A 72,089-nucleotide genomic window follows, 5' to 3' on the forward strand; every position below is an offset into this window, starting at 1 on the left:
AATCATGCCCTTCTAGCCTGCCAATATATCAAAACACTTGTTCCCATAATAAGTGTCCAGGTTGTTCTTAAAAATATCTAAATTAGTGCTTGCTTTAAAGTAATTTGGTAGTCTGTTCCATGCATCATCTACTCTCTCAGAGAACCAATCAGCTAACACTTCTCATTTCTATAGAATCTTCTGCATAGGTTGTGTGATGATCCTCTACTATTTTTGATAAACTCAAACATTCCAAGAGGTAGTTGTCTCTAAATGCCCTATATACCTGAATACAGTCACTCCTTAAATATATATGTATATATATATATATATATATATATATATATATATATATGAGAAACTGTATACATTCAGATATTTTAGTCTTTCATAATAACTTAAATTTTCACATCCATGATGGCAATGCTAAATTGACACTGTACTCTTTTCAGTTTACTCATGCTAGTTTTCTTGTAAGGTTTCCATATTTTTGTTCCATGCTCAGGTTTGGGTCTAATGTAACTAACAATGGATTTCATAATTTCTAATTTCCTGGATTTTATATATTTTTATACAACCTATAGTTCTGTAACTATCATTAAACGATTGATATGATTAGAAAAAAATTCATAGCTGAATCTACCCAAATACTGTGGTCCTTAAATGAATCTACAGTTTCAATCACTTTGTGCTGTATTAAATATTCACATTCCAGTTTAAGTCTAGCAAATCTCATATGCTTAGTTTTTGATGTTTTTATCAGCATATTATTCTCATGGGCCCAAATGGTCAATTTATTCAAGTTCTTTTACAGACATGCCTTATCCGTAACACATTCAATCAGTTTACCCATGTTCAAGTCATTTGCGTACAGACTATATAACACCTCATGTGAAAATAATAGATATGGAAGATACAATCTAAATAAGTATGTGCCTAGGACAGAGCCTTGTGGGACACCCTGACTATAACTTCAATTTTCACTTGTCCAATTGCTGTATGATACTTGCCATAGCCTGTTTGTAAGCCATGTAGTTAACCATCTTATCAAGAGTTCATCAATACCTAATTGTTCTAATTTATTGATCCATGTTTTATGTATGACCCAATCACATACTGAAGATAAATCTATATAAATTACATCACAGTACAATTTTTCATTCATAACTATTATATTGTTATAGAATATCATGTTGCAGGTGATGATAGATCTATTTTCAACATATGCATGCTGACATATGATTTCAAGTCCCAACCTTTCCAATTTTGATAATAATTTATCCTATATAACCTTCTCCATTATTTTTCCACAACAAGAAAGTAAACTTATGGGTCTGTAAGGCTCCTATTAAATGATCGAAGATGTATTCTTTCGAAAGTGTCTTGATCAAACTTGAAAGCACAAAAAGGCAAAATAGCGAAACGGCATATAAGCAAATTCTTTCCCTGGGAAAGAAATCGCTTGGCCGCTTTTGTTACTTTGCCATTTTTGTCACTGTAGTGTAATTTCTAAGTTGGTATATTTAAGTAGGGGGGTGGGGGGGGCGAAGGCCCCCACTTTATGTAATGTTTTAAAATTTTTTTTGTTGTTTTGTGGAACAGCAATTTTTTTTCCCTTGGAAAAAATCGCTGTTCTAAGCATTTGAGATTGTAAGCTTTCGCTTACATGGGTTCGATAAATCATTGTTCACTTTTTTAAGCGTTCAATGACTTAACATAGACCCGGGGTCTGTATGACTCTGGGTTTATCCTACATCCCTTGCTCTTAAATGTTTAACAAGTGCATGTCTTTTCAAGCTTGAGAAATCTCCCCATATTTAAACAACCAAGTGAATAACAGATATAATGGTATCTCCTTTTTTTAATTTCTCCAAATCTTTTGGGTTTCTAATACCATGACAGGAATGGATCCCATTCCTAAGTCAAAGTAGGATTAAAGTTCATGAAATTAGCATTACTTCACTCTTTGATGTCAGCCAAAAGTACTCTTCACAGCACCCGCAATGTGCCCAGTAATGACTCCTTCTGCAATTCGTACGGAGTTACATGTATTGGTAGCATATCTAAACATGATTGTAGAATCTTTTTATAAGATCTGTTGCTCCTACTACTATTGGAACTATCTGGGTATCTTTCTTCCAAATTGCTGTCATTTGTGCTTGCAAATCCTGATATTTTATGACTTTGTGTCTTTCTGTACACAGGAAACTATAGTCACTAGGCGTGGCTATTTCAATGATCAATGCTACTTTTGTCTTCTTTTCTTGGACTACTATATCCAGTTTTCTAGCATCTGTCTTTGAACTGTTGGCAATGGATGATCCCATGTGATGCAGACCATCATTTTCTATTATGCTTTGTGGCTCATGTTTCCAGTGTTTTTCAGCCACTTCAATACCATAATGTTTGCACAATCCCCAGTGCAACAGTCTAGTCATATTATTATGCCTTTCAGTATACAGTCCTCCTGCCATTAGTATGTCACAACCAGCAACGAGGTGTGCAACTGTTTCCAATTCTGTTTTACATAACCTGCATTTGTCTGTTTCTCCCACATGTTCAATGGACTTTGTAAACCAACTTGTACATTGCCCATTATCTTGTGCCACCAATATTAACCTTTTATCTCTTGGTTTGAATTTGCCTCTCCTTAACCATTCCTGCATTTGTTCCTGATCAAAATGAGGTTCCTCCAGAGGTTTTCTATACTTGCAACTATATTTATGCATTTTCCACATTTCTTGCCTTCTCATCTGGTTCTTCACCTTATAATCTTTCTTTTGTTTTTTTGGCACATTCAGTTGCTGCCTGTTTTTTTTTCCACTTGTGGTTTGATTTCCATTCCTGCTTGATGCTGATATGCTTCTGTTAGCCTAAGCAGGGAAGTCATCTTAGATTTATTCTCCTCATGTTTCAAAACTTTCACTGCATTTGGGTCTTGTGATGTCAGCAGATATGTGTGGAGTCCCATGATTGCAAATCTTTACGTGTAATCAATTTCAAGGAGGCCCATCCCTCCTTCGGAATGGGGAATATAAAATCTTGGTATGCAATGATTTTTATGAATCATTTGGTGAGCATGAAGCATCCTTCTTGTTTTCCTATCTAATTTATCCAACGTGTTTTGGGGCCAGTCAGTCACTCCAAAACTGTAAGTTAGGACAGGAAGACCAAATTGGTTTATAGCTTGGATTTTGTTCCTAGATGTCAACGCTGTTTTCAGGATTAATTTAAGTTTTCTAAAATACTCCTTACTAAGTTTTATTCGCATTTGTTCATGTTTTATTGTTGATCCTTCATCAATTCCCAAATATTTATACACTCGCTCTTACTCAAGTTCTTTTATATCACAATCTTGTCCCAGGCTGATGTTTTCTTCATGCTGCAGTTTTCCTGCTTTAAAGGTTGCTTTTGCACATTTATCAAGGCCAAATGACATTCTTATATCATCTGAAAAAGTTTTGACAGCTCGCAGTTGTACTTTTAGTTCCTCATCTGATGAGCTATACAGTTTCAAATCATCGACAAGGAGAAGACGAGAAGTCTTTACACTTTGTTATTCTCTAGGAGCCAAATTACAAACATGTTAAGTTGACAACTTAATGGGTTAAGGGCAAGACAGAATAGCAGCAGTGACAGTCACCCTGGAATAGCCACCCTTGAATGTTTATCCCCGTAATAATAATTAGTCCTTTATTATGGCTTAATTGCAAAGTGGTCTGCCACTGTTTCATGGTCACTGTAATGTAGCTGATCAGTGTAGGGTACATCTTATACATTTCCAAGCACTCTTTTATCCATGAATGTGGGATACTATCAAATGCTTTTTTGTAGTCAATCCGTGCCATACTTAAACTCTTCCCCTTTTTACAGTTCTCCACTATGACTTTATTTAACAACAAATGATCCTTTGTTCCATATAACTTTCCTTTATTGCCCTTTTGTTTTATTGCAATGACTGAGTTTTCTTCTAAATGATTATAAACTCTGTCAGCATCAATTCCAGTGTATAGTTCATACATCGTCAGAAGACAAGTTATTGGTCTATAGTTTTTAGGTAGCTTGCATGTTCACTTAAGTAAGAGCATTGTTTTTCCTCTTGATAGCCAGGTTGGTGTCTGTTTGGGGTGTGCATATAAATAGTACTTACTCATGGCTAAATCCTCGTGCAAAGATGTTAATACTTTTAACCAGAAGTTAGGTACTACATCTGGGGCTGGGGTTTTCTAATTTGAGGCTTTTCTTAACTTTGTTTCAATCTCTCTGACTGTTACTTCATTCCATTTCATATCCTGTACCTTTAAACTTCTTATTCTTTCTTTTACTTCTTCTATCGATTTAGCATCATTGTTATGTTTCACAGGATCTTCATAGATACTTCTCCAAAATGTATCTAGTTCTTCTTTTTTGGTAGTATTTCAATCTCTTTTACCTTGTTTGCCAATTCTCTATAAAACTTTTTTGGGTCTTCAATAAATTGCTTATTTTGTACTTTTCCTTTATATTTATCTGCATATCTTCTAAGTTTTTCTGCCTGTGCTGAGATCATTAGCTTCTATAATGGTACTATAAGTGTATGCTGAAGTGTTCTCAGATAATTCTTAGTAATTCTGTCTCCTCCCTGTGCTTTGTTTGGGTCCAGTTTGCACAGTTCTTTTTCAATATAATCTAATTTGATTTCAGTATCTGAGATTACCTGGCTGTTAGTAAAAAAATAGACTCCACAGCTTCAAAAGCTGAATGTTTATTATACTGTGTAGTCCGTTTGACTCAGCACAGCCTACGACCACAGTAAATGGCTAAAACAGCCAGAATATACACCAAAACTTACAGTTGCAGTAAAATGTCCACAGAGTGCAACTGTGAGTTTTGTTGTGTATTCTGGCTGTTTTAGCCATTTACTGTGGTCGTAGGCTGTGCTGAGTCGAACGGACTGCACAGTATAATAAACATTCAGCTTTTGAAGCCGTGGAGTCTATTTTTTTACTGGTTGTTCATTTGGTGAATTTTTTGGGTGGCTGTTAGTAAGACAATTCATCACCCCTTTTTGTGGAACCTAATGGTTCTGCATAAGATTTTGTATCTATAATCTGGTGTATCTGAGAATAAATTTTAGAATCACTACACAGATTTTCAGTTTGTGTGCATTTACTCCTTCCACATCTTATGTATCCATAAAATGATTTCTATTTTGTTCCATATCTTTGCATAAATTTTCAACAATTTTTTTCTTGATGTTGTCTTACACTATGTTTAAATTGTCTGTACAGGTTGTTTATTTCCTTTTTCAAAGTTGTATTCTGACCTCTTTTCCATTTATATTGTTTGTTTCTCACCTTAATTAAATATCTTGCTCTCATGGAAATATATCATCCTGATGTTGTTTGCCTAGATTTAGATGTTACACATTCTTTTTTTATTTTTTTGCGTTCAAAAAATTTCTCTTTTAAGCTTGCCGCATTCCTTCTGCAGTTTCTCTACTGAATGCATCACTCCAGTTAATTTTACATAATGACTGTTTTGCTTCCATATAATATATTATTAACGTCTGTGCATTAGTTTAGATTTCTGTTTGGCAGCATTATCTAACAATAATTAACCCTTATAACCCCACGATCAGTGCACATCTATAGTAGTAAAACTTAACATGAAGTAACAGTAATTTCTTTAGGAACACAAGCAATGTCTGGTACGTTCTGTTCCCTGATAGGCATTTTTACAATTTGAAGCAATTGTTGTTCCTGAACATATGTTGTAAATAATTTCCTTACTAATATTGTTGAGTCAATATTATCTCACTCGGTTTCTGGTAAATTTAAGTCCTCAGCCACTATTATTCTTCTCCCCTGTGTTTCATGCAAGGAGGATATGAATTCCTCTAGGTCATCAGCACTTGACTTTGGTGAGCTATACATTCCAACATTGTTATATGTTCAGGGTTGTCTATATTGTCACAGTTATACAATATATAGTATTGGTTTTATCACTGAATGTGTAATAGTCACATGTGTCATAACAATATTTAATCCCTATAAGAGCGCATTCACCTAATTTTAAGTTAGAATGTCTGTTACAGTAAAAACAATTTTACTCTGACAGAACTGGTTTCCAGTCATTGTTCTTTAACCATGTTTCACAAGCAATAACATCAATCTTGTGGGAGAGTAGCAAAATTTCTAGTTAAATAAAATAATATATATTACTAATGCTCCTAGCATTAACAACCATCAGAGATGCATGGAATATTGCTATAAGTGAACTGTTAAATCTTTCTCCTGGTAAAAATCCTTTCTTGTATTTGCAAAATATTGCAAAATATCTGCTGTAAAAATTCTCTTCCCTGATCTTGACATGTGCACACCATCCTTTCTAAACATGTGTGCCCATAATTAAGCTTGGATGCTCTACACATTTCCATTTTTTAAACAGGACATTTTTTCATGTAGATATTTACCCCAAATATCTTTTCATTCACATTGACCCGACTCTCATTTCTGTATGAGATTTTTTGTGAAAAATACATCCTAAAACCTGTGCTATCTAAAAGGGCTATAAGTTACCTACTGACAGTCAAAGAGTCCTCGTGGATGAGATAATTTGTACTAACATGAATAAAAGCAGATCCATACTATATGTGTGCATGTTTGGGTTTGAACAATAATCTATTTTTGACTCACAGCCATGATCCTCTTTCCACTTACATAGCCCCCTTCCACAAAAAATCAAATTATATATCAGCATAGAAAACAAACTTTTGCAAATTCTGATAAGTACTGAAGAACAGATTGTACAGGATGATGCAATTTCACAAAAAAAAAAAGCCAGGGGAAGTTAAAACAGGAGATGAGAAAGGAAGGATTGGTGGATATATGGAGGGACAGTGGTGAGCGTGAGGTGGGGCGGGCATATTCACCTTTTTGGAAGAGGCAGGTAACTAGGTAGAATGACTTTTTAGTGGACAAGATAGGAATGGGATAAATGGAGAAGGTGGCAGTTTGAAAAATGTGCTGCTTGTCTGATCATACTCATGTGGAACTCTGGGCTGAAATGAGGATAAGGGGAGCTTCCAGATGCTACTGGAATCCATGAAAGTTTGTTTGTGTCTTTCGGCTTTTCCCGGTTAGGGGTCGCCACAGCGGAACTCCGGCCTGCTAATGATTGGCAGCAGATTTTTACGTACTGGCTTGCCGGGCCTAATGCACAACCTTCAACTAAGGAACGCCCATTCACGCATGTCGCTACACAGAAGATGCTCTAACTGAGAATCGAACGGGCAACGCCTAACTGTGAGGCAACAACACTACCGCAGCACCACCACCGCAGTAAAAGATACAGCTACAGGAGCTGAATGTTGTGTCCTTCGGCTTTTCTTGGTTAGGGGTCACCACAGCGGAACTCCAGTCCGCTAATGATAGGCAGTAGATTTTTACGTGCTGGCTTGTCGGGCCTAACGCACAACCTTCAACAAAGGAACGCCCATTCATGCATGCTGCCACACAGAAGACGCTCTCACTGAGAATCGAACGGGCAATGTCTAACTGTGAGGCAACAATGCTACCGCAGCAACACCACCGCAGTATCTACTGGAATCCATGAAAGTACAAACATTTATTTGTTTGTTTAATACTGTTAGCCCACTAGTCGTGATTAAATCAGGATGGCCCCAAAGTGGTATTCATAGATACTAAGTGAAATTCAGACGGTGCACTGATAGTTTACAGTATTATTTGTACAAGTGACCAAGGGAGATTAGTAGGCCAAGAAGTTATGAAAGTCTATGACACTGTTAGTTACAATGGTCTTGGAAGTTTTAAAAATATAATTTTGTAAGTAAATTAACACTTTTTATTCATTATTGCTTGTGTTTGTAATTAATGAAATAATATATAGTAGTAGGTAGATAGCTAAACACAGATGATATCATTGTTTTTGTAAAATATATAAAATGTATTATATATATGTCACAAATGTTGTAAGATAACTGGTATTGCTAGGATTACAATTAAATTTAGACGCATGTAGCTGTTTAGGGGAAGGCTATACGGTAAGTAACATTTATTGTAATACTAAGGAACTCAGCATTTCAGGGCAGAATGTGGAAACTGAGGTCAAATGCTGAAAAACATAAAAGTTGTAGCTGGTGTTTGGAAACCGTATCACATAATCCCTAAGAGGAAGTGCAGCATTTTTCTCCACAGTGTGCATTAGCAGGTTAAATCCCATAAAGTACAGTATAGTGTGTAATAAAAAAGATGAACATGGCTTTTGTTTAATATGCCCAATTGTATATTATGCTTCTTTGTACCTGAACAACATGTTAGACCTGCTTTGTACAGAGGAAAAAGATATTACTGGTAAGATGATGATTTAGGTGTGGCCATAATAGCCATGTGAGTGCATTCTATCATAGTAAGCCTCCCAGGAAAATGTGACGTTCCATAGGAGGCAAGCATGCATGCACGGAACATGAGCAGTCTCTGTGGTGACACTGGGAAATAGATATGCTCATCCACATGGACCAAGAGTCTATCAAGGAAAGTACAGTCATGTGAGTCAACTTACCATAACAGTAGATGTTTAAAAGATCACTGCTGCAGTAGCCTTAATTGTATGGATTATATCCTGCACAGGATACAAAACCTGTTCAGATTACAAAGCTTTCATGGCACCTTCCACACACCCAAACTGTCAGTCAGCTTGAGCTAAACTGGCTGAAAGTCAAGTTTGAGTGTCAGGTCCTTCAAAGCTTACAGGGAAAGGGAGGCTAAAACCCTGAGAGAACAATGCTAGAAATATAACAGTAAAAAGGTTCACACTCTGTCATAAACCACATACAAAAAAAAATATGGAGATAGAAGAAGAGAGTAACTACTGCAGCAGTGATCATTCAGACATCTACTGTTCTAGTAAGTTTGCTCACACAGCTGTAGTGTGTTCTTCATAAGGGCCACTGCTGCAGTAGCCTTAGCTATATTGCTAGATTACCATAGGTTAAAATGACTGAGAAGAGAAAGACTGAGGGTCCAGGAGCTCCTGAAGAAAAGTCCTAGCAAAGAGCCTCTCTTAGACCTGCACAAGGAATCCAGTTTATATTGCTTTGTAAAATGTGCACAAAGGACCAAGTTGCTACATCTAGAATGCTTCTAGCATACAACCCTTTCCAAAAAGCCACAGATGAAGCCAGGGGCCAGTTGTAAAAAAGTAACTTTTCTCACTTCAAAACACAGTAAAATCAGTTTAAACATTTACTCCATCCCCAAAAGTAAAATGACATACATTTTACCACGGAAAAATTAGTTTAAACACCTTTTTACCTCAAAAGTTAAAATGTAATAGTCTCTTTAAAGTGTGCAAAGCTCGCATGAAAGTCATTGAAAATACTTTCTCTTAGTAAAATGAATAATTTTTCAGGAAAAAAAGTAGGTTTTCTGTCATAAAAAGTAAAGCGGAAGTTTTCTTCCCTAAAGAGACCTTATCTACCCAGGAATGGAACAGCATTAGCCGACTGTTGAGCACTGAATATCCACAGAGCAGAGCTCTCTTTGGTGACAGGAGAGCTCTGAAAGTTTTGGTGCCCAAATCTAATTTTAGGTTTAGGTGCATGTAAGGTGCCCTGAATGCTTTGGAAGCTGGCTGGCTGTTGTATTCTGTGCAGGATACAACCCATATAGCTTAGGCTACTGTAGCAGCGATCCTTATGAAGAACATCTGCTACAGTATCCTTGAGGCTGAAATCTGTGAGGTGCCCTGTCCCCAGTCAATCTCTGAAATGTTCCTGTGGCAAGTATAGTGAGAGGCTGGTATCCACAGTAAGAGGAAAATCCATTTCCAGTTTGTGGGCCATTCAGGTTCACCAAAGCCCTTCTAATTCCATTGTCCATTCAAAACCTGTCAAGCAGCTACTGCTTGCCAAAGCTGTGATGGGTCCCTCTCTGCCTGTATTTCCTCCTCCCAACATGCATAGTGTTACTCTGTGCACCAAGATGCAGTATTGCAAAAGGTGGACATGATAGCTAATTACCGCAGTTTAATCGCATCTTTTTCACACATTTCTAATGTATATCTCATTATCTGCTCAACTGCCTATGAAGTTCTTCACAATTTTCGTACGGTTGCATATAAGCACAGCTTGTTTCTATGAATCACATTTCACTTGTGCTTTTGTGCAGCTAGTGCACATACTCTTGTGTACTTGCCTGATGACTACAAATACCTCTCACTGTTGTCATGGAAAGCATTAAAGCTGTGCGTGAGTTAGATGTAATAAATTCAATAATGTGGTAATGAGGTCTATCTGGAGAATTTGAGGTGGGAGATGTGGGTATATTCTATACTACAAAATGAATAAGATAAAGGGGAAGATATTTAATTGCTAAATACAAAAATAAGAAGTCATTTAGACTGAATAAGCAATAGGGGAGTGGCAGTTATAGTCTTTTTTTCTTGTTTGTTGGAAATACTGATTGGTATATTTTATTTTTGTATTACTTTGTTTCAATTATGGTACAGAAAAATAAGTAATTGTATAAGTGAAAATGTTTAACCCTGCCCTACTCTTTCCAATAAATGCCAACTCAGGCAGATAATACCTCAGTCTGGCAGCCCAGGAATGCATCTAAGTACTGGAAAATAAATCCAAGCAAGTCTTCTTTTTCTAAACACCTTTCCTGAATTATCACTTATGACACAGGCAAATTTACATTTATATAAAAGCAATCAAACTGTATTAACAAGTTCATGTTTACAAACATACTTCACATATATTGCTATATATCATATAACCTAAGCAGCATTACATAAATGAGTCAATGCCTGCCCTTTTTTAATAACAAACATCTTTATTAAACCATCCCTTACAACACAGGCAATCATAGGTTTATATAAAATAAAACAATCCACACTGACACAATCTATTTGCAAGCATTTCACATTACAAACCATACTGACACTCTCCCAGTTGCAAACATTATACATCACTTATAATCTACCCAATCATTTTCAAACATTACATAGCTCATTTAAGGCCTGCCTTCTTTTAAACCTCATTCCTCCCCTGTATGTATTGTTCTCACAATTCCCATTTTTTCCTATGTTGTTTGCGCCTACCTTTTTCTAAGGATCTCAGTTCCAGTTGTTTTCTCTCTGTTACTATATTCAGTACTTCTAATAGAGTTGGTTTAAATTTGATTTCCATTTTCTAGTAATTGCATTTTTGGCATAAACCATAATTAGACACAGCAAGGCCTTACTATGTCTAGGCAATCCTGATTCTATATCATAGTTCAGAAAAATCATCTCCCTCGTCACACCAATCCACCCACCCAGCATCTCCAACAGTGCATCTCTCAGGGAATCCTTAAAGTCTACCAACTCAACACACTCCCAGAAAATATGTTCCCAATTACCGCTTTATTCCCCATCATACCTCCAATATTTGCTGTCTAACTGAGGAAAAATGTTCTATTGTCTAGTGGGAGTATAAAAATATTTATGCAAACATTTCCAAGCAAAAATCCTAAATCTTCTAGATTTTGTTGCATATTTGCAAGACATACATATATCCTCCAATTGATCTTTATGAATTGCTTATCCAATCTCCCTTCCCAATACTTTCTAACCTCCTCTGATTGATTCATATAGCTATCATGCAATATTTATATGCTCTACTAATTATTCCTTTTTTTAATGGCAAGTTCTGTTCTAGATTCTATTAAAACTCTACCAGTGCTGGTCTTTCATTTAGAACCCCATATTTTTTCCTGTTTGCCTATACTCTGATATCAATCCTTGATAGGGAAGGCAATCTTTAACCTGTAGTCCAAATAAATTCTTAGCATCTTCCCATTCTATCATCTTTCCCTCTCTAGATATTTGCTCCCAATACCTTGGTTCCTTTGCCAGTTTTCTCCAATAAATTCCAGTCCCCTCTTGCCTATTGTCTATATCCCTAATTGCAGTCATCCCATCTACAGAATCTCATTTCTCCATTCCCATGTTGGCTTAGTTCTAAGAATAGTTCCTGCTACTTTTTAGATATAATGTTCTGTATGATTATTGTTATTTTCCTGAAAGGCCTGCATCCAAAATCCCAGTCTCTCCTTGTTTCTTGAGCCCCCCCCCCATTTCATCATCATCCCTTTCTGCTTTGAATTATATTTTTCAGCTTGTGCTATGTATAAGAGCCTTAAGTGTGCAGCTATGAAATACCCCTTCAAATTGGGTAATCACAATCCACCCTGTTCTACTGAAAGAATCAGCTTATCCCACTTGATTCTTGCCGTCTTCCCCTCCCAGATAAAGTTCTTCAGATCTTTATTAATTGCTATCCACCATGTCTCCTCTGGTCCATAAAAATATGCCTGACCAGTGTATAAGACTAATGGGATTAAAAACATTTTAACTGCTTCTATCGTACTATCCATATCCATGTAACGAAGTTTCCATTTTCTCAGTTTTTGTATTATCTGCTGTTTAGTCTCTTCCCACATATCCTTAGTTGTCACACCAGAATAATTTTTAATCCATACTCCTAAATACTTCATTTTATTGTGTCCCCATAAATATGAATATTGCTGACCCAATTCATATGTGAGTACATAATTTACCACTATTGCCTTTGTTCTAGCTTCATTAATTTTTTATCCTGAAAAGATATGAAACTGTCTCAAAATATTCCACAACACTGTAATGTCTCTTTCTGGTTTTGTCAGGTATACAATAATATCTGCAGCTAGAGCCAGCTTTTCTTGACTACCATACCAATTATAACCTTGAATTTCTGAGTCCCTTATTTTTTGTTTTTCCAGTGGTTCTAAATATAATGCAAATAACAAAGGGGAAAGAAGAAATCCCTGCCTGATTCCTCTGCTGAAGCAGAAATTATCAGAGAGGACACCACCCACTTTAATTTTCACCTCTGATCCCTCATATATCCTCCTAATCAACCTTATAATTTTTTTCAGGAAATGGAAAAGCTTCCATTGCACTGTTCATAAAGTCTCAGCTTACTCTGTCAAATGCTTTCTCTGCATCAAGACCCACCAACAACAATGGTATTTTATTACATTCTTCTTCCCTCTAGATCATCAATGTTCTGTTAATGTTGTCAAATGTTTGCTTCCCCTCCACAAAACTACATTGATCCATATCTATCAATTTTGGCAGTACCTTTGCCATTCCTTTACCCATTATAGACATGAACACTTTATAATCATCATTTAGTATTGAAATGGGCCTGTATGAAGCTGGACTGATGGGTCTTTACCCTCTTTAGTTATTACAGCTACCACAGCTTCCTTCCAGGATGTTGGTACTTTTCCTCCTCTTAAAATACTGTTAAACAAAACCTTCCAGATCTTTATCAGTTTTTCCCTCCTAGCTTCCAAACTTCTACAGGAATACCATCTAGTCTTTGGGACTTTCCCCTGGATTGGTTATACATCACAATTTTTATCTCATCTCCTCCTATCCTAATCATTAGTAATTGATCCTCATCTACCTATAACCTTGGCGTATTTAATTCTTCCATAAACATTTCCATTTGTATCATTTCTTGATTTCCATATTTCTCTGCTTTATTGAGGCTTTCATAAAATTTCCAAAATATTTCTAATCCCTCTACAGGATCTCTTGTTACCATCCTTGTTATAGGCTCCCTAAGCTTAGTGACTACTCTTTCTACTTTTGGTTGCCTGAGTCATTGTGCTAAAAGATTTTGTGTTCTAGTACTATTATCAAAAAACAGTTGCTTAATAGCAATCTTTCTAAACTGATTCATATTATGGAGGTAATCACTTATTTTCTGCTTAGCATTCTGCAGTTGATCCTCTTCTTGTTCTGTGAGATTCCCCTATTCTGCAATACTTTTAACATTTGTCAGTCCCTCTAAATAATTCATAGCCCCCTTTCTTTTATTACCACCATATGTTTAAACTCCACTTTAATTTTATCCTACTCCCTTGCTATATTTTCAGAAGTAATTTCTATCCTCTTGAATAGCTCCTGAATAATCTCCACTACCCATTCATTAAATTCCTCTCTTTTCTACAGATAGGTGGGAAAGTGCCAGTGTCTCATTTTTATTTCATTACCCTGTGTTTTTATTTTAGTTATTATTGGTACATAATCTGAAATAGTTATTGGGTGCATAGCAAGACCTTCAATTAAATGCACGTGTTCCTGTGAAATGTAAATTCTGTCTAGCCTAGCCCAGTTTTTATATCTCGGGGAATAATATGTAAATTCATTCATAACTCCTATTACTGAATTCACATCATCCATGCCAAATCTTTTCATAAGTTTCTTCAAAAATCTACCCTCTTTTTATACTTTCTCTTCTAGGCCTCCCAGACACATCTTCACTGCTGCAAATCAAATTCTAGTTACACCTATAAGTGATTTTCCTTGCTGAAAACTGATTATTTCTCCCAAAATTTTCTTAAGCTCCATTATAGCAGTTTTAGGTGGACTATAAATACATGCCAGTATAATCCTCCTCCCTTACCAGTAGCCCCATAGCACTACAAATCTAACATTATTATCTCCTTTATCTTCTTTTATCACTATTGGAGCTTCTCTTGCAATAAATATAAGTATTCCTCTTTTTGTTTGTTCTAGATATTCCACTGAATAACCATCCTGAAAACCTTTCTTTATCAAATTCACGTTTTCAGTTCTTTCCAAGTGTGTCTCCTATAACATAACTATTTGCACTCTACATTTTTTAATATAGTTCACTATTCCTTCTTTTTTGTATTTATCTGGAGACCATTGACATTTAAAGACATTACAGAAAGCATCATTGTATTAAAAAAATATTCCCACCTTTTATGTATAACATCTTTTTTATTACATTTCTAGTTCCAGCTTTTGTGTTATGTGTATACACTATTTGGCAGGTTGAACTTTTATGTAGTTGTTTCTTGTCATACCCATTTGAGCCTATGTTACGTCTTACAAAACTTTGTTTTATTGAAAGCCCTCAAAAAAAAAACAATACTCCTAAAACCTATTAATTTAATACTAATACACAAAATTATATACATCTTCAGTTACTGAAGTTTTACCCTCCTAAAAGAAACAAATGCCCCAAATGGACAGCCACACTCATAAACTTGAGTTAACCTAAAAGAAAGGTTATCCATGCTAAGACGCATGGTGCACCCTGTGCTTCTACTAAGTGCTAACTGGTTCTGACTTATCTTTATACCTCTCCCAGCTGGGAAACCCCTGAATGCTTTCAGAGAACTTTATCTCCTAGCCAGTCTCTTTTTTCCCCCCTGCAGCTAGTTACTCTCCACCAGACTGTAACATATTTCTCTTTATCAGATTGTCTCCCTGGAGACATGAGAATCAGACAGCCAATTTCTCATTATCAGATTGTCTCCATGGAGACACGAGAACCAGTCAATTTCTTTTTATCAGATTGTTTCCATGGAAACATGAGGTTCAGATACAGAATTGCTACTAAGCATACATTCATTTGCTAGAAAAAAGCTTCATTTGTTTGTTTGTGTCTTTCGGCTTTTCCTGGTTAGAGGTCGCCACAGCAGAACTCCGGTCCGCTAATGATTGGTAGTGGATTTTTATGTACCAGGTTACCAGCCCTGACGCACAACCTTCAACGAAGGCACATCCCATTCATGTATGCCTCCACACAGAAAACGCTCTAGCTGAGAATCGAACGGGACAACGTCTTGCTATGAGGCGACAACACTACCGCAGCACCACCACCGCAGTCAGAAAAAAGCTTCATAATATTCAATATTCTTTTTAATTTACTTTATTTCTCTTAAAACTAGTTGCTGAATCAATCTAAGGTCCTTAATTTATTCATCCCCCATGCAAAAATGTAAAAAAACACATTATTTTTTTTGTCATACTCTTTTAGCCAGGCTTTTGCAGTGTCTACATTTCTTAAAACTGAACAAGAAGAAAGAGAGAAGGATGAAAGAAAGGGAAAAAACAACAACAGCACCTATTTACAATTCCCATTACACTTAAAAAAATAACCGAGAAATTTTTACTTTATAGCATGCAAAGAAAACCATACCCCACAAAATAGTACTATTAAGGAAAAAAACACTTTCTTTACTTACAGTTAACTTTCTCCCCTCTCTTCTCCTTCCCAAAGCATTTTTCTGAACATTAGTGACATGAAGTAGGGCATATACTTTAGAGTCCCCCACAAGTCCAACAAATTCTGAAAAAGTCCAATATTTCCAGATTTTCTTTTTCTGTCCTATTTCACAATCATAATTATTGCATTGTAATCCCACATTAATTATTGGTTTTATTGCTGTTCATCTCCAACTCCCAAATCCTGTCTCTGCTTCATTTCAAACATACTCTCAATTCTTCTAGTCAACTCTCATGGTATCTTCCTTCTCCCCAACATTTTCTGTTGAAACAGTGGAAAAGGTTTCACAGGTACAGTCTATCCCTGGTCTTTATTACCAGAAGAACAAGAAGTAGAATATCCTTCTATTTCACAACTCACTTTTTGTTGGACAAACTTTTGCATTTCCTCCTTCACCAAAAAATGATTTTGTCCCTGCAGGGTAGCATACCTTGAAGACAGCTGGGTACAGCACTTTGAATCTCACACCTGCATCTCGACATTCCATGAATAGTGGAATGAATTTACTCCTTTTCTGCCTGGTGTACAGTGAGTAATCATTCTCCATAAACACTCTGTTGTCTCCCCCCTTTTAGTATTTTTGTCCTTCTGCCAGTTTTCTTAGAATCAACTCCTTCTGCTGGTAGGATTGCATCTTTACTATTAAAGTTCTAGGTTGATTTCTTATAGCCAGGTTTGGAGCATGCACACAATGTGCCCTTTTAATTAACATCTCCTGCTGTGGAATACCATTCCAGTTGCTTATTTGTGCTTTCATAAAATTAATGCAGTCTGTTCCTTCCAGCTTCTCTGGTAAAGCTGAAAATCTCAGGTTTTCCCTACGTGCAATGTCTTCTAATTCTGTTATTTTTTGAAACATCTCTTTCTGAGCAGTCTCATATTCAGCCAGCTTTTTCTTCATTTCAGCCTCTGATTTTTGCAGTTTAATGACCTCATCTGAATATCTTAAACTTCTTCCATTTTCCAGCCTTTTGTTGATTGTGTTGATATACTCCATCAATGTTTTGTTTTTTTTTTTGTTTATTTTAACCAGGTCTGTGTGCAGTTGTCTTATATCTTCCTGTAGGTTACTGGAAGTCATGTCTAGAGGTTGCATTGCTTTTTGCTGAACAGCTGCAGACTTTTCCCAGTCAGTGTTTATTTCTCACTTTTTGTAGCTGATGTTTTCCAGGTGCTCTGTATTTCTTTTTTCCTAGCTTCCAGGCAGTACACTTACCAGCTGGTTACTGAAATTTACTCATAAACACAAAAGTCTACTGGCCTTCCCTGTTGAGTTTCTGTTTTCACACTGGGACAGCTAGAGTTAAACTGTTACTCAATGTGCAGCCATCTTGGAAGCCCAAGCAAGTCTTCTGATCTTACCAGCATCAAAGATACATTTGATACCTGTTGCGTCGTTGGCACTAAAATGTGGAAGTTGTGAGGTAGACTTGGGATTAACTAAGGGAGGTAATAGAAAATAAAAATAATAAAGATCTTTGGGGGCAGTTCTAACCAAGGCTGTTATGATGAGATAAAGATTACATGATAGGTCAAGCAGACAAGCTGATGAGCTGAGGAAGAAGAAGCAGGGAGAAGAAATGTGAAGCCTGATAAGGGAATTCAAATAACTACAACCAAGTTAAAGAGCTGATGGCACAGTAGAAGGTGGGGGGTAGGCTTTGCAAGTGAGGTGGATACAGGTTAAGAGGGAGACAATTAGGTTGAGGCAGAACATAGGGCACAATAAATCATTTTGATGAGCCAATAGCAGTAGAAACAAAACTCCTAGCATGGAAATGTATAGGCCCCAGGGAGGACAGAAGAATTGTGGTACTTTAAAATAGGACTGGCAATTAGGGGTAAATCTGAGACATGGAAGTAGGAACCAGGATGCAACAGGAATAATTTCCCCTTCTGTTCTTGAGGGTGATAGGTGCACTTGTGCTGACAGTCAGGGTAAAGTTTGACAGAACTTTTATGGGGTAATATGGCAGTATTAATTTGTTTGCAGACTGCATAGTCTTCTTGCTTGATTTGGAGAGGTTACTCTCTTTAGTGCTTGAAAAGGTTAAGAAATTTCTTGAGGCATCTGGGTTGGAATTACAACTTAAGATATCAGTTGTGATGGTATCTGGGAGCTCTTGACTGTTAGCAATTTGATAGATGGTGTTTTAGAGAATGAAAACTATATAATTCACATGCAAAGTTTTTTTACTATTTATTTTTTACATAATTATGCCCTCATCATGTAAAGTTGACTTTTTGACCCTGAAATGTGTTTTTTTACTTTAGTTACTTCAGTGAAATTTTATTTATTAAGTTTAGTAAACTTGTGTTTCCATTTACTATATATATATATATATATATATATATATATATAGAGAGAGAGAGAGCAGCTGTGCATTTCATGCCTGTTAGCTGCCCCTGAAATCTGCTGCAGAGTGCAAAAGACATGCCAGCCTGCTACAATGTGTTTTTCCAACTATTATCTAATCAGAAAACATAGCCTGAGAGCATTGAATCAAGAAGTAATTGTGCATCTGCTAAGCATATAGTAAAATCAAACAGAATTTTATTAAACTTCTATTGAGTTAAGCAAAGTAAAAGCTACATATTTTGGAATCATAAACTCTACTTTACATGGTGAAGGCATAATTACAGACAAAAAAAAAACTTTGCACATGATCTTTAAAGGTCAGTGTGTGCTAAACAGTATAAAAGGATCAGATTAAGACCCTGAAAGAGACTATACAGAATATAATTTTGGGAAGGTGGGCTCCTTGTCATGCAGCCTAGGGCTGGTGCACATGATGGTGCTCACTTACGTTCTATGTTCTAGACTTAGGACTTCCTAAAAGTAAAGTGGTTAGAAGGTTCAAAAGGTTTTCAACAGATTTATGTGGATATATAACAGGAGGAGCACTGAAACAGAGAAGCTTAGAGTAGGTAAGTAAGGAGGTGGGTAGGGAGTACCAGACTTTGTTAGACATACAGTAATGGGAGACATATGGTGTTAGTTAATGTAGTGAGTCAAGTAAGGACAGAGAGATGTTTGCTTCCATGACAAGGAGGTATAATGAGGGCAAAGTATTTGTTGCTTGAAGAGTAATGCAAGACGCCTGGATGGAAGCAAGTAGAATGATTATAGATGCTTTGATTTTTTAAGTAAGTGTGATGAGTTTGTGGTGAAGGGAGAAAAGAATTTGGATGGTAGAAGGGAATGGTTAGGTAAGGAATGAAAGAGTTTGGAGAAGCTAAGGGGAATCATATTTAGGTGGAGGTGAGGGTTGGCATTTAAAAGCTTTGTGGCTATTTTTGAGGAGTTTGGGATTCTGAAGAGGGCTTGGTTAGACTATGAAGGGTTGCCTTTGCAATGTAAGTAGAAACACAGCACAAATCATCTTCAGTTTTCCGAAAAAAGGTGGCTAATTGTTTATCTCTGAAAGAGATCAAGAAGGGACATGCAAGATTCTTTTGAGGGTGCCATCTTTTCTATCTTTGACAACAGGTTGCGATAGAGTGGGCAATTTATTTTTGTATAAGAGACTCAGCCAGGAAAACAATGTCATTGCATCAGTGTTTACTCTCTGAAGAACTGGTTTTAACTCCACTTAGCTTCTTTTCAACCTGTCCAAAATTAAGGGAGTTTAATTTTGTGCTGTTTTTTTAGGGTAACACAGATTGAGTCTACAAAAGGCTTCTCTGTCTTTTAGTTCTTATGCAGAGTAATTTGCCATTTTAAACATGTTTGTAAATTGCTGAGCAAGGAGTTCCAGCAAGATAAGTAAGTGAATTACTACATAAAAAAAGATTCACAGAAACGGAGCATTTATATTTCTTCTACTTATTCCAGAATACTGGTATTCAGTATTACGTAGGATACTATTATGCTGCAGAACAGTACACTGGCTAAGATAAATACTGAATAACATCAATTTTCAAAACACTGATGTAAAGTTAAAAAAAAAATGAGCAGCAGACGTGCCACCATGTAACTGAAAACAATGTGAGGGGCACACACTCCCTGCTACTTAAATATTCCAACACGAAGATCACACAATACCAGGGAAAAGGTATATTCCTCAACCCCAGTATCACTGTGATCTCAAACAACTAAGAAAGTTAATGATAAGAGGAAGCAGTAATGTAGGAAGGCATTGTGCAATGTATCCGTGACATTTTTGTATTATGTAGTATTAGAATCTGTAGACATAAAACTGATGCCTCCTGTGATGTATCTTGGGAATGGAGTTTCAAACAGAGCCTCTGCTATTGTTTTTTATGCCTATCCTGTGCTACTTATTTTAATACCCAGAAGTTGAATAGTATGTGTGTGTGCAGCTGATTCTGGTAGCGCTGTAGACTGGTCTTTTTTGTTTGCTTAGTCGACTGTAATAATGATGTGCAACATTTTGAAATACATATATCTGTTTGAAGAGTACCGTTTTAAGCTTTCCTCATTAACCTCCTAACCTTTGTTTTGATGTCCCCCCATCCTTCCTGCTGTTCTTAAGCTACCAGAGACCACAACAACACTAGTGAGTACCCTTAACTCTGACCCATCTTAGATGAATACATCCTTACAAATTGTTAGCAAGGTTACAGTGCAGGGTGATGTTGGCCAGACTGTAGCTAGGGTTGGATGCAAAATGTAATTAGAGTGACTCTCATTCATATAGTTTGGGATTACTCTAGTTTTGCACTTTTCTGCTGAATGCCCATGTTTTGAATGCTAGGACATTGTTACTTATGTCCTATGTAAGTCACACATACTTTGCTGTCTCTGTCCTCTAGTATTATAAGTACATTGACTGACTGCCCTTTTTCACATTGTGTTGAGATGGGCACTTGAAAGCGAGCTACTCAGTTTTGCAGTCTGCATGACCAAGCTTTTGAGGGCCACACCAGACTACCTGTATACACTGTCTGTTAACTCCATCTCTTAGTACTCAAGGCGGCCTCGAAAATGGAATGCTTTGCGTTAGCTGCTCTGTTTGCTTGATTGTTGAATAAACAAATATAAATAAATAAAAATATGTAGTTAAGAAAGCTTGCTTTGTTGAACATGAATAATAAAATGACTGCAGAAGAACAGTACACACACACACACACACACACACACACACACATATATATATATATATATATATATATATATATATATATATATAGATCAGCAGGCTGGAGAGTTGCTAAAGAACAACAGTTTGGAACTTGCTATATGACACTACCATAACTTCTGCTCATTCTGTTTGCTGTTCCTGGACAACTGAACATTGCAGGAATACTGTATTGATTAAGTGTGTTCTAAGGCATCTTTGAAGAAAGTGCACTATTGTGGTAATAATGTGCTTCTTTCCCCCCATTTACAGTAGTACAGAAGGTCACCATCTCTTACAGTTTTATCAGGTAACTTTTCTCAAACACTCATCAGAGTGAAGTGCACGTACACTTACTGTCTCCCCAGTTTTCAGCTGTTTCTTAACTCCTTTGATTTTCCCTCCATTATAACACAGTGTTTCTTAAACAGAGACATTTTTGAATATTTTTCAGGTTAATAGGACTTTGAGAGTATTTCTCTGGATGTACTGATAAGTGCTGGTGTGACTATAAACTGCAATAAAGTTATTCATTCCTGCACATACAATAAGGCATCAATGGTGAAGTTGCTATGAAAGCCAATATAACTGAACTGGCTTATAGCTTTATTTATAATAATATGTTATCCAGGCCATATATCCACCTAAGACTGCATCCACCTTGGCTAGAAGTTCTGTGGAGAGTTATTCTGTCCTCTCTTTGGTCACATTTCCTGTCTAGCATCCTACTTTTGTTAAATGCTTCGTTAGGGATTGGCAGAAAACCTAATAAAATGTGTTGGATAGTTCCGGATATCTTTATTAAGAGAGCCCAGACAAACCTGGCCCTGTGGTGTGCTATGTGTACTGTAGCTTTCCACTTTTTATCATTTATGTTCAGACACAGTTTAGGTATTTCAATACATTTGAAGTGCTTAATGATTAGTACACCCATTTACAACTGCCAGCACATTCATTACAACCCTGCCTTCTTCATCTCCCTGCTAGTAACTTATGCTCACATTTATTCATTCACTCTGCCATGACAGCTGAGTGAGCTCTGGACAGGAAAATCTTTTCAACATACCAGTGAAAAGTGTTCAGTGCCCTACCAGAATCTGTATCAACACAGGAGATACATGCTGTAGTTTTCATCACTTACTTTAGTTTCCACACACATACAGGCACAGCTCCCTTCTCCCCATCACACTGCTTGCTCACCATCTGTTTTTCTTTTTCCATTTTTCACTCTTGAAAAAACACACCCTACCACGAATTGTATTATTTCCTGACATTGTAGCTATTTAAACTTACAGTCACAGACCCAGAGTTATGTACCTTGTGGCATAAATCATTAACAATGCAAACAATTAGAAGTAAAATATATTTGAAAATAGTGTAAACCTTTCAGTTCAAGCACTCTAATGCAGATTAATAAAATTTTATTTCTGCCTAGTGTTACTGCAACAAATGGCCTAGGTCTGTTCAAGTTACTATTACTAAATCATAGTTCTTATATGATAAACATAAGACAAGGCAATCTGTTCCTTAAATTTGGAATTAAGTATAAAATACCAAAGGGATAGATTTGTAACTTACAGTGTTGTAAGAATATCCATGCACTGCTGTTATACATAAAAGAGTGATAATTAAGTGAATTAAAAAATATGACTAAATATATGGGAAATAGATAATATAAACAAACTATAATGGCTTGCAAACTTCTCTCTGACCAACAGTTGTAAGCCTGATTGTACATTATGAAGCTATAATTTAAGGTCAACACCACTAATGAGTTAAAGCAGCACTGAACTCTACTACTAGTGAGAAATCAGATTAACAAGGCAGGTAGAGCATCCCTATAGCCTTCTAAAAATCCTATGTAAATAATACAGCTCTTTCTACTGCTGTATACTATCCTTCATGTATATCTTCCTGTGCATTGCTTACTGCTATATATAGTTCATTATCTCTACAAATGTAGTGCTGTTGTGCATTAAATTATAAAGTGGAACATTTCTCCTTAGGTTACAAAAGTTTGCAATCCACAAACAAACAAAATAATTAAATAAAATAAATGAAGGACTGCGCTGGGGAAAGTGAAACCCAGGACAAGAGAAGTGGGTGGTGTGTGAGACTGTGGCTGGGGTGTGAGACTGTAATATGGCTCAGCGAGTTCTTGTGTGGAGCAGGTTGTACAGTTTGTAAAAGGGTGAACATGCTTCACTGTGAAATCAGATGGCACCAGGAAGTGTTCAAAAGAAAGAGTTTGGGAAATGGAAATACCATACTGGTAAGTATTGCAGAATCAGTCACGGGTGGGAAAAACACTGGCAAGATAAGGGCAGAAAAGAGGAATCTGGGCATAATGGCATGAAAAGACCAAAAGAGATGGAAAGACATTAAAGGAGGTAAGTGGAAGGAAATCTATGCATGGAGAAGTTGGTGTACTCGTACTGGGAGTTTTTATGACACTTAGAGTTGAGGGGTATGAAGAAACAAAGAGTTTAGTCCTAGACTGCAGGTCCCACGCACTGAGTAGCACTATTTCTCCATTTACTTTGCATGTTGGAACTTGTGCAAACATGAAGAAATGGAAACAAGTCTTATTACATACTTCCATATGTTTCCCTTTCATCATGCTTGTATGATTTTGGAACCAGAATTTATGAGAAATCGGGCATCCTGTATATAGAGTCGGCCATACTGGGGAGGCAGGCTTGATGGGTGGTTTGCCTCTGCAAAAGCAGTTGGTTTTATTTGTGAAGTTTTAACCAGTATCACAGAGGGATAAAACCCTGACTGCGATCCAGATGAATTGACTTTAAATAGTGGTTTGGGAGCTAGAAGTGTCAGGTGGAGGATGATGGGAAATGAGCTGCTTACACTGGCTTGCACATTGGGGGGGGGGTTGTGATGCCTAGTGTCCAGTTGTTCCCATGGCAGCAGAGGCTTGCACAATAACAGCATTCATGTTTGGCAACATGTGGGCTTATCTTTCCCAAACAAAGTGTTATGGTATGTGTGGGAGCATGCACATATCAGGGAGGCATCTGCTGTGATGTGGGTTTTCACATCAGCAACCAGTGCTAGGATTAGGGCCATCATGTAAAATGCTTCCATAGCCTGTACCTGGTATGACTGATGCATGGTGCTGACAGGGGGAGGGGGTCATGGCATGGTGCTGACTGGGGGAGGGGTTCATGTAGCTCTGTGGCCAGAGACAGATAAGGAAAGATCTTCTCAGGACTCCAGTCTGGGAGAAAGTCAGACTGACGTGGCTCATGGGACAAGTGGAGTCTCACTCCAAAGCTAGGACATAGAGGGCAGTAGGCAGATGCACAAGCACCTTCATGGCTTCCTGGATAATAGCCTCTTCAGACAGATTTTGCCTTTTTACTGGAGATACCTGATAAGGTGAATGAATAGGCTCAAGTCCCATTAGGGAAGACTTAATAGTTAGTAGTTACAGGGGCAAAAATGTACACTTCAGTTTTATTATAGTAATCACTTCCTAAGCGAGGTGGTTCTCCAGTTTGATTTTCAGCTGGGGTGCCTTAAGTTCAGAGTCTACATGTCTCTCTGCATCATGTGGATTTCCTCTGGGTGCTCTGGTTTCCTACCACATTCCAAAGACATGCAGTAGGTGGCTTGGACACTCTAAATTGGCTGTAGGTGAGAGTGTGTGCATGTGTGAGTGGTACAAATGAACTACTGTGGCAGGGCTAGCCACCTGGTGGTGTAAACCTTGACTGGAGATGATTGTCACTGCAGAAGTGAAACCCCTACCCCATGTGCAAAATGGGAAAAGGGGTTGAGGATTGATGGATGGATTGATGGATGGATCACTTCCTAAGCACTCAAACATAGAGAAGCAATACATATGATACAATAGTCTGAAAAAATATTGCAAACTATGCAGAGCTGTTTAATGAATAAGAACTCTGAGTACAATATCCTAAATAACAGTTAATGAACAAAGTAATATTGAAAACAGCAGTAAGATAAAAGGAAGATGTAGCAACAGTGTAGGTGAACAGCCAAAAAGAAACAAGCATACAGAATGCAAACAGTGTTTAGGGTTTATTTATGTATTCATAGTTGTCTTTCAGGATAGAGCACCGATCTCCATGGACGTTTTTCAGACTCAGCCCAGGAGTGGTGCCTGGTTAAATGACTTTCTCTGAGTCACATAGTTAGGCAATGAAGGCTGAGGGTATCAAATCTTGCACTACTGAACCACAGAAAACTGCTTGATAATAGCTCCTTAATCCTCTAAACCTACTGCCAGACTCTCCTCTAAACCAACTGACAGAAAATCATTTAAGCCAATTGCCAGACAACATGGGTTACATAGTCCATATTGTTAAATTAAAAGTACAGAATATCCTGTTGCTGAAAAACTGAACTAACACAGTGCCAAACCAGCTATGGTTAGATGAACATATAAAACCAAAGCCCAGCCATCCCACTATGCACATAGAACAGCAACACATAATAAACCCTAAAGGTTACTATATCATCATCATCATCAGCCCCCTTTTTCCCATTTTCTGCATGGGGTCAGGGAGTCGTGTTAATTGTCACCATCTCTCTCGATTCAATGCCACACTCCTGCCTTCTTCAACACTCATGCCTGACAGTCGCAGATCTTCTTTCACACAGTCCATCCACCTCTTTGCTGGATGTCCTCATTTCCTCTTACTTTCTTCCTGTCTGTCCCAAATCTTATTCACCAGATTGTCTTATGCTTTTCTGCACGTGTCCAAACAACTGTAATCTGTTCTCTTTGACCTTTTTTGCAATTGGAGCTACTCTGGCTGCTGCTGTTATGTCCTCATTTCTTTGTCTGTCCCACAGTGTGCAACCTGCCACCCTTCCCAGGCATTTCATTTCCATCACCTCTAGCTTCTTTAACTGTTCTGCCTTTACTATCCAGGTTTCTGTACCACACAGTAGTTCTGGTCGCACCACTGTCCTGTACACCACACTTTTCAGCTTCTTTGGCATTCTTCTGTCATAGACTACACCTGACACTCTATGCCAGTTAGTTGCAGCCCCTCTGACTCTAGCTTTGACTTCTTCATTCAGACTTCCCTTTTCCTCAACCACCCCTCCTAGATACTTGAAGCTGTTTACATGTTCCACTATCTTCGCTTCTATCTCTATTCTCAGCTTCTTCTGATTTCCCCAGTTTGCTGCCATTACCACCATCTTATCTGTGCTTAGTTTCATCCCATGTGCCTTCAGTTTTGCACTCCATTCCCCTATCCTTTGCTGAAGTTCTTGCTCAGAGTCTGCTTGTAATGCCACATCATCTGCATACAGCAACTTTGTTGATCTGTCCCCTCCAACCTGTTTACTGATGTAGTTCATCACCAGTATGAACAGCAGTGGGCTCAGAGCTGAACCCTGGTGTACACCCACTCCCACTGGGAACCCCTCTGTGAGGCCAAACACTGTTCATACTTGACACACTGAGTTCTTGCACATAGCCTGCACTAATTCTATCAATGTTTCTGGGACTTCAAACCACTGCAGTACTGCCCAGATCAGCTTTCTTGGGACCTTGTCATATGCTTTCTCCAAGTCTAGGAATGCCCAGTTGGACTCTATCCTCATCTATAGCTTCTTCTCAAATATTTGTTTCACTGCAAACATCTGGATTGTTAGTGCTGCGTCCTGATCTCAATCCAAACTGCTCATCTCCCATCTTTCATTCTACTACTGTGCGTATCCATTTATCAATCACCCTCTCCAGAACTTTCATGCAATGTGATAGGAGTTTCATGTCTCTGTACTGCCCACAGTTGTGGATGCCCCTTTTTTCTTGTACACTGGCCCAAGTGTGCTTATTCTCCAGTCATTTGGTATACTCCTTTCTCTCCACACAGCTATGAGTACTCTCAGAAGCCATTTTCCCCCATCTCACACAGCATCTTTATCATATCTGCTGTGACCTTATCTGAGCCTGGTGCTTTTCCTGACTTCACTTCCCTTAGTGCTATTCTTACTTCTTCTAGGGTGGGCTGTTCTTCTTTGCTCATTGTAGGCTTTGTCTGGGGCAGTACAGCTTCTGTGGAGTTTTCTTCATTTAGAAGCTGCTGGAAGTACTCCTTCCATCTGCCTTTGATGTTCTGTGGACTGGTGAGCAGGTTGTTGCTGGTATCCCTTATGAAAGGTGTCTGAGTATCTTCTTTACCTTTCTGTCTTTGCCTTGCAACCTGAAATAAATGCCAGCTCAAAATCCACAATTTATTGTTGGTGCTTTCATTCGCTCACAATGAAGGAACTTCTTCAGACATCAGACATCAAAGCACAGTACTGAACAATTTAAATAACATAGTTAATTATTACATCATGACCTCTCCCAAGCACAAATACAACCCCTAAAAACAATTTAAAGAAATATATACAATACATGAGAATGCATATATTAAAATATATATGTGTATATATATATATATATATATATATATATATATATATATATATATATATATATATGTACATTAAAATTCACATACTGAAAAAATAAATACAAAACATTTGTATCACTGTCAATATTTTTATCTGGTTAAATATTTTAATTTTAAGACACATTTTAAAGAACAAGTATCATTTAAACCAGGGAAGGAAATAGCATTAGTCTTCAATTGCCAAAATAACTCCCTCTCCTAAAGTCTTAATGACCATGGTTTCCCCCCCCACCCAGGGCTAACTTCTACTTTTTCCACAATAATGTAGTGAAAGCAGTGATCAGCTTGTTCCAATATGTGCCTTGCTAAAGTATTATTTTTATCCTGTTTGCTGATGGCATACTGATGATCATAAATCCTTTATTTAAAAAGTCTCTCCGTCTTTCCCATGTAGAATATGGGGCATTGTTGGTATCTTGCTAGGTAAATAACTCCCTTTGTGTTACAGTCATATTTCCCTGCCAAGGTAAATTTCATGTTTCCTATAGTCACTGAGCAGGTTATTTCTATGTATTTACATGTAGAGCATCAGCCACACTTTTTCATGCCCTTATTGGGAACATAGGGCCTTATTTCTTTATTTAAAAATGATTTCAAGTTAAAACCCTTTCTAAAAATAATCCTCGGTTCTAGTCCAAGTTTGTTCCTTAAATTGCTGTCATCATTTATCAGGGCCCAATTTTTACTTAATATGTTCCTGAGGTTGATGGCATCAGTTGAAAAAGTTGTTATAAAGCTGATTTTATAATCAATTTTCTCAGTAGTTTCACCCCTCCCAGTAGGAATAATCCTTGAAATTATTCTCTCCTCAGGTGAAACTAAACCTTTATTCAATATGGGTAAGTAATGTCCTGATTCTCTTTTCCTTGCAACCTCAGTAATGATCTCATCCAGCAAAAAAGAGGGGTTACCACTCCTAAAAATCACACTTGATATTAAAATCTGAATCCAGAGTTGTCGTTCTGGCTGCTCTGACCATATGGCCTTTTATCACAGCCTTCCTCTGGTGAAAGGGGTGGTTGCTGCTGAAGTGGAAGAAATCATTTGACTATGTAGGCTTTCAGTAAATTTTAGCTATATACCTACTATTGTTTGTTTCTTTTGATAACCAGACATCCAAATATGGGATTGCTTGAGTCTCAAAGTGAAACGTGAAATCCAAAAAATGTGTCATGTTACATAAGACTTGCATGAATTCTATGACATCTCCTAAGTCCCCCTTAAATAGTAGAAACATATCGTCCAGGTACCTGGTGTAAATTTCATGTTGGAAAAATATCTGTTTTTCCCAATGGACCATGACACAATTGGCAAAGGCTCCCCCACAAGGTGAGTCCATTGCCACCTCTGTTTTTTGAAGGAAAAGATCTCCATCAAAGTAGAAATAATTATTAGTAAGAATTAACTCCAATAGGTGTAAAATCAAATGTATTTCATCTCCCGGTGTTCCCTTACCCAACAGGAATTCCCTTGTCCATTCCATCCCTAGCTCTTGTGGGATGACCGTATTGAGGTCCTTGGCATCTACTGTCACAAAATTATACTCTTGGTTGAATTCTAAATTGTTCATAGAGTCTAAAAAACTCCAAGAGTCCTTACATATTTGGGCCTCTGTCTCAAAATATTTCTTTAATTTCTGGTCCACAAACCTTGCACAAACATATGAGATGGAATTCCTACCATCTATAATAGGTCTAAATGGTGGCTTAATGATACCTTTGTGTATCTTGGAAATTCCAAATAAAATGGGTGTAACAGATGTCTAAATAGTTAAGTGTGTTTACATGTATGTAACCTTCAAGGAACAAATCATTAATAGAATTTCTAACATTTTGATATATCTTGTTCATTTCATTCAGAGAGACATGCTCATATGCCTCATTCTCAAGTGTGGCTCTAATTTTAATCCTGTAATCCTCTTCATACATAAAAACAAGCCCCCCACCTTTGTCAGGTCACATGACTCTAACCCCTGCCATTCTCAGATCAAGCAAGTCAATAAGCTCTGCTGTTGTTATATTCCTGTTCTTAAAACTCTTCCCCATAGATGTATTCAGTAAAAATCTAATGTCAGCCTCACATATTTTCTCAAATAAATTAATTGTCGGCTGAAGTGGGGGATTAAAAACACTAGATACTCTAAGTTCACGAAGTGTAGACAAAGTATTTCCAAAAAGCAGTTGCAAATTCAATTTTTGGTAAAAAAGTTTTAAATCGAGCAAACAGCTTGTCAAGTTAGCCCTCATAGAAGGCACAAATGTCAATCCCTTTGATAAAGTCTCGACCAAGGCAGGTTTAATAACAAAGTCAGTATAGTTATAAATTACAAAGTCACCTATTGTGTTTTTGCAGACGGCGACACGGTGAACCAGCTCATCCATTCAATCAATAATGCCCTGGTCTGCTACCTCCTCCATCAATTCTGCCTCCTGGACCTCTAGTTGTGTCAATTGTTGCCTTGGGCTGAGTTTGAAGGGTGCTGCTGACCCCTCTAAATATCCTGTGGCTCAGATCCACCATTAATTTGATGTGTCCTGTTTCTTAGTCAGCTGTTCCAGTTGCCGGGGATGTCTACTACTTCCTCTTGTATTTTGTTATCTGTAGAGCTTTCAGTTATGGTATTAGACACTACATTAACACCATTGTTGTTGTTAAAATTATTTGTTTGCTGAAAAAGGGGTGGAGGTGGGTATGTTATACCCTGTTCATATTCTTTCCTATCCCTTTCAAGTTTTTTTTTATTTTACCCCCTCTCAGTTTATCAGTGGTAGTGTCTATGCTACTGTAAATATGGCAAAAAGCATATTTGTACCTTAAAAAGTTAACATCCAACTTAATATTCTATTCCAAGGCACCATGTTCAGTTTTCAAAACATCCATTTGTGTCGACTAGTGTTTAATCAGGATTTCTAAGAACTCAGTTCCCTGGCGATCAAACAGTCTCAATAAATCTAAATGAAAGGTTGAGTTCAGGATTAAACCAGTAGGATATCGCCACTGTCTAAGACCTCGTGGAATGTGCTGTCTTTGAATGCATTCCCTGAAGTAAGCGACTTTGAGTTGAAGCTTTTTATACTTTATCAGCTTTGGATCAAAGTCTTTTAAATTAGAAATGATGACATTTTCCCTTAACTCAGAAGCTGTAGTTTGGTTAAGCACTGTCCCATCAGCTTGCAGAGTGGTATTTTATTCAACTGTTGGCGGTATTCATTTTTCTAAGTTGTTTGCCTTGTAACCTGATAAAATTTTTTGTGCCACTTACTGAGTCACTTTCCAGAAGTAGTTAGAGTGCCTCTGATACCTTATTCTTTCCTATTGCAACTCCTTTCTTAGCTTCTTTGTTAGCCAACCAGTAGTCCTTCCTAGCCTGGTCAGTCTTTTCTGTCTTCCACTTTTTCCTGCACTCCTTCTTTCTTTTGATGACTTGTCATCACTAAAGGTTACTATATATTAATGCAAACAGATGAAAAATATTCTGAATAAATGTCTAGGAGACATCTTGAAATGGCTTTAAAAATGAATTTAGCAGTCCACAGAGTTCAACTCTAGAGCATGGGTGCTAGAGCCTTAGGGTAGCACACACATACATACACATACTATAAAGCATATGAAGGTCATTTCTGGATGACAGAGTTCACAATAAGTAGAGTTTGACAATTCCATACTCAGGCCCTTCACACACAAGGACCATCAAAACTCTGGCAATGTTGCATTGTTAGTAATAACAGTATTACAATGTTTCATATTGTGGTGGAATGTATCAAGTGAGGAAAAACCAAGCAGTACCTGAGACAGACCCACACTTTGAGTAGTCATGTACATCCCATCCACGCAATAAAATGAATCTTCAAATTTCCAAGTTAGAGACAAAGGTACTCCCAGTCCAAAGACACAATAACACAAATATTGTCCAAGTAGTCAGCTATAAGCAGACATTCCTTTGCCATCTACGAGCAGCTATGAACCACCAAAAGCATAACCAAAAAATGTTTTGGGCACCATGTGTGCTTACACAATTTGTGGTTCTTTTAGTGTGTGTATGTGTGTGTGTGTGTGTGTGTGTGTGTGTGTGTGTGTGTGTGTGTGTGTGTGTGTGTGTGTGTGTGTATGCATGTATCTGGTAATTTTTTGGTCATCTGATATTTGATCACAATGGGTTACAATGTGTCTAAAGGAAACACTGTGCAAAATATAATAAAAAACAAAAAAGGAGGTACAACACAAGTATGCAGAATTTATTTACTTTGCTTAGTGTCTTGGATTAACAAGTCTTTCAAGTAAATGCCTAATGGAAAATACAGAGTCTGTATAATAAAGTCAGTTGAAGAAAATTAATTAATTAACCAACCATGATTCAAATCAGTAATGAAAAAGCACTTAATTATCATTTTCTTTATTCTCTCCCAATATTTTTCTTTACCTTTTTAGTTTTTTTTCTTACTTCCCCTCCCCATTTTATCTTCTATTTTCTTCTTTAGATTTCCTCGATTTTCCTTCTTTCATTTTTCTAGGATTAGTGTTTACGTCTGCTGACAAGTTGAATGGAATGGGGAAAAAAATATATATATATATATATACACACACACATGAGAATATGCTCCCAATATTGCTTATGTGCTCAAATTTGTTCATACTTATACTACTGTAAATGGTTGGGCATTCACACTGGGTGACCATTAAATCATGATTTGTGAATTATTTATTCAGCTGTTAACATAACGCCTGATTTTTTCATTGAGATATTACTCCAAGAAGGAATTGTTCATTTGAAGAGCTATCAGATAGAAACTAAAACCTGCATATGCACCTGCACCTCTTTGTTGTTCTTGCAATGTGTGTGGTGTTTCAAAATTAAAGATGCGATTTGTTGCCACCTGACTATCTATAACGGGAGTCTCAGACTCAAATAACCACTAGTGCTGTGTGAGAACTAGCAAACCCAGGCAAGGGCCAAAATCTTCAAGACAGAAAGAAATGCAAACAGTGTAGCTAGAAAAGTAGCATAGACACTTGCTTCACCTGTAATTATGCTGGTTTGTAGGGTGCTTGAGGTCCAAGGGCCGTGGGTTTGTGATATCTGTGACTGCTTGTGTGTAATTATTCGGACAAAAAAATCAGTGAACCGCTTGCATCTGGTCTGGAGAAGCTTCTCAAAGATTTGTTTGCAAAAAAAAACATTTTTAATGATGAATTTAAAAAAGTAAAATACGGGCCGAGGATAGGAGGAGAGTCAATTACTGACATGGGAAGTTGGCATGGAAGAAGTTATGTTGATGGTTAACAAACACCTTACAAACACAAGGTAGGGTTTAGACATAGGTAATGGGCAGGCTTAAAATGCTAATGGGCCCACAATCAATCCATCTAGTAGTAGTATCTGAACCTATGAACATAATGGCTGGGGATGGCTAGGACAAAAAAAGAAGAAAGACAGACAGAAATACAGGGACAGGAGAGGAGCCTAACACTCTGAGAACTTTCAGTAAACAGAATGAAAGAAAAGTATGTCCAATGCATGCTGTTGAAAGGAGGAAAGGCTTGGATATACTGCAATATAATATATATGAATAATTGCTAGAATCATCACCATCATGAAAAAAAAAGAAAGTGAAAGCAAGCACACACATTACATAACAGGGCAAAGGGCAAGGAGAGATCTGAGATCTGGGTATGGCATGAGACATTAAATGATTTTATGATGTTTCACATTTCCTGAGGGATGATTCTTCAGTCTACACATCAGAGGCAGTGACAACAAAGCTAGATGAACACCTTGTTCCTAAATTGATCTAATACATGTAACAGCATGCGTCTGTAAATGTGACCAGAAAGGGGCTGAGTCTGTGAAAGCATTTGTATGAACTGTGAGGCTGATGCTACTAAAGAGGATTATCATAGTGTGAACTGTTTTTTGCAAAGGTTTCAGCTAGAGCTAAATTTAACATTAAAGTAAGCTAAATAAATTGCTTGCCTGTCTGACTAAATTAAAAAGCAAAGTGCAGATAAGAGAAAAGTGAGTAATGTGAGTGAAATTAGTAAGAAAAAGCATGCAATAAACAGAGTAGAAAGAATCGAAGAGGCTAAAGCATTCAAATGAAAATAAACATAATAAATGCTATTAAGAAAAGTGCACTAGATGCAACAGAGTGCATAAGGAGTCAAAGCAGTGTTTGGCTTGACGTAGAAAGTGTCAGAAATATACTAAAATGGGGCACTTCGCTATTGTATATAAGACTAAAGTGTTAAAAAGTACCAAATTAGGTTAAAAGTGAGAAAGATGCAAATGAAACTTTCTTTATACTGGCTTTTTGAGTAAGTAGTCAGGGCCATATACAAAACAACAAAGTAGAATTCCAAATCACGACAATCTTGTATACTGGGGCAAACATAATTGTATTCTTACATGGTGCATATAGAAGCATCTTGAAACATCACCAGATGATCAAAGTAGAAACAAAAGTATACAGCCCATACAGGAAGTTGTCCGAGTGGAAAGGGCAAAATATGAGTTCTGGACCTAAGTGTTGCTGGGTTCTTATGTGAATAATCTGCTGAGCAGAACCACTGCATGAAAACTGTGCTTAATTGGCAGAACTGAAGAAATGAGTGCTGTTGTGTTTGATGATTTTGGGCTCCTTAAATGTGAGCCATTATAAACTGGCTTAAAACTAGGTGGTGGTCCTTATGCCATCAGTACACCATGAAGATTACTTGTCCCCCTTTTGTCTAAAGTATAGGCTGATCTAAATTGAATACAGTCCTTACAGGTAATTGAAAGGGTTACAGAACCTAGAGTCTAGTGTGCTCCATTGGTGCCAGCGACAAAGAAAAATGTGAAATTGGGAATTTGTGTTGATCTAAAATATGTAAATAATGTATTCAAGAGGGAAAGGTTTGCTCGCCTAGCTTACATGGCATGGCACGGAAGCTAAACGTGACAATGATGTTGTCCACATTAGATGCATAAAGTTTTAGAAAATATCTCATGATCATTACTCTGATGGGAAGAGCCTTCTTTTAATGGCTACCATTTGAAATGATTTCAGCGTCTGAAATCAATCAATATGAAATGAGAACTCTTCTCACAAAGACCATGAGGAGATAGTGGTCATGATGGATGTCTCACAAAGACCACGAGGAGATAGTGGTCATGATGGATGACATTGCAGTGTTTGGGCCTGATAGTGAATCATATGATAAGAGGTTAAAAAGTTGCTCCAGATCACTGAAACAAATTACGGCTCAAGTTCAATAAAGAAAAGTGGTGTTTTGGCAAGACAGAAACTTAGCACCTTGGACGTTGTATTAATGGAGATGACATTAAACCAGAACCAACTAAAAGAAAAGCTGCAACTGAGTTACTGAGTTCAGACAGTGCCATAGAATGTCAATACATGAATGGCATGGTAAACAATCTGGGCAAATTTGTGCCAGAACTGTCAATGTGATTTCATATTCTATGAGAACTGCTAAAGAAAGATGTATTGTGCATTGGGGGAGGGATGCCCAAGAATAAGTTTTTCAAAAGTGTCCATTTTATGTTAGCATTCACACCAGTACTTATGCATTATGATGTCAATAAACTGAATAGTGTCACTGGAAATGGCAGCAGTTATGGCATTGTGGTGTTGCAGCTTTATTTCAACAAACTGGTGGCACAATGAAGCCTGTAGTTCTCTGTTCCAGAATATTAAAAGACACAGAGAGGAGATATTCTCAAACTGAAAAAGAATGCCTGACATGAATAAATGCTTTTCATGTTACCTACTGGGTCTGAATAGTGCCCAGCTACAAAAAGATCAAAAACCACTGTTGCCATTATATATATATATATATATATATATATATATATATATATATATATATATATATATATATATATATATATATATGGGTCTAGGATGTCGAAACTCAAACGGCCAGGCATACTTATGCGAAACTGCTTTTCACTGAAGAAGCACTTTCGCTTAAGTATGCCTGTTGCCGAGGCCATACTACGGTGCGGATAAGAGAAAATTCCCTTTTCCCCACTGTAGTGCAGTCTCGGAGGGAGAATATTAAAGCAGGGGGGGTGTGTAGTGTTTTTTTTTTTTTTTTTTTTACTAACATGCTTTAACATGATTTTTCGATAAAGTACTTTCATTAAAGTGTGTTCGGTGGTTATGGATTTGGATGTTTGCTCATTTGAGCAAACGTCCTAGATCTATATATATATATATATATATATATATATATATATATATATATATATATATATATATATATATATATACCATTTTATATATATATATATATATATATATATATAGAGCTTAGTTGACATCTTGGGGGAACCTCATCTAAGCCATATATATATATATATATATATATATATATATATATATATATATATATATATATATATGGCTTAGATGAGGTTCCCCCAAGATGTCAACAACTGGTGCTGAAGCTCAGATGATTCAATGTAAAAGCAGTTCATACGACAAGAAAGCAACTGATAATGGTAAATAACCTGTCCAGAAATTCAGTGACCAAGGTAGTCCAGTTAGCTAGGGAAGAAGATATGAGTACATATGTACAATCCATAATGTCTAGCAGACTGGGGACTTTCCTTAGGATGAACATCCCCAGAGAAGCAGCTAAGCAAGAGACAGACCTGCATACTATACTTGGCTATGTTTGTGACTGTGGCCATGTAAAAGGGCACAGAAAATTCATACATTGTACAAATACTTTATCAAGAGAGCTCCTTTGTCAGAGCACAAGGATCTCTTGTTGTACCATGATCAGACTATGGTGCCAACTTTGCAAAGAGCAGACATCCTGAGACAAATCCACAAAGGACAGCAAGGGTTAACTAATTACAGAGAGAGAGAAAGAGAGAGCAAGAATGTCTGTGAAGTGCTCAGAGATCTGTGCTAAATGTCTATATGTCAACTTTCTGTGAAACACAGCCCTGCTGAAAGAAGGGAATCCTTAATTTTTGTCTTTATTGCCATAAAGACTATGGCAAAGAATTACAATAAACTTGAATGAACATAACAGGAAACATTACCCACTAATAACAGACCATTACTAAAGAGACATTGAGATAATCAACCTACCTACATATCCTGGTCTAAGACAATGACCTCTAGATGGAGGATTCTAGTTGAACTGTCAGTGGCAATGGAAGTCGATTTGTATCTTCAAAGGTTCAGAATTTGCACAGGAGAATGGGTTTGTCCAATCAAACAAAGTCCACATTATATGCAAAGAAATGGTGCTCCTGAGAGAAGAGTTCAAATAAAGAAATTATCAACCAGTCTTATCTACACCTAACTCTAATGTCTACAGAGCAACCTGCATAATGTAAGTGGTGTGTGCCAGGAAAACTAATGTTAGGCAGACAGATTCAACCTACTACCCCAAGGCTTAATTCAGAGTTGTTGCCCAACTAGTGTCCTCTCTATTACTTAGGAGCCTTACCGTCAACTACTTCTAACTTTTTTCTACCACACCATTTCAGGAAGGGTCAGTTGTATAACTGCTGCTCAATGTGTCTTTAAACCTGAATGTAATGTTATGTATATATAACTTTGAAAATAATCTTATGTTTTGTAAAGTGTTTTATAATAAGGTAGTACTATATGTGCTAAATGCTGGTATTGCTTATGACTGTAATCGGCTTGAAACTAGCATTTACTAAATGTTCAATGAGTATTATTATCTTAGAGTATTTCTCCCCAAGCCTCTGCTGAAAATAGACATATATCCAGTCGGACTATCTCGGTCAACAAATGTAAAATAAATAAATAAATAAAACTATTCCATATGAGGTTGTTGTACAAAACTGACCAGATAGCCACATCTGCATTCAACTATTTCTGTGAAAAAAATATATTCAATTCATTCCTTGCCTGACATGAACCCAGGACAGCCTGCCAACCTCAAGTTAGATGGGGGAAAGAGAGACAACAGGTATGACTAGTGTCATATCTGCAGAACTGAGATCATGTATTCCAGACTGATGATGAAGGTATAGTAAGGAGAAACTGAATACACATTCAGGTCATTAAGGAGGAACTGAATACACATTCAGGTCATTAAGGAGGAACTAAATACACATCCAGATCATTCATGAGATGTCAGAACTGAGCAGGCAATTGTCAAAATCAGATAGGAAATTGTCAAGGCTGGGTGAATCCAAAGAATTAAAATACTCTATGTCAGTGTCTTCAGGCACCAAATGAGTGTCGCTCCCTGGGGTCCAAATGGCTGAGCTACACCTCTGCATGCAGAATAAGGTTCAAGAGGTGGAGGAGTGAGGTTTAAGAGAAATTAGGAACTGAACAAATTATGTAATGTTGGACTGATGATAGTTATAAAGAAATAAACGATATGTGATGTATAATGTATGTAAAAGGAAAATATGTTAATATGGTGTTAGAAAAATATGTATTAATGTGTGTATGCTTAATGCTAATTAATAGTCAGAAGAATTAACACGTTTTTCATTCTATTTTACATGCACTGTGTTATATATAAATTGAGTTTCATATGAGACTGAAAAAGATGCTTTTTGAAAACTGCAGTATGCTTTCTGAAACTTGCAAGATGCCCTCTGACCTAGTAATTGCTAGCACAGCAATATTCATGTTTATGCCTTTTGGAAATGTACTTGAGAAGCAGGTGCTTATCTGCTAGGTCAGGAACGAATGAATGAACAATACTATATTCTGTAAATGTAATGATTTTAAACAATCAGCTCTGTTTCTGTTCATGTTTGAAGCATGAGAACATGTACAGCTGCAGAAGCTTAGAGATAAAGTAGACAAAGGATTATTAGAGAAATGAACTGTTAGCATTGTGCTTGAATTAGCCATAGTACCTTGAATGGTAACATAACATGTATCTAACTGGTGGTAATCAAGGCCACGTTGTTTTCCTCAGGAAGTTTCTCACAAAAAATTGATAAATCAGCAGAAATTCATGGGACTGATGGTCAACAAATGATGATGAAAAGACTTGTGATTTGTTACGTCAGCTTGGTAGGCAATGTCTTATTAGAAAGTGTATAAAAATGAAAGTATTTCCTGTTTCTAGATAGACAAACTCTGTAATAGCACGTTTTTGTCTCCTTGCTGCAAGATTAAAGTGCCTTAACCTGACCCTACCGTGTTTTGATCATTTTTAAAGTATATTTTTCCTTTGACAGTTTGGTCCTTCGGACCGGAAAGTACCGCTCGCTCTAGGCCTAGGTCAGAATTGGGCCCGGTGGCATGCATCCGTACGGGGAAGAGGCCAAATTGGCTCTTCTGTTTTGAAAGACCTCCGACTGAATTGTCGTTTGAAAGAGGCCAGCCACTGTTTCTGATCTGGGATTGGAGGACGAGTCAACGATCCGGTGGATCAACTCACGGAGGGTCAGGTAAGGAGGAATTTACCTTATTTCTGTTTTAAGATCAGGGACTAGTTACAGAACTGTTTTTGTCAGGAAGATTTGCATGTGCAGATCAGGGACAAAAAAGGTTACTGTCTTGTCATAGATCAGGGAAACAGAATAGGTAGACAGTTATTCTAGATAAACTGTGAAAAGGTGTAGAACCATGGTACCACGTGATAAGAAGGGTTACGTAACAATTTACAGCTTAGCTAAGGCAACATGGGAAATCAGTGCATGAAAAGTTCCCGAGACCCGCCCCTAACTGAAGACGCGAAATATATGCAATTACAGCATGCCGACAATGTTAAGTACTATACAAAATGGGTTGATAAGTATAAATTTGATGGTAATTTAGATAAACTTGCACTTATTAAACTTGTCAGGCAACTTAAAACAGACGCAAAAGGTCAATTAAAAAAGCAACGACAATTAGGAGTTCCTCAGGCACATAGGTGGCTTGAGGAAGCAAATCGCAGGGAACAAAAGATTAAAAATTCAAAAGCAATGTTCTTAGACAAAGAAGATAATAACTTGGTAATAGCGATGGCCCCTCCTTCGCCCCCTCCGCTTCACTTACTAGAATATGAAGCGAGTGGACAAGCTGATCCACCTCCGCTATACCTAGCTGTTTCTACAGCATCAAAACCGTTTGTCAGGGATCCTATCGAGACAAGGTCTCGAACACGCAACTTGAGAGGGGAGATTGAATTATATGAAATAAATAGAAAATCACAAGCTATGAGTGAGGAAGAGATATGTCCACTCATAGAAGTACCAAATCCTCAGGCAGGCCAGGATCCGACTCTTTTAGTTTATAGACCGTGGACACCGGAAGATGTCCGGAAAGCCACGGAGGGAATTCCCCATCCGAAAGTGAATTTTAGAAAATTTTTAGAAGATTTACAGGGTATGAGATTAAGTTACCATTTAAATGGACAGGAAGTAGAAAATGTAGTTAGACAAATTGTAGGTCCAGATTGGCACATGATCAGTGGCGACTGGAATCCCCGTGACGCAGAGCTTAGACCACTCCCACATACTAATGCAGAATGTAAAGGGTCTGACAGACCGAATCTCTGAAAAGTGGAAGCCTAGGGTTGATTGGACTTGCATTAATCAGTGCATTCAACAAGAAGGTGAAACGGTTGATAGATATTATGCTAGATTATTAGAATGTTTTAATAACCACTGCGGAATGCAGATACCAGAAAATCAGACACATGATTCCCCATATGAGCAGCAGCTAAAGAATGCATTCTTGAAAGGCAGTATAACTCCCATTAGCAGCTTTATTACGAAGCACATGGTAGATCATCGTACAAGTAGATTGCAGCCATTACTTGAATATGCAAGACATGCAGAAAGACATTTTAATAGTAAAAAGAAAAAGAAAACTCAAGTATTTTCAGCAGAAGATGGGTCAGAAGTTTTTGTAGTACAAACTGGGAGAAAGGGTAAGAAAAATACCCAGGGAAACAAACAATCTGATAAACGATCAGAGGATTTCAAAGAAAGAAAGAAAAGGGGTGAATGTTTTAAATGCGGGGAAAAAAGGACATTTAGCAAGGGATTGCAGGCTAAATAAAAAGGTGACTACAGAAAATAAGGAGGATGAGGAATGACTATATGATAGTCAGGAATCACTGAATGAGAATAAACGGGAAAAGACATGCAAATGTGATAGCAAGGGTAGAGGATGTGACAGAAGGGGTAGAGGATGTACATGAATTTGTAGATGTTGATGAAAATGAAATTTTAGACTTAGCATTATTGAGCCTAGAGCTCTACTTAGCAGACACGAAACCGGAAGTTACGCTTCTAGTACAGGGGAGGGAAGTCAAATTTTTGTGTGACTCAGGGGCTTCACAGACCCTGATACATCCTTCCAAATTACCGGAAGATTCAGAATCACCAGATTATATACTAGTGAAAGCAGCTAATGGACAGCTGTATCGGGAGCCACTCTCCCATGATATAGCAATAACAGACCCCGTTTCAGGAATGACCCAGAAAAGTAAAATTGTTGTTTCTGCAAAATGCCCAGTAAATCTCTTGGGCAGAGACTTAATGCAGATATTTGGCATAGCCGTAGTTCCAACCATGCAGGGTATGGAAGCACAGCGACAAATGGATACTTTTGTAGTGCGACAGGAGGGTGACACATATTATTGGTACAGCCAGGACTTGGTTACGACTGGTCCAGGGGCAATAACCGAAGAACTGATAAACGTAGCCATCAGTAAATCCCCCTCCTTTGACATTGACAAACAACATTTGTTGCATTGTACTCTATATTACTGTAATAGACCAGGACCTGATAAAGAATATGAGCAGGAGTTGTTTCAAAACCATGCAAACAGGCTAGTGTTACGAAACTTGTACTGGGACACAGAAGGAAACAGTGTAATAAGCTGTTCATTGCCCCAGGAATTTTTAGCACTTTACAAATCTAATTGATTGCCACATGTTAGCTTAACCAGAAATAGAAGTTTGAAATGGGCAGACTTAGGAGAAAAAGTCACAAGGTGGGAAAAACAGACAGAATTAGAGCTCTCCGAACAAGGAGTACAGAAGCAGAAATTGAATTGGATAACACAGACACACCCAGCTGTGCACTCACAGGCCAGTGAGAATAGCTGAATATTACTCTTATTGGAAGAAGAGGAAAAAGCCTTGCGAGACATACCAGAGACTCTCTGGTCAACAGGAAAATCAGATGTAGGACTTATTCGAACAGCAGGACCAGTTACCATTATGCCAAAATCAGCATTTAGACCTCAGAAAAGACAGTATCCCTTGAGAAAGGATGCAGAGATAGGGATCAAACCTATAATAGCAGCCTTACTTAAGGAAGGAGTCTTAATAGAATCTCCCAATGCACCATGTAATACACCCTTATTTCCTGTTAGGAAAGCAAACGGGGAATGGAGAATGGTCCAAGATCTACAGGCTGTAAATGATGCAGTTATACCCAGGGCACCAACGGTGCCAGATCCACACACCTTACTGAATGATTTGGAGCCTCAGCAGAAGTATTTTTCTGTGGTAGATATTAGTAATGCATTTTTCTCAATACCGATACACCCCGACAGCCAACATTGGTTTGCATTTACGTTTCAGGGGAAACGGTATACGTTTACGAGATTACCACAGGGATATTGTGAAAGTCCAACAATATTTGCACAAGAAATGGCAAGCAACCTGGCGGTATTTATCCCACCGAAAGGTAGTCAGATTTTACTTTATGTAGACGACATTCTGCTGGCAGCCCCCACCCAGCAAGAATGTAGAGGATACCATAGCATTATTACAATTTTAGCTACTCAAGGACACAAGGTGAACAAAAACAAACTACAACTTTGGAGAAAACAAGTTAAATACCTGGGATATGTAATATCCAAAGAAGGCAGAATATTAGATGAAGACAGAAAAACAGCAATATTACAAGCACCTAGACCAACTACCAAGAAGGAAATGATGTCCTTCCTGGGAACTACTAACTTTTGTCGGAGTTGGATACCAAATTATGCTTTGGAATCTGCTCCACTGACTAATTTGATATTCAAAAAGCCGATGGCAGCACAGGATTTATTACAGTGGACACCAGAAGCAGAAGCAGCTTTCTGCAAGTTAAAACAACTGATAGCATCATCTTTAGTTTTAGGATTACCAAACTATCATAAGCGATTTTTCCAAACTGTAGACTGTAAGCAAGGTTATATGACATCAGTGTTGACACAGCAACATGGGGACAAACAACGCCCCATATCTTACTATTCATCACAGTTAGACCCAGTGGCGCGATCCCTGCCCCACTGTGTACAAGCAGTAGTTGCAGCTGCAATGGCAGTGCAGGCTTCGGCCTCAGTAGTGTTGTTCCACCCTCTCACATTGAGAGTGCCTCATGCAGTCACAATTATTTTACTGCAAGAAAAAGTAGCATATCTTTCTCCTGCTAGACATCTTTCCTGTATGACTATACTGTTGAGCCAACCTCATATGACAATTGAACGATGCACAACTTTGAATCCGTCAACCTTGCTCCCAACCCCTGCAGATGGCAAACCGCACTGCTGCCTGCAGGAGATTGAGCAAAAGACATTACCTAGACAAGACCTTACAGATGTTCCCTTGGATGATGCCGAGGTGACATACTATGTGGATGGCTCGTGCAGGAGGGGTCCTAAAGGACAGACTCTAGTGGGGTATGCAGTCGTTTCTGATACCGAGACTTTAGAAGCAAAATCTTTACCACACAACTTATCTGCACAAGCAGCAGAATTAATTGCCTTGACAAGGGCATGTACCTTAGCAGAAGGTAAGAAAGTGAATATTTTTACTGACAGTCAGTATGCTTTTTCTACTGTACATGTTTTTGCGCAGCAGTGGAAAAATAGAGGAATGATAACATCTACTGGTAAACCAATTAATCATGCGCAATTTATTTTAGATTTATTAGACTCTATTCAGTTACCTCAAAAAGTAGCTATTTGCAAATGCGTAGTTCATACCAGGCAACAGGATAGAATTTCAAAAGGTAATGCATGGGCTGATACAGCTGCAAAACAGGCAGCTTCAGCCTCAGAAGCTTTTCTTTTGAGTGAGGAATTACAACCCTCTGAGATTTTAGATTTAGAAATGTTAAAAACAATGCAGACACTTACTACAAATGTAGAAAAACAAAAGTGGATAAAACGAGGAGCAATTCTTGAAAAGGGACTGTACATCTCCAAGGAAAAGAAACCAATTCTGCCATCTAACTTGTTTAGATATGCAGCTTTGTTGAGCCATGGGCAGAGCCATGTCTCAACAGGGGGGGTGGTACAGTTAGTGAATCGAGTGTTTACAATGTATGGATTTACAAACTACACAAAAAATTTTTGTGCAGCATGCCATGTTTGTAACAAGCATCATGCACAAGGGGCATTGAAGCCTAAGCAAGGGAGTTTCCCTACACCACCGTATCCGTTTCATACTATATGTATGGATTTCATAGAACTGAATAAATGTGAGAATAAAAAGTATTGCCTTATCATTATAGATATGTTTTCCAAATGGGTGGAAGCTTTTCCAACTAAAAATCCAGATGCAGCTACTGTTGCAAAGGTCCTTGTTAAAGAAATTATACCTAGATTTGGCATACCGGAAAAGATTTATAGTGATAACGGTACACATTTTGTGAACCAAACAGTGCAACAACTTAGTCACTATTTCGGAATATCGTTAAAAATCACTGCATACCACCCCAATCTGCAGGATTAGTAGAGAGGCATAATGGGGTGTTGAAGAATAAGCTTAGGAAATTGATGAGTGAGACACAAAAGAACTGGGTGCACTGTTTGCCTCTAGCACTGTTGAGCATGAGAACTGTTCCAAATGCAAAGGGATTGACTCCTTTTGAAACTTTGTTTGGGAGGGCATATTATACACCTCAGTGGAAACCTCTCATGTCTGCAGAGCAAGAGGCTGACGGTTCACTTGCAGGGTATATGAGATGATTTTTGAATAACAAACTTTTGCAGTTAAATTCTGTTTCAGATAAAGAGCAACCAAAATCGGAAGCAGCAGTAGCCCCAGGCACCTGGGTCTGGGTGAAGATTGTGAAGAAAAAGAACTGGAGTTCTCCGAAGTGGGAAGGGCCATACCAGGTACTACTGTCGACACACACTGCAGTCAAGATCGCGGAGCGAGCTTCCTGGATTCATTTGACGCACTGTAAACTGGTTAAGAACTTTGAATTGGACAAAAACCTTGTTACTGTTGTACAACGAGAAAACAATGGCCAGGTATAGAGTGAATAGAGACATTGAGCAACCTCAGAAAACTTGCATGATCATTTTGATAGCTGTGCTAATCACATTGTTCTTTTAGTTGTGGCCACTCCTTTTTTCTGCCACAAAAGTTGAACTGATTAAACGTGATGGGCCAAACATAGACTGGCATCCGAACTTTAACACTTATCAGGCAATTACATGTGTGTATGCTGAGACTTTTAATGTTTCGAACTGCTGGGTCTGCACGGCCATACCAACAGCATACGGGGGTTTATTGATGGCTGCTATCCCCCTGGAGGTCAATGAGACCTGGGAAAATCTGGTTTTTGACACAGTTGCTATTAAAGCATATGATAAGGTAGCACTGTATTTGCCTGTAACACAAAAAGGAATTGTATGTTTTTACAAAAATGATACCATCCAAGTGGGATGGAGCAAGTGTAATGTCACTGTACAGTATTAATGTTATACAAAAGCAAATGATTTAGGTGGATCTTGTAGTACAGATTATAACTCATTTCTTAAATATATGCATAAGACTCTTGATCAGGTACAACGTAGTCCTGTACTTTTTAAACAGTTATCTGTAATAGATAGGAAAATGTTTCATGCAGGGCAGTCATTTCGTAACAAAGTAACGACTAAAGTAGAGGACTGTTATTTTGTGTGTGGTAAAAAAGCATATAAATGGTTACCTGAGAATTGGTCTGGCAGTTGTTTTTTGGGATACCTGGTCCCGACCATACAACACACTGCAGTTCTACCTCAAGGAAGTATTCGAAATACCCGAGATGTAACCAAAAAGACTGTTAAGAAACCTGAGAATCCAGTGGGACAGATTGAAGCAGGCTGGAAAGACCATCATAATGTGGGAGCAAAACTTGCGCACATGGACTTGAGTGATGCTGTCATATCATGGGCAGGCATATTACCTGCATACGGCGCAGTTAAATCGATTTGGGAACTGTGAAAACTGTCTAAACTTCTCGAAGTAATGAGTAATGCGACTTTCTCTGCTCTTGAACTGATAACTGATGAACTGAATGCCATGAGAACTGTAGTGCTCCAAAACCGAATGGCTCTTGACTTCACCCTAGCGGCGAGGGGTGGGACGTGCGCTTTAATCAAAGAAGAATGCTGTGCGTTTATTCCTGATCATCAGCATGAGATTAACGATCATCTTGAGGTAATTCAGCAAGTGTCGGCCATGACCAAACCAGACCCAAACCCTCTGACAGACTTTTTCCAGAATGTATTTGGGGGGTGGGGTTCCATCCTAATGAACATATTGATTGCCATTGGGGTAGGATTACTCCTAATAGGAGTTTGTGTTTGTTGTGGAATCCCCTGCATGAAGAAATTAATCAAAGAATTTATAGACATATCAGTGTCTGAGACTATGTATCAAAGTACTGAATTTGAAGAGCTGCTAGAATGTGAAACACTTTCATAAAAGTTTAAACTGAATGACTTTCTTAACTGCAAATCCTGATTGGAAGAGGTTAGGAAAAGAAGCAAATTGTTTATCCTTTTCTGAAAATAGAATTAAAAAGTATTAACAGGAGGGAAATGTTAGAAAAATATGTATTAATGTGTGTATGCTTAATGCTAATTAATAGTCAGAAGAATTAACACGTTTTTCATTCTATTTTACATGCACTGTGTTATATATAAATTGAGTTTCATATGAGACTGAAAAAGATGCTTTTTGAAAACTGCAGTATGCTTTCTGAAACTTGCAAGATGCCCTCTGACCTAGTAATTGCTAGCACAGCAATATTCATGTTTATGCCTTTTGGAAATGTACTTGAGAAGCAGGTGCTTATCTGCTAGGTCAGGAACGAATGAATGAACAATACTATATTCTGTAAATGTAACGATTTTAAACAATCAGCTCTGTTTGAAGCATGAGAACATGTACAGCTGCAGAAGCTTAGAGATAAAGTAGACAAAGGATTATTAGAGAAATGAACTGTTAGCATTGTGCTTGAATTAGCCATAGTACCTTGAATGGTAACATAACATGTATCTAACTGGTGGTAATCAAGGCCACGTTGTTTTCCTCAGGAAGTTTCTCACAAAAAATTGATAAATCAGCAGAAATTCATGGGACTGATGGTCAACAAATGATGATGAAAAGACTGGTAATTTATTACGTCAGCTTGGTAGGCCATGTCTAGTTAGAGAATGTATAAAAGTGAAAGTATTTCCTGTTTCTAGTTAGACAAACTCTGTAATAGTATGTTTTTGTCTCCTTGCTGCAAGATTAAAGTGCCTTAACCTGAACCTTCCATGTTTTGATCATTTTTAAAGTATATTTTTCCTTTGACATATGGTTTGTTTTCTTTTCTGTTAATGTATGTTTGCTTATGTGATAAGTGATAATTTAATAAAAGTGTTTAAAAAAAAATACCTGTTCATCACAATCTAAGCACACTAACCTAGACTGGAATTCTTTAACTGTTGTTACCATGCACAAGTACTTATTTTTCTTCCTGACATGTATTTCAGCTGTTCACTTCCATGTGGTGCTTTTGAGCTCTCCTTTCAGCCTGAAGCATCCTTCAGGGTGGCCTAATGGTTAAGGTGTTTGCTTTACAAACATAAGGTGCAGGGTTTGAGTCTCACAAGGGATAATTGCCTTGACTTAAAATGTCTCACAAGAGCAGTTAGCCTAGTACTAATCTAATCTATATAATGTGGGTCTATATTATTTCCTCGAAGAGGCATTCCATCGAACGCCTCTTCATCGACCCAAAAACCATGAACTTTCAAAATATTGAATTTCTACACAAGCGATTTCTTTCCCTTGGAAAGAAATCGCTTTCCCTACAAACACCAACAAATAACCACAAACGCTATAAAGTAGGGGGCTTCACCTCCCACACCTCCCAACATGGGGGGCTGTGCCCCCTACACCCTCCAACTAAATATACCAACTCTGATATCACACTACAGTGGGAAAAATGACAAACTGACGAGGATGGCCAAGCAATTTCTTTCCCAAGGAAAGAAATTGCTTATGTGGATGGTCAGTGCTCTGTTTAAAAAAATGGCCAACATGCTGTTCCCTAACTTTATGTACATGTTCCTTAATAATATACATTTTATCAAATGTTGACCAGGCTGAATATCTCAAAGAGTAATAAGTAAAATTCTTGACCCATGGTGTACCCCCATCTCCTGTATAACTGTCTGTTACCCAGATTGCCTACAACAGTCACCAAACCATTTTTCAGCCTGTGATGATTTGCACAGCGGTAGGTCAAGACGCCAAATTCCAGCCTTCCACCAATAATGTTAAGCAATGCTGAAATGTCATTAATTGCAACACTATTTTTTATAATTCAGCCTGAGTGACCTTAGTAAGGACATAGACAAAGACTGTTGTACAATTTAAATAATACCAACAGCCCTTCACCATCACATATCAGCTCTGAGTGCCCTCTATTCCCTCTTTACAAATCTTTGAGAAGATAATTACCACATTCCTTCGATATGCAGCAGTGTACCTAGCAGATGTCCCCACCACAGGACCACTTAATTACCACATTCCTTCGATGTGCAGCAGTGTACCTAGCAGATGTCCCCACCACAGGACCACTTAATTACCACATTCCTTCAATATGCAGCAGTGTACCTAGCAGATGTCTGCACCACAGGACCATGCACTGCCAGTTTAACATCTTCTGTTTGGCTCTAGATTTTACAATGCTTCTACCTCACATATACTTCTTCACTGGTGTTATAACTCATTTTCTTGATAGAATTGGTCAAGCCATTCATATTCCAAGATACCACTGTTAAAATCTTTGTCATTTACAGTTAATAAGGGATACAGTCACCACCTAAGAATCTATTCTCACTAACCACAAGAGGGAAGCACTCTCCACATCAGCTGTCCACCTATTAAATACATGTGCCACCTTAACACTTCATTTACTAGATCACTTTTCAGATCTCCAGCTGAATGCCACTCTTTATATTTCTGTTCTGTGGCATATCCCCAAAATGAATGCACATTAAGATATTTGTCTTCAGTAAAAAAAAAACAAAAACCTGGAATTTAGACATACAACCTATTGTGAACACTTGACAACTATTTGAAATACTGGGACCCACTGCAGTGAGTCCCAAAATGTGGAGACTGAATGGCTGAAAGAATAGACTTACATATATTAAGTCCAAGATGCCATTTCTCAGAATATTCCCTTTTCAATGAGGTATGGTGAAGTCACACATGGTATATATAAGTTCAGAGGTGTGGAGGAGTGGCCTGGGCTTGCCCATCCCCCTGCAAAAAGAAAGTTAAAGGAGAAGAGCGATTTTTGAGAGTTGCTGATCTTCTATGTTTTCAGTCTGTTTTTTTTTTTGGCTTTTTGGCACTCTGCATTTCAAGTGCCGACATTTCAGTAGTGAGCAGAACATTTTGATCAGTTAATCACATTTTAAGCCAAACAAGTTTTGCCCCCGCTAGCTGCAATTTGTACAGAGCAGTTTTTTTCGCTGAACTTGTTCTTCTGTTTTAAACAGTGTTCCATACCACATTCAGCACCCTATAACATATAACATATCTTTAGAAACATCCATTCATTAACAATTTCTCATGTTTTGCATTTCCATGCTTAGCAATTATTTACCCATTTTCAATAACCCAGTCAAAAAATAAAGTTTATTCAACAAATAACTCAGTGGAAACATACCTGCTACTATATTTTATTTAGAACACATTACATATCAATCATTAATTAAAAAAAGTGGTATAGATATTAAGAATTTAGTGTCTTTTTTATTTTTTAACTGTCTCACATATTTTTAGTATCAGAGAAACCATTCTGCATGACCCATCCCCTGCATTACCCAAGACTCATCAGAAAAGGCCTTGCTGAGGTAGCCCCAGCTGACTACACAAGGCAGTACTGTTGAGTTTCTCAGAGGGCAGCTCTTGTCATTTACATATTACCAGTTTTGGTCTGTGCTCAGCTTGGTGCATTTCAGCTCTGCTGTCTAATAATTCCTTGAACATTTTGCTTGTGTTTGTCTACACTATTCTGAACTTTCCAACCTGGGGGTCTGATCTGCACTATCACAAACCCCTGTGCATGTGGGTGCTGCATATCAACAAGTAGGTATTAAATGTGTGGTGCTGTGACTGTTTAGTGTTAAAACTTTCCATCACAATGTCTCTTTGGCTAAGTAAATGGACTTTTCTACTTCATTTTATTTTTTTCCTCCTCACTTGCTTACACTATCAGAAGCAAAGACTTTCATAATGTTTGTTTGTGTCTTTCGGCTTTTCCTGGTTAGGGGTTGCCACAGTGGAACTCCGGTCCGCTAATGATTGGCAGTAGATTTTTTACGTGCCGAGTTTGCCAGTCCTGATGCACAACCTTCAACGAAGGTACACCCATTCATGCATGTCTCCACACAGAAGATGCTCTAGCTAAGAATCGAATGGCACAACATCTTGGTGTGAGGCGACAACGCTACCACAGCACCACCACCGCGGGGAGAGACTTTCATAATGTAAAACATAAATTCACATGCTATTCCACGACTCAGCTCTCTATTGACTGGCTCCACACACACAGCAGACTCACAACTGATCGCTCACCTAACACATATAGATAAAGTCTCTAGTAAACAGAGTACACTCAACAAATAATACCACCAACATAACCCCTCAGTAGCCATGTTAATTGACACCATAAGTGACCATCACCCCACATAAGCCATGTGAAAACAACACAAAATGCAAAAAGTAGTTTTATACTGCTGGATTTGTAACAAAAATCATTTCAACAGTCAGATTCAAACTTACTGTTAAAAGCCTGCAAATGGGCATTAATCAAATACTAATCCCCTAGATAAAGCTTTACATCACTTTAATCAAACATTCCTTCATTTCCTAAATTATGTAGCTCCTATATGCACATAAAAAAAAATAAAAATAAAAAAATAAACTCTGGTCCTGCACCCTGGCTAACAGCAAAACAAAAGAAGCTTATGATCAACATAAGCAAGGCATGGAAAGTGAAGAAAAAGAAACCAAAAGCAACGATACAAAAAGCAAACAAAACTCCTCAGAAACCAGGTAAAATGTAGACTAAAATAGCCAGAAATAGACAAAAATAACAACTTTAGTACTCTGTAATCCCCCAAAAGCACAAATCCAAAACTTTTCTGGAACTCAGTAAATGAATTACTACAACCAGGCAAATAAACCCAGAACACTCTCCACCAAATAATAAAGTCTACAACAAATAAATTCATAAATCATACAATCAGCTACTGTTCTTATCAAACAAAGTAATAACACCCATGTATCGACACATCACAGCAATCACCATTCCATTAATCTACATCCTGTATCCATGCACAATATAAAAAATTTTTAAATTAAAACCTAGCATCCTTGTGCTGGCTAATTTACTACAAGAACATCTACATATCATTGCCGATGCCATATTATATCATTTAGCAATACTAATTAACAGATACACTGAAGAATTGTGTGACCCAAAATGATGGATGCAAATTTATTTAATCCCAGTTCACAAAGACAGCACTTCAAATTGCCTCAATAACTATAGGCCGATAGCCATTTTATCCCCACTCTCAAACATACTAGAAAAGTATATACATGAACAAATGTTGCCAGCTAACTGAAAAGACAAACTTCTTCAATGCCAACCCTTTTATTTTAAAGAAATAAAAAACAAAAAACACCAGCACAAGCCCAAAGGTCTCCCAAGAACAAGGCATGAGTATCAGAAAAAGTGAAGTCAGGAGATCACCACGGCAGTAAAAACAATTTATTGCAGACAAGCGCTTTCACGTAGTAACCTACACTTTCTCAAGTCCTTAATACAACTTCTTCTACTTCTTCTTCTTCTTCTTTCGGCTGCTCCCATTAGGGGTCACCACAGCAGATCAACTGTTTCCATTTCTTTTTGTCCTCTGCATCTTGCTCTGTCACACCAACCACCTGCATGTCCTCTCTCACCACATCCATAAACCTTATCTCAGGCCTCCTTCTTTTTCTGTTACCTGGCAGCTTCATCCTTAGCATCTTTTTCCCAATATACACTGCATCCCTCCTCAGCACATGTCCAAACCAACGTAATCTTACCACTCTGGCTTCGTCTCCAAACCTTCCAACCTGGGCTGAACCTCTAATATACTTATTCTTAATCCTGTCCATCCTTGTCACACCCAGTGCAAATCTTAACATCTTCAACTCTGCCACGTCAAGCTCTGACTCCTGCCTTTTTGTCAATGTCACTGTCTCCAACCCATATAACATACCTGGTCTCACTACCCTCCTGTAGCCCTTCCCTTTCACTCTTACAGGTACACGTCTGTCACAAATCACTCCTGACACTCTTCTCCACCCACTCCATCCTGCCTGTGCTCTCTTCTTCACCTCTCTTCCACACTCACCATTACACTGAACTGTTGATCCCAAGTACTTAACCTCATCCACCTTCACCACCTCTACACCCTGCATCCTCACCATTCCTCTATCCTCACTCTCATTCACACACATATATTCTGTCTTAGTCCTGCTGACCTACATTCCTCTTCACTCTAGAGCATATCACCACCTCTCCAGGGTCTCCTCCACCTGTTCCCTACTCTCACTACAGATCACAATGTCATCTGCAAATATCATAGTCCACAGGGACTCCTGTCTGATCTCGTCTGTCAACCTGTCCATCACCATTGCAAATAAGAAAGGGCTCAGAGCTGATCCTTGATGTAATCCCACCTCCACCTTAAACGCATCCATCACTCCCACTGCAGACTTCACCACTGTCACATTACCCACGTACATATCCTGTACCACTCTTACATACTTCTCTGACACTCCCGACTTCCTCATACAATACCACAACTCCTCTCTAGGCACCCTGTCATATGCTTTCTCTAAATCCACAAAGACACAATGCAACTCCTTCTGACCTTCTCTGTACTTCTCCATCAACACTCTCAGAGCAAACATCGCATCTGTAGTGCTCTTTCCTGGCATGAAACCATACTGCTGATCACTAATCATCACCTCCCTTCTTAACCTAGCTTCCACTACATTTTCCCATAACTTCATGCTGTGACTGATCAGTTTAATCCCTCAGTAGTTACTACAGCTCTGCACATCACCCTTATTCTTAAAAAGCGGTACCAAAACACTTTTTCTCCATTCCTTAGGCATCCTCTCACTTTCCAAGATTTCATTAAACAATCTAGTTAAATACTCCACTGCCATTTCACCTAAACACCTCCATGCTTCCACAGGTATGTCATCTGGACCAACAGCCTTTCCATTCTTCATCCTCTTCATAGCTGTCCTTACTTTCTCCTTGCTAATCCACTGCACTTCATGATTCACTATCCACATATCATCCAACCTTCTCTCCCTCTCATTCTCTTCATTCATTAACCCCTCAAAGTACTCTTTCCATCTGCTCAACACACTCTCCTCGCTTGTGAGTACGTTTCCCTCATTATCCTTTATCACCCTTACCTGCTGCACATCTTTACTAGCTCGGTCCCTCTGTCTAGCCAATCGGTACAGGTCCTTTTCTCCTTCCTTAGTGTCTAACCTTTTATACAACTCTTCATACGCCTTATCCTTAGCCTTCACCACCTCTCTCTTTGCCATGCACCTCATCTCCTTATACTCTTGTCTACTTTCTTCATCTCTTTGACAATCCCACTTCTTCTTCGCCAACCTCTTTCTCTGTATACTCTCCTGTACTTCTTCATTCCACCACCAAGTCTCCTTGTCCTCCTTCCTCTTTCCAGATGTCACACCAAGCACCTTTCTAACCATCTCTCTTACTAGCTCTGCTGTAGTTACCCAGCTATTCGGTAACTCTTCACTGCCACCCAGTGCCTGTCTTAACTCTTCCCTGAACATCACCTCACAATTACCCTTTTTCAATTTCCACCATTTGATCCTTGGTGCTGCCCTCACACTCATCCTCCTTTTCTTGATCACCAATGTCATCCTACAAACCACCATCCTATGCTGCCTAACTACACTTTCTTCTGCAACCACTTTACAGTCTCCAATCTCCTTCAGACTGGCCCTTCTACACAATATATAATCCACCTGTGTGCATCTTCCTCCACTCTTGTATGTCACCCTATGCTCCTCCCTCTTGTTAAAATACGTATTCATCACAGCCATGTCCATCCTTTTCGCAAAATCCACTACCATCTGACCTTCTGCATTCCTTTGCTTAACACCATACCTACCCATCACTTCCTCATCCCCTCTGTTCCCTTCACCAACATGCCCATTGAAATCTGCTCCAATCACCAGTCTCACACCCTTGGGTACAGTCATCACCACTTCATCCAACTCACTCCAAAATTTTTCTTTCTCATCCATCGCACACCCAACTTGTGGAGCATATGCACTAACAGCATTCATCATTACACCATCAATTTTCAGCTTCATAAACATCACTCTATCTGACACTCTTTTCACCTCCAAAACACTCTTAGCATACTGTTCCTTCAGGATAATGCCTACACCATTTCACCTCCCATCCACACCATGATAAAACAGTAGTTATGAATAAATGCGATTATAGGCATTCTATGCATTTAATATTAGGAGTAAATGACACATATATGCCCTTGAACAGCATAATATTTAAATATTATTAAGGACATCAAAGGGAATTTATATGATCTTTTAATGTGTAGACAAATAGATGGACTATATGCATACTTTAATATTGAATATCCCAGAATACCTTGTATAAAAGGTCTACCTAAGGTACATAAGTGCTTGCAACAGCCACCACTGAGACCAATTATGGAAGGAAATGGTTGGGTGACAGAACCCCTTTCTGTATATGTAGAAAGCAGATCAGGGGTTTTAGTCAGTAAGATTCCAACTATCCTCAGGGATATACCCCAATTCCTGAGGGATTTAAGGGAACATGTTGAGAAACTTGATTTGAAGGGTTGTTACATGGTTACCCTAGATGTTCAAAGTTTATTCACATGTATACCCAACACTTATGGTATAGAAGCTGTTAGAGACGTTATGCATAGTTTAGGGCATAGCAATACTGATGAGATCTTGTTGGTCTGTACATTATTGGATCTTATCTTATCAAACAATGTCTTTATGTATGAAAATACTATATATCTGCAAAGGTGGGGGTTGCTATGGGAACCCCGTGCGCAAATTCATATGCAAATTTGACAGTATATTATTGGGAAATTAAACATTTGTTTAGTCACAAGTATAATAAACATGAAGATGTATAGATGTTTTGTTGCTGATATTTTTTTGTTGTGGGATGGGGAATTACATTCCTTGTTAGACTTTATACAGTATTTGGGAGAAACAACTAAATTTCTTAAGTTCGCAACAGCCTATTCTCTGGATTGCATAGAGTTTTTAGATGTAACAGTATATACAGATGAAATGGGAGCTTTAAACACGAAGCTCTTTCGTAAAACATGTTGGAAGAATAGTTTATTAGAATAGAGTAGTATGCATCCAGGACACATTTTTCCCAACATTGTTAAAGGACAGCTACATAGAGTGGACAATATATGTAATACAGTTAAGGATAAAGAAGAAGAGATAGATAGGCTACAGGAATTGTTGGTTGATAGAGGGTATGCTAAATCTAGATTGGAAAATATTAAGGAAGGGTTTATGCAGAGTAGTGGTTGCAACAATGGCTTAGTAGTGAATGCACAGAACAAAATACACAATAGGAGAAACAAGGTATGCTTTATGACTAATTATGCCAATGATAGTAAGATATGTGATATTGTAAGAAGGAATTGGCATTTTTTAACAGGAGGCAAAGAGACACTTAATGTTATAGAACATACTCCTAGTTTTATATATAAAATAGTAGGAACTTGAAACATCTTTTGTGTAACTAAAGACAAAACACAATACCTTATACACATAAAGTAGGAATGCTTCCATGCAGAAATTGTAGGATGTGTGAGTATATGAACAGAGTACAGGAATTTAAACATCCATTTCTGTCTTTTACTTTTGTTGCTAGATTTTATGCCACATGTAATAGTTCTAATTTAGTTTATTTAGCGGAATGTAAAAATTGTAAATGGTTTTATGTTGGTAAAACCCAGAAAAGGTTTAAAGATAAAGCTTACCAACATATATATATGACATAAGAAATAAAAGTAAATTGAAAGCTCTAGCAAGACATTTAATGGAGTTTTCTACACATAGTTTCAGTTTTAAAGTTTTACAATTAGTCTCCCTTGATAAAAGGAAAGGTGATCGCAATAATCAAGTAGAAAGAAGAGAATTAAAGTGGATTTTAAGGATGCAGGCACATGTATATCCTGGCCTGAATAATTATGTGAATATTAAACCAGAGTTAGTTGCCCGCCCCCTTAAGTGAAAGAATATGTGAACTGATGACTTGACTAAATGTTTTAATTATCTTCATTGATTTTCTTAATTATTTTAACTTGTATAAATGGTGTATTAGTATGCTTAGTTGTATTAAGGACTTGAGAAAGCGTAGGTTACTACGTGAAAGCACTTGTCTACAACAAATTGTTTTTACTGCTGTTGTGATCTCCTGAGTTCTCTTTTTCTAAAAGAATTAAAAAAAAAAAAAAAAACTTGCAACAACTACAAATCACCATACCATAGACATTGTCATTTTTTTCATATGAAAAAAGCTTTTGAAATAGTCAACCAGGAACTGTAATTGCATAGATTAGCTAACTTGTGATTCTTCATAGATATTACCTCATGGTTTAAAAATTATCTCACTAAAAGTGCATTTATAGTGCTAGGTCTCAGCTGCCAGTCCAATACAAGCATTACATACAGTGGGATGCCACAAGGATTAATTCTAGAGCCACTTCTCTTCTTTTTGTGTATAAATATCTACCCTGGGAACTGCCTTACAAAAACCTCACATTATATGCAGACAATATTGCTGGGACAAGGGGAATAAAGGGCAGGAATCAACTGTCCAGCTGTCTTCTGCCTTTAACAAAATTTCAGTTCACTCTGGAGGTGGTGTATAGATAACAAACTTACAGTCAATAAAAGCAAATCCTCAGTTATGAATCTTCACATAACTAGAATACTAGTGACGATTCAACAACTTACCATAAATGAACCCACTAGAAACTTATTGGCCAACAAATCTGACCAAAGATACAGTGGTCTACAGTTAGATAACACCCTTTCTTTTAATTTTGTTTGTGTCTTTCGGCTTTTCCCGGTTAGGGGTCGCCACAGCGGAACTCCGGTCCGCTAATGATTGGTAGTGAATTTTTACGTACCGGCTTACCAGCCCTGACGCACAACCTTCAACGAAGGCACGCCCCATTCTTGTATGCCTCCACACAGAAGACGCTCTAGCTGAGAATCGAACGGGACAACATCTTGCTATGAGGCGACAACTACCGCAGCACCACACCCTTTCTTTTAATACCCACATTAAATGCATAACCTTCAAAGTGCTTCAGCAGCTAAAGGCAGTCTACATCCCATGAAACACCCTTACATTAAATCTCCTCAGACAATTGCTATTTGTTTGTGTCTTTTGGCTTTTCCCGGTTAGGGGTCGCCACAGCGGAACTCCGGTCCACTAATGATTGGCAGTAGATTTTTACGTGCTGGCTTGCCGGGCCTAATGCACAACCTTCAATGAAGGAATGCCCATTCACGCATGTCGCCACACAGAAGACGCTCTAACTGAGAATTGAACGGGCAACGTCTAACTGTGAGGTGACAATGCTACCGCAGCACCACCACCGCAGACAATTGCTATTAATGTTTTAAATTCCTAGAATAGAATATACTCTACTTATTACAGCCACAATGCTAGGTCACAGCACTAGACTGCCACAAACAACCAAGAACAAAAATCTTAAGATTTATACATAAATGACAAGAAACACTACTGCTTTGCAATTAAAAAATCTAGGCAGCTGCCAAATTCTGTCAGAATCAGCTACTTGCTAAACACTCTGCCCTATAAACTTCTGAGTGATACATACTGTCCATCTCTCTCTAACTTACTAACTCCTCATGAAACATCATATTCCTGAATAGTAATAAATAAATAATATAAATAAATGTACATAGAACAATTTACTAACATTGACCCATCATGATTTTTTTGTCCAGGACATAACACTAAAACATATTTTTAGACATAATAAACATAAAATTCAAGGCTTCATAGATGTGCCCAAAGTCTTTGACAAAATTTCAGCTCAGCTGCTGTTAACAAGACTAGCCAAAGTAGACATGAGTTCCAACATAATGTTTGAGAGCTGGCTTACAGAAAGATCACAAAGTATCCACTAGAAAGATATCTACTTTGCTTTGAAATCTACCACTATCGGTTTCCACAAGGATCCATTCTTGGACCTCTGTTATTTAATAACAACCTGCACACAGTGACTGGGATCTCCTTCAGTAGATCAAATTAACATATGATTGAAATGCATACAGTGGCGGCTGGTGACTTCATATTAAAGGGAGATTGCAGGAGACAGCTGAATGGGTGGGGCCAATGGGAAGGGGTCTGGCCAACTAGAAAGGGATGGAGCTATCCTCAAAACCACAACAACTGGAACTTTAAATAAATATGCTGCCCTGGGTGCCAAACTGTCATTATGAAAGTCCAATCAAGACAAAATGAAGTGCAGAAGAAAAACATATTTCAATGCATTGGCTACATGACAACTTATTTAATATCTAGATGGAAACACAAAGGTTGTGATGCATGAAAAAATAAATTACTTTTTAAATACATTACTGGAATGCCAGTCAGAATCAAGTATAAAAAAAAAAACAAGCAGCACTCAACTCAAACCACTTCTCCTTGCATTGCAGTTCTAATTATAATTTATATTCAGCTTTATAAAATTACCAAGTAACATGCTGAAAGTAGCAATCTCTGTGTGACTGTGTGATACCCCCACTTGCAAAACTGTTTCTTATTTAAAAAAGACCTGCTGCCTGACAACAACTATCTACTTGTTTCATGGGGAAGACATGATCAATGTAAAAAATGAACAGCAAACAAGAAACAAGCTCAAGATAAATTGCTTAAAGGATTACTGCACAAGTTATGGACCACACATGATAGATTGGCATTCTGTTTAGTTTACGGGTAAAGCCTGCAAAGATGAGTGCAAGTCTCTAACAAATGTAATGAGCTTCTAAAAATACTGTAATCCTGTCCTTTATTACAAATACTGTCATATGCATTTCAATACCTAAGGCTTATACATTATCTAGTTATGTAAATATTCTCTGCATGGCAACAACGAAAAGGCTTTCAATGTTGGTAATTCTTTAACAGTATGCTTATTAAAGCTTACTTGCATCTTACAATCTCCGACAAGCTTACCTGATGGTCATTAAAGCATTGCTACTTAAACATAGAGCAACAGGGCACTGTGGCAGCATGCATTTTCTGAATAATAAGAAGCATAAATCAACAGTATAATATTATGACAGAAAACCAGAATATTCTGCAAAATCAAGGAAAGATGAAAAGCCACTAGTCGTACTTGTGTCTACCTTGGATGGGGGAATACTCTGCACACTTACACTGCATAACTGCTCCTTGCCTTGCTTGGACACATCCAGAGTCACTACATGGGGGAGTGGGGTGCAACAAGTATGTCACAATTTGAAATGTCTTTGGCTGACAGTGATGGCTCTGACACTCATACCTCAGAGCAAGAAATCTGGACAAAGCCATACATAGAAGTGGGACACAGGCCCAAAAATAAGGACAAATTTTAAATATTGCTCTTATAAACTTAGAAAGTAGTAGGTCTTGCATTAGTATGCATTTTCTGAAAGGTATGAAATCTGAAACTCAAATGCCTGCCATTATTTTCTAACTTCAATCTTTAATGATTTGCCACTAATTTGTCAGAAAACCACAATTTTATGAAAAACAGACCAAAAATGTGATGCAAAAATATAAAATTGCCACACAATACAGCTGAGAACCTGTCAAAGAAGGGACACATTTTTAATATTAGTACTGTTAACTTGAGCAGCTGACAAAATAAGAGAATCTACATACATTTCTGAAATAAAAGTAATCTATAACTCTGATCATTACTGCTATTTATAATTGTAAACCCTCCATGTTTTCTTCCAAAATTGCCATTTTGCAGAGGAATTATTAGGGGGAAGCAACATTTTGAGCCAAAATTGGGGACAGTTGAGAGGTTTGGATATTCCTAATTCTATAAAGCGATTTATTTGCATGTACCTCTCAACCTCTTAATGCAGGAAATCTGGACAAGGCCAAATATATTGGGGGAACATACAAACAGTACTAAAATTGCTCTTGTATAAACTTAAGACAGTTAATAGAATACCAGGTTTTGCTTTAGCATGCATTTTTCTGAAGGTTATGACGTCTGAAACTCAATGTCTGTCATTTAGTGACTTCATTCCTAAATGATTTGCCAGAAAGCCAAAAATGTTATGAGAACAAACCAAAAATAGGAAACACAAATCTATTTGTTCTGCAGAAATCTGGACAGTTGAGAGGTATAGTTCAGCTGGGGCCATCTTTGAGTTTGCTGCCCTTCCCCCACTCACAAAAATATGGTCAAATGGAGCCTCCCCCCGCAGCCATTCCAGTGTCCCATTCCTTGGTTATTTCGCCCCATTTACCATAAATACTATAATGTGCATACTGCTTTACTTCTGCAATGATTTGGATTTAATTTGAAAGTTTTATTTTGCATTTTACAGCACAAACTTTAATAGCTATCTGCTAAACAAAGCAATGCAGTCTCACAATGAAAATAGACTTAGCATTAAAACTTCTCTGCCTTTGAAACTCACATTTATTGAAACAGCATTGAAACCCACATTCAAAGAAAATACATTTTGCCAGTGGCAGATAAAGATGAACTTTGGGCTGTTTTCAAAATCATAGGCCCCTTGAATATGAAACATGCACATGCTCTTTGATACACCTTCCTGGTTGTATTAAATTATATTCCCTGTACAATACAGTACAGTTGTTAGAGGGCATTTTAAATTTATTATTTTGAACATTTTTCCAGTAAACAATGAAACAAAATGCATGCACCATTAATGACAAAACTGCCCAATTCAGAACATTTCCATCATAAAAAAGTCTACTCAAACTTCTACAGTCCACCAGTATCAGTAAATATGCACACTCTGAAGCAGTAAAAGTCCTATAAATAATTCCATATTAAAGAAATCTGTAACTAATGAAGAGGTTGCCGCTAGCAAACAACTTTATATGTCATTGTTTCATCTACAAATAAAGTGCCTGCTGCCCTTGAGGAATAAATTGCCTATGTTGCATTAAAAAATGATAAGCTAGTAATATCTCAATAGGGAATGGATGGCAAACTGATAACAGGTTCATAGTTACTAGGTATCTTTGCCAAAAGGGACTGCAACATCCACCCCCTTTACAACACAGTACAGTATCAGCACTGCATCTACTTACTGTGGGAGTAGAACCCACAGCCTTCTGCATTAAAAGCAAGTACACTACCTATTGTGCTATTAACAGTGCAGGCAGGCTCAGCATAAGCAGCACTAAACTTTTGTTTCCCTGCAGCTCTCAACTCCTTGTAAAATCTACTTGACACTTAGCTGTATCTCTGAACTTTGCAGCACAAGAAATCTGGAAAAAGCCAACATTTATGGGGGGGGGGGGCAAAAATCCAAAAACCAGGGACACATTTTAAACATTGCTTGTATAATGTTGGAAAGTTGCTAGAATAAAATGCTGTGTTACCACCATATATTTCACTGCCAAGTCTTGAACCCTGGGGACCCTGTGCAAAACAGTCAGAGAAACCTACCACTATGCCATATCATCTGTTTTGTGAAAGCGAGGAAGACTGAAACTTAAATGGCTATCATCTAGTGAATTCAGTTCTCACCATAGCTGTCAACTTCTTAGCACAAAACACCTGAACAAAGCCAATAATGGGGGAATACAGCCCCCAAACATATTCAGTGAATTTAGTTCTCACCATAGTTCTCAACCTTAGCACAAAAATCCTGGATGAAGCCAATAATGGGGGAATACAGTCCCAAAAATAGGGACAAATTTCAAATATCCATGTTATAAACTTAGAAAATTGCTAGAATAAAAGGTTTTGTGTTACCATGTACTTTCTGAAGAATATGAAGTCTGAAATTCAAATGCCTGTTATTTTTATTTAACATTTGTTAACCAGGAAAGTCTGACTTGGAACAAAAGCCTGTTTTCAGCAAAACAAAACACTTGCTCTTTATAAGATGGGATGACATGCAGACTCCACACCAAGGCACCCCAGCCAAGCATCAAACCAGAGAACATGTAGCTGTCAGGCAACAATGCTAACAAAGTGCATCCATAAGCAGCTTCTGCAATATCTAATCCAGAACCACCTACTGGCAAAATATCAGCATGGCTTTAGACCACATCATAGTACCACCTCAGCCCTTCTTACTTTCTCTGATGCTATTAACTATAACAGAAACATTAACAAACCATCCTTAGCCCGTTTTTGGATCTCTCAAAGGCTTTTGATATGGTTAACCACCATCTACTTATTTCCACTTTGAAAGCAATTTCCTTAGACAATCATTCTCTCCAATGATTCCAGTCAAATTTCTGTGATAGACAACAAGCCATCCTATGGCAGAACAAACTATCCAACCTCCTTCCCAACATCCTTGGAGTCCCCCAAGGGATCCATTCTGGGTCCTCTTTTGTTTTCCATTTTCATTAATGACCTCCATACAGCCATTCCAAAAGCTAATTGCATTCAATATGCAGAGGACTCTACTTTGATTTGCTCTGCCACCTCCCAACCAGTATTGCAGACACTAATTCAAAATACATTTAACACAGTCAAAAACTGGCTTTTTGACTGCCGTCTAATTTTAAATTCGAACAAAACAAAGCTTCTACTTTTCTCTCCCACTCAAAGGTCCTCTGTATTACCCTTCTCCATTAAATCTAATAATGATACCACAATTTCCCTTGATGATTGCACAAAACTTCTAAGTGTTTTAGTTGATAACAATCTTAAATTTGATAAGTATGTCAACCAAACTATCAAAACCATCAATAAAAAGTTGGTACATTATATAGAATTAAACCATTTCTTACCCCACTTGCTAGAATTGCCATAGCCCGCTCTCATTTACTCTCTACCCTTTTCATGCCTCCCCTTTACTCACCAACTTAAACAAAAGTGATCTTAATAAACTCTCTTCCTGTTCTAACCACATAGCTAAATTTGCCACTGGTATGTCTTATAGAACACATCACTGTAAACACCTAAACTGTCTTGGTTGGCTAGAGCTGCCCAGCCTATTAAAGTACAACCAACTAATAATGGCTCATAAAGTACTTAACCAACCAGATAATACACCTTCTCTTAAAAATTTTATCTACCTCCACTGTAACTTTAGACCACTTTGCTCATCTAATAGATTGGTAGTCCAAACTGTTAAATCCAAAAACTTTGCTGGAGACTATCTGTTTGCCATTTCTGTTGGTAAAACTTGGAACTCACTGCCTGCTGACATCACTCTAGAGACCTCCCTAACACAATTTAAGAAAAGTCTCAAGCAGTATTTTAATTTGTATTGGCTATGTTCTTGCTCTAAACCTGACTAAATCTTTGGAAATACTTGTGTACTAATACGATTCAATCTGTTATTCTGAGTGTGGTATACCAAAAATTTGTTAGATTGTATAACTCATATGTCTCAGCTGAATCTGTAAACTTTTCTAAATGTGTATTTTTGTCATGTTTGCTTTTGTAATTAGTTTTGGAGCTTTTCTCCCCAGGCCTCCGCTGAAAATGGACATATATCCAGTCAGACTATCCCGGTCAACAAAAGTAAAAATAAAGTTTTAGGCTTGAAGAAACAGTGTTTTGGCTTTTTTAAATGGTCCTATAATTAGCTTGTCTCCATGGAAATGAAAGATAATAAAATGTAGTCCTGATCTGCTGGCTTCTGAAGAAAGGTGAAATATCTGTTGCTAAAATGTTTCATTATATTCAGCTTTCTCATATTTGTTTCCACTTAAAAGTTGTTATTAGACTAAGGCAAGGGACTTACTCCAGGCATTCACCTATGCAAAACTAAAAGAAATTTTATCAGCTCTACATTTATTATGATCTGCGTACTTTTGCACCCCATCCCTAACCTCAACAACCCAAGATTGCAGCCTATTAACTTAAACATGCTTTTGTCTAGGATTTTTTTTATCTTTTTGCACTGCAAAGAATACATTTCTTAATAATAAAAATAAATAAAGAAAGAAAAAAGGCATCTGTTTACTTTAGTATCTTTGTCACATACAAGAGCAACAGACCATGATGCTTTGCCAGAGATGGCCTGCACCTGTCACCCCTGAGATTTCTGATACTGGTTAAGGCTCTTGCTGCCCCTATATTGACTTTTTTAAGCAAGGTTGAAATGACAAATTCACCACCATAACAGGAACAGGCAAACAAAATCTGAGGGTAATGCTACTCAATGCTAGAAGTTTAAATCTCAAAATGCACTCCCTCGAGGCACTCCTTAAAATGGAGAACATTGCTATCTGTGCAGTGACTGATACCTGGTTCAAGGCTCCAGAGAGCACCCCTGCATTACCAGGCTATAACTTATACCACACTTTTCGGCCACCTAACCTGGACCAAAATACTAAAAGTGGAGGCATGTCTAGATTCATTAAGGATATCCACACCTCCATGCTAGCTGCTCAGCATAATGCATCCAAGATTATCCAAGTGCAACTAACTCTGGGCAAGACCACAATCCAAATTGTAGCTTGCTGCAGATCCCCCACCATGCCCCAGGATTCCCACTCCTCATTTCTTGATATACTGGAAAATATTAGTGTTCAAACAAACACCCTAATAATGAGCGATTTCAACTACCCCACCATTAACTGGGAAAACTACTTGTGTACCAACTCCTTCACACAACAGTTTCTGGAATTCGTAAACTCCAATGCCCTGGATCAACTTATCCACACCCCCACCAGGGGCAACAATATCCTAGACCTAGTGATTACCAACATGAGTGACCGGTGTTCCACACCTGAAGTCAACTCCTCGTTGGTCTGATCCGATCATAAGCTAATCACCCTATATATCCACATCCTGCCCCCACCCCCCATTAAGGAAACCATGGTAAAATAATTCTCCAAAGCCAACTTCATGCTTCTTAAGACAGAAGTGGTGAACTTCATGACACCCATGCAGATGGACAATACAGTTACGACTGCTGAATCCTACACAAATGCACTCTATATGCATTTACACAAGTGCATGGATTGTGCTATCCCAAAAAGAACCAAGACGCTATCCTCCAAAAGAAGGAAGCTAATCTGGTGGTCCCCTACCATAAACAAACTCTACAACAGAAGGAGGAAACTGTTGCAAAAGAGAGTAAAATCCCATGAGTGGAGGAGCTCCCTGGTCAGGCTCAGTAAGAAGCTGAGATCCCTTATAAGATCCTCCAAAGCTAGCTATGAAAACAAAATTGCCACTGATTCTTGGGACAACCACAAAGCATTCTATAGCTATGTCAAGTATCTGAATGACAACATCCAGATCTGCTCTGAGTTATAGCACAATGACATGAAAATTGCAGAACCAACTGATATTGCCAACAAGGTATTATTTATGCGCTGAAATGTCTGTGTAACCTTGTATATATAGGAGAAAGTAAAAGGAAGTTTAAAACTAGACTGCAGGAGCATGTCAGGAATATTATAAATAATAAAGAAGATAGCCCTGTTGCTAAACATTTTATGCTGGCTCACAATTCTAATCCAAATGGATTACAAGCCACTATCTTAGAACATATTATGAAGGGTGTATTTTCTGATGATTTGTATAAAAAGAAGTTGTTATACAAAGAAAGTATTTTAATTTTGAAATATGAAACTTTATTTCCTCAGGGTCTGAATGTGGAATGTAACTGGAGGCTTCTTATCTGATGAGAAAGTAGTATTAATATTTTTTAATGTTTATTGATTAATTGGTTTTAGGCTGCTTGTTTAATTGTTAGATGTATTAGGGTATATAAACTGTGTAAGTTATGTGATGTTTTATACTACTTGAAGGCGGTTGCCGAAGCTCTAGAGGTGCAATAAACTGGTGTTTTAAGTGGATTCTTCATCTGTGGTCTTCAGTTTTATCTTTTCTTTTTGGTTTGTGCAGTGATATTGCCAACATCCTGGCAGATAGGTTCAGTGCTAACGTTACCCCCCCACCCCCTGAAGGGCCCATAGCTATACAGGAAGAATGCAGAGTCCCTGTAATCACAACTATGCAGGTAAAAGCTGTACTCTCTAAAGCCAAAAACACAGCATCCATGGGACTGGACAACATCCCAGGCTGCGTTTTACACAAACTTCAGAATGAACTGGCTCCTCACTTAAGCACCATGTTCAATCATAGCCTCATGTCAGGCTTTGTACTACTGAATGGCACACAGCAACAGTTATCCCACTCCACAAAGGGGGAGCCAACAGTGATCCCGAGAACTATCGCTCTATTAGCCTGATGAGCCTGGTCTGTAAGGCCATGGAACATATAGGTTCATAGGGTGATACTAGGCTATCTGCCCTAGGGCATTTACAAACCTAGCCAGAGAGTGTTTGGCTTTTGCCACCCTTTTTAGATTAGTTGACTGTGCATAGTAGGTCATAGAAGATAGCCCATTCAAGGTTAGTTTACCGTGCCTCTGTCTAGCAGTGACACAGAAGAGATCCCAGGGGTAAATTTACGATCTCCCATCCAAACGTTAAGATTCTTCTTGAAGAGGGTCATTGAGGGGCTCTGTCTAACATGGATTGGGATTTTTCTCCAGAGTGAGGGGAGCCTCTGGGATATGAATCTGTCCCTCAGCATGTTCTATTTATGTCTGTGCTGAGGTTTAAGTCACTGGAGCATGTAGCTCTGATGGATTTGGATTTCTTGAGGTGGAGCATGTCCATTAATTCTGGGTTGGACATGGCTTTATACATCAGGCACAGGTCACCTCTGAGTAGGCAGTAAGCAACTGAGTAGAGCTGGAGTTTCTTTAGCTTAACTGCGTAGGGCATCTGTTTGAGTCCCTTGATCCTCTTGGTGAGGTACTTTTGGGGTCTTTCTAGTTGTAGCAGGTGTCGGGTAAGGTACATCCCAAATGGGGCATTGTATTCAATTATGGGCCTGATGAGTGATGAGTAGAGGGGCACAATGACCTCTCTTGATCTAGATGTGAACCCCTTCGTGATAAGGTGGGCTATATAGAATGTCTTTCTAACCACTTTGGCAATGTGATTGTCAAAGGAGAGATTGCAATCTACTTGGGTCCCCAAATCCCTAATTACTTTTTCCGTACTTAATGGATTACCACCTATGTGGTAATTTGTGGGAACTTTGTTTTTCCCAACGGGGATGACTATGCACTTTTTGGCATTTAGCTTTAGGCCATGGCTCTGGCACCAGTTATCCGTCTCTGGCTTATAAGGGGATTTGTGTGACTCACTGTTATTTTCTTTAACTTCTGTAAAAGGACTGCTTCTTTTCTGTCTCTAATCACCCTCATTTATGTTTGGCTCAGACCTTGTTTTACACAATACTTTGAGGTTATCCAGCTACAGCCAGAAAAATAACTAAATTGCAGGCCTTTGTTCAGGGTTTTCTTTTGTAGTCTAAGAGGAATTGATTCTGCAAGGGTCTCTCAGTGCAGTGACAGTTTTAATACTTCTGCAGCAGTGTGGGGGTAGGGGACTCTCAATTCTCAATCTCAAAATGTTAGAATTTTTTGGAGAGTCAAAGCTTGTTTTAACAGTAAACACAACTGCTAGGTGAACAGATTTAACTAATTAAGTAGTTATATGTGGGTTGTATAAGAAGGAGAACATCTGGGTAAATACATAATCAAGAAGGATGATACCCCTGGTAGGTAGTGGGAATTATTTGATAATAGTCTCCTGAATAAAGTAAATGTCTGAGTTTATTTGTTGCTAGTTGCATAGGTTTGCCATCTGCTTGTTGGTAGCTGAAGTATTTTAATGTAATCATACTTAGTGAAATGCTACACTTTTTGAACTGGCTTAGATAATCTTTGTATTTGAATGGCTCATAGGCTCATAGGTGTGTACTTAGGCTAATGGCCCTGGGGTCTTTACAAGCCTAGCCATAGGATTACCCTGGCATCGTGCCACCCGACCTTAGTTCCCAGTGCCTTTGTCGAGTAGAGCCACTGGAGTTATCCCCAGAGTGAATTTTCTATTTCCCATCCACTCATCAAGATTTCTCTTGAAGAAGGTCAGCGAGGTGCTCTGCTTGACATGTATGGGAAATCTATTCCATAGCATGGGCAGTCTCTGGGTTATGAACCTGTCCTTCCAGTACATTCTGTTGATTGTGGTAATGAGGTTGAGGTCTCTGGAGCATGTGGTGTGGAGGGATTGGCATTTCTTTAGAAGTAGCATTTTTAACAGAGCTGGGTCGCTTTGTAAGTCAAGCAGAGATCACCTTTAAGTAGGCGATATGAGAAAGAGAATAGTTGGAGTTTTTTGAGTCTGGTCATATAAGACAAGTGTTTAAGGCCTAGGATCCTCTTTGTGAGGTACTTTTGCGGCCTCTCCAGTTGTTGCAGGTGTCTAGTGAGGTATATGCCAAATGGGGCATTGTACTCGATGACTGGCCTAATGAGGGAAGAGTAGAGGGAGACAATGACCTCATTCTTCCTGGATGCAAAACCCATAGTAATGAGATGTACCATATAGAAGGACTTTCTGACCACAGTGACAATGTAGTGATCAAAAGAGAGGCTGCTGTTAACCTGTGTTCCCAAATCTCTTATAACAGCTTCTGTGTTCAGTGGACTACTATTGATGTGGTAATTCACAGGAACCGGGTTTTTCCCAAAGGGGATGACGGCACATTTTTTGGCATGGGGGGGGGACCTATACAATGACGATATTTATACATTTGTTAAATGAGGCTGAATACTGATCCCAGTGGATCATTTTCAGGTTCAGACTGGGATTGACAGTCACTAAGATCTAAGTATGTTTCAGACTGGTAAAATGTAAGATTTGGTGTAAAATGATGATGTCCCTAGCAAATAAGGAAATGACTCACATCTTTCTAAGGAACTGAACCCACGACAGGCACACCACTCATAGATACAGGGAATGGTGCTGCTGCTGCTACAAAACCAAGCTTTTGTATGTGCACTAATGATGATGTCTTTGAGGGTAAGGAAAGCCTCAGCTTGGACTTTTTTATTTAAGCTTCTAGCATTGAACAGATCTACTTTGATGAAGCTTAAATTACAATTTGCTAGGTGAATCTGTCCATGAGTTGAACTTAGCCTAAAAAACATGCTAAGAAGGGAAATAAAGGTTTTCACCAGCACTCAAAATCCATGAGATGACAAGTACAGTCAGTCTGCAGCAAAAAAGGAGGGCCTGTTCACCATCTGATGCCATGTGGACACACGTTGGATCCCCCCTAGAATGATACCAGTTAGCTACCCAGATGTGGCACTCAGTTGCTTTGTCACTGAATTTAGGTTCTATTCTCAATGAAGATAGTGTTCTGCTCAAAATCAGTGGCTTACCTTCCTCAGAGATATACCCAGAGAACTTAGTCATGTTTCTATATTTCTCCTGTAAATGTCTAAGGTCATCTAAGGTCATTCACTCCTACATGGGTAACTACAAGGTCATGAACATATCTGAAGTAATGAAGGGTCAAGATGGCCCTTATAAAATCTCTAATCATAGCACCTGAGAGAAGGTTCACTGTTATTCTCTCCTTTTCCAGTCTGTGAGTGCAGTGTCAGTGTGTCTGAAGACAGAATTACCATTAACAAGTACATTCTTATTATCTGTAAGCTTAGTTCACTTTAGGGACAAGGCCCTGCAGTGTTGGTGCTTCACAGCTGAGGTAGGTTTAGGTGGGTAAAGATACAGGAATGCTCAAAGCTGGCTGAGGTTTGTGTAATAGGTGCCTGGGTGACCTGGACAGGGATTTTATAATCAACTCAACATATGCTGGGTTGATGTTATGCTGCTGTTTACAGATAGTGGCTGAAATGGACAGATGAGCCTTCAGTCTGTGTAATTAATTGCATCTCTCACTGCTGGAGTCAGAGAGACCTAGCATTAAGGGCTGTCAGTAAACACAAAGTAGTTTCTACACTGCCTCAATAAACCTAGTGCTAAATGACTACCTGGAGAAGAGAAATGAACATGCTGGATCTCCCTGATGACAGAATTGTAATCCAAATGCAGTAATTAAAGAAGTGGGTGGCATGGAACAGGTTTAACAGGAGGTAAAGGAATAATTATATCAGTGTTACAATAATTACCAACGACACAAATAGTTGTGGCTGTTTGGAATGAGTCTCTGTGAAAGGCTAAACTAGGACTACTGTCTATCTGCAGTCATAACTGACACACAAAGCTAATGACAGAGCAACAACTGTTTGAAAGTTTGGTTGGAGATGGGAACCTGAATTAACTGTAAGAATGTATATTATACCATGATCCCCAAAAAACGCAGCCTGAGCCCAGCGCAGCGTTGTTTGTTAATCGTCGAGTTATACTATGAAAAAGGTCCGGTCGCCCGGACTTTTCCATTAGTATAACTTCGTTTTTACTTGCTGTCTAATGTAAATGGGTTTTAACATGGCTTAAGACTTTTAAAGCAGCAGCAGAGGATCGTTATTTTGTTTAATTTAAATGTGTCTGTCACCCATAATACAGCGAATTTAACATAAGCAAAAGCAAGATCAACGAGAAGACAAGATCTTATATGCTTTAGCTATAGTTAATATGTTAAATTAACATAAGACAAGTTTAAAAATAAACAGCGAAGATGTCCTCTGTTTATTTTTTTTTTAAAACTTTATGACTGTTTCAACAACTACAACAGACTTTAAAATGGCGGAGCTCTTTGCTTTCTCTGATCTTTTACGTTTTCATTGATGCAATGCTCCGCGGGCCGCGGCGGTAAATCACATCGCGAATAGAAGCGCACAGGAATCTGCAGCGGCAGTAAACAGGCATTAAACATATTTTATTAAAAAAGGAAAATGATAGTTTTCTTTTCTTTTTAATGTCAATAATTATAATATAATAACCCTTCTGGTGGTAATGTATGCTTTCCCGCGGCACGGTTCGCGCGGGTCACGGACCAAACCACGCCAACGGGGAGTAATACCGCCGTACTACCATAACGTACAAAGCTATATTATATGCCTCTGCGTGATAGTTTTGCTTTCATTTACTTGACTGTTACTGTAAATAAAGTGCACTGAACGTGTGACATTGACCTCCTTTGTCTTTTACCCAGGGAGCAGTGAGTAACACTGTTGGCTCTCAGTAACAGGTTCTCTGGATCAGTTTACAGAGTTTGCATGTCCTGCCTACCCTCACATTGATTTTCTCTGAGTAACCTGGCTTTCTCTCCCTTCCAAAAACATATGAAGTGGATTGGTGACCAACTTATCCCTTGGTGTGAATGAGGTGAGTTTGTGTGTGTGTGTGTGTGTGTGTGTGTGTGTGTGTGTGTGTGTGTGTGTGTGTGTGTGTGTGTGTGTGAGATACAGAAGAAGAAAGGCCTAACAATTTACTTTTAGACAGATAGATATAGATATCTCATTAACACCTGTATGGTGTGGAATATCACACCTCTAACAGCCTACACACATCTTGCATTCCAGAGCATTTTCTGAAAAAATAAACTTAAAAAGCATAATATAAACAGATGTAAATATTTTGTGAACAGTAAAAGCTACTAAAACTGGACAAACAGCAATGTTATCAGTAAGGAGTATTCTTTACAGTGATAATAGTCAGGGCATGTATAGTCTTTTCCATGAATACTGTAATATATTATAATGCACACAGACCCCAAATTATATTTTTCTAAACTTTCACAAATTTTCATATCTAAAAACTATACACCCTAGATATATATTGTTAGTACATTTCTGTTAATCAGACATAAACTTTCACATGACAAGCAATTCTTCTGCAAGTACGTTTATGAAGAGATTTACAGAAATATGACAAAATATGCTTAATTGCATAATTAGCAATGTAAATGACACTGAAAATCTCTTAAACTGTCCAGCTTACAACGCAATTGTCAGACGCAGTTTGATTCATCAACATCTAAGGTTTCACCTAATGT

Source organism: Protopterus annectens, chromosome 4.part1 (genome assembly GCF_019279795.1).
Source record: "Protopterus annectens isolate FY-2018-M chromosome 4.part1, PAN1.0, whole genome shotgun sequence".
NCBI classification, from domain to species: Eukaryota; Metazoa; Chordata; order Ceratodontiformes; family Protopteridae; genus Protopterus; species Protopterus annectens.